Source organism: Arachis stenosperma, chromosome 4 (assembly GCF_014773155.1).
Source record: "Arachis stenosperma cultivar V10309 chromosome 4, arast.V10309.gnm1.PFL2, whole genome shotgun sequence".
Lineage (NCBI taxonomy): Eukaryota > Viridiplantae > Streptophyta > Magnoliopsida > Fabales > Fabaceae > Arachis > Arachis stenosperma.
In genome coordinates, this window is record NC_080380.1 from 91,334,040 (window position 1) to 91,406,128 (window position 72,089).

The 72,089-nt window shown below is 36.5% G+C and overlaps 1 protein-coding gene and 1 pseudogene across 1 annotated transcript; one reads left to right on the forward strand and one right to left on the reverse strand.

Annotated features, from left to right (window-relative positions):
• Nucleotides 1-23,887: 23,887 nt before the first annotated feature.
• LOC130974030 (oxysterol-binding protein-related protein 3A-like) lies at nt 23,888-28,528 on the reverse strand. The gene is made up of 10 exons (XM_057898751.1): nt 28,261-28,528; nt 27,742-27,835; nt 27,303-27,419; nt 27,108-27,180; nt 26,907-27,025; nt 26,613-26,734; nt 26,155-26,331; nt 25,560-25,704; nt 24,503-24,681; nt 23,888-24,333 (listed from the first exon to the last, which is right to left on the reverse strand). The coding sequence occupies exons 1-10, from the start codon at nt 28,377-28,379 to the stop codon at nt 24,087-24,089; spliced, it is 1,392 nt and encodes a 463-aa protein (XP_057754734.1). The 5' UTR covers nt 28,380-28,528; the 3' UTR covers nt 23,888-24,086.
• A 4,073-nt stretch (nt 28,529-32,601) lies between these two features.
• On the forward strand, nt 32,602-54,753 carry LOC130975194 (uncharacterized; annotated as a pseudogene).
• Nucleotides 54,754-72,089: the final 17,336 nt, after the last annotated feature.

The following is a 72,089-nucleotide window of genomic DNA, read 5'->3' on the forward strand; positions in this document are numbered from 1 at the left end:
ATGGTAAAACTTGCAACCTTAATGAGAAAAGTGATCACCAATAACGCCTTCGAAGCCATCCAAAGCTCACGTTACTTGCCACGTTAACTAAGTTAACGTGGTAGTTAACGTAGAAGAAAAAGGAACTCCAACGTTAAGAGAAAATGTGAACACCACTAACGTTGGAGATCTTGGCAATGATCCACATTAAGAGTCACGTTAACTTAGTTAACGTGAACTCTAACGTGGAAGAGGAAAACAAAAGCCAACGTTAGTGACACTCACTTTTGTCACTAACGTTGGACCAACGAGCATTGCCTACGTTAACTTTCACGTTAAGACTATTAACGTGAAAGTTAACGTGGAGTTGAGATCAAAGATCCAACTTTAGTGACACTCACTTTTGTCACTAACGTTGGAAGATGGCATCACTACTACGTTAAGAGCCACGTTAACTTAGTTAACGTGAGCTCCAACATAGAGAATGTGGCATTTGGAGCGTTAGTGACAAAGGTGAGTGTCACTAATGCTCTCGAAGGTCGATCACACCTACGTTAAGAGTCACGTTAGCTATATTAATGTGGACTCTAACGTAGGAACAAAGGGGCACTAAGCAACGTTAATGGAAAAAGTGAATCCCATTAACGTTCGCGAAGGGGTATAAGCCAATGTTATTGGGAAAAGTGAGTCCCAATAACGTTGGCCAAATTTTGAGAAAGCAACGTTAGTGGTCACGTTAAGACCACTAACATTGGATTTAACGTGGATATATGAGGTTGGAACGTTAGTGGAAAAAGTGAATGCCATTAACGTTCTCGAACCAACAATGGCAATCAACGTTAAATCTTACTAAATACCCAAAGCCTAATTCATATTTCTCTGCAAGTTGGGCCCACTAAAGATGAGAACTGCTTCAACTCAAGATCCAAAGCCCACATCCAAGACTTGAAGAACTCACTAGAAGATCAAGAGGAGTAGTATATATAGGAGTAGTTTTGAACTATAGAGAAACTTGGCACTTTTGGGAACTACTCTCTATAGATTTACTTTTCTGCACTTTTAGCATGAATTCTTCTTTTCTGCCATTTTTCATTTCTAGAGCTATGAACAACTAAACCCCTTTCATTGGGTTAGGGAGCTCTGTTGTAATTTGATGGATCAATTATAGTTTTCATTCATCTTCTTCTTTCTTTCCTCTTGATCTTACTAGAAAGCTTTCGATCTTAATTCAATTGGTTAGTTGTCTTGAAAAAGAAACTCTCCATAATTGGATCTCCTTTGAGCCTTGGAAAAGGGATGAGGAGATCATGCTAGAAATGCTTTCTCATGTTAGACCAAATTGGGGTTTGGACGGATATAGTGACATGTAATCCTCCCAACACTTTGATTTGGAAATACATGTGGTATAATCAGTGACCACACTTCATCTCTTCCTATGAGCAATTAAATCAAGGAATTGGGCAATTGTTCAAGTTTAGAGAGATTGGGTTGCCAAGGAATTGGGATCCAATCACTTAAGATTGCCAAGGAGATCAATGAATGCATTGATTGAGGAAGAGATGAGAATGAACTTGATCCGGAGAATGCAACATCTCCTAAACCCAATGATTTCCCCATTTTTTATCTTACCCATTCTCTTTACTTTCTGCCATTTAATTTCATGCTCATTACCCCAAATCCTCATTTAAGATTCTGCACTTTAATTTCTGTTATTTACTTTCCAGTCATTTAAATTTCTGCATCTCAATCTAAATTCTGTTTAGCTCAACTAGCACATTCTTCTAACTAAAGTTGCTTGACCAATCAATCCTTGTGGGATTCGACCTCACTCTATTGTGAGTTTTACTTGACGACAATTCGGTATACTTGCCGAAGAAAAATTTGTTGAGAGACAAGTTTTCATGCATCAAGTTTATGGCGCCGTTGCCGGGGATTGATTTTGAATCAACAATGATTAAGTTTAAAGATCACTAGATTGAGCATTTTTCTTTTTGTTTAGTTTATTCAGTTAATTTCTTTTAGTTTATTTTAATTTCTTCCTTACCCTTCCTAGCCATAGCAGGAGCTGTGATTGATGTTGACAGCGGAAAGCTAGTCCTTCAATTGAATGGGGACTACCTTGTGTTTAAAGCTCAAGGATACTCTTCTACAACCATGGAGAGGAAGCATGAAAAGCTTCTCTCAAAACAGAGTCAAACAAAGCCTCCACAATTAAACTCTAAGTTTGGTGTTGGGAGGCCACAACCAAACTCTAAGTTTGGTGTTGAATCCCCACATTCAAACTCTAAGTTTGGTGTTGGGAGTCTACAACATTGACCTTATCACCTGTGAGGCTCCATGAGAGCCCACTGTCAAGCTAGTGACATTAAAGAAGCGCATATTAGGAGGCAACCCAATTTTTTATTTATCTAATTTTATTTTTATTTTATTGTTCTTTTATGTTTTATCAGGTTCATGATCATGTGGAGTCACAAAATAAATACCAAAATTAAAAACAGAATAAAAAATAGTAGAAGAAACAGCACACCCTGGAGGAAGGGCTTACTGGCGTTTAAACTCCAGTAAGGAGCATCTGGCTGGCGTTCAACGCCAGAACAGAGCATGGATCTGGCGTTGAATGCCAGAAACAAGTAGCATCCTGGCGTTTAAGCGCCAGGAATACACCCTGAGGAGAGCTGGCGCTGAACGCCAGAAACAAGCATGGAACTGGCATTCAACGCCAAAAACATGCTGCAAATAGGTGTTGAACGCCCAAAACAAGCATCAATCTGGCATTTAAACGCCAGAATTGTATGCAAAGGCGTTTTATATGCCTAATTGGTGCAGGGATGATAACCCCTTGACACCTCAGGATCTGTGGACTCCACAGGATCATCTCAAGATCTGTGGATCCCACAGGATCCCTACTTACCTCAACTCACCCTCTCTCTCTTTTTCACACAATCCAATAAACACTCTTCCCCAAAACCCTTCACCAATCACCTCAATCTCTCTTTCCCATCACCTCTTCACCACTCACATCCATCCACTCTTCCCCATAAACCCCACCTACTTTCAAATTCAAAATCCCTTTTCCACCCAAACCCACCCAATATGGCCGAACCTTAACCCCTCTCCCTCCACTATATAAACCCCTCCATTCTTCTTCATTTTCACCCAACACAACCTTCTCTTCTCCTCCTTGGCCGACACACAACCCTCTCTCCCTCTCCTCCATATCTTCTTCTTCCGTTGCTCGAGGACGAGCAACATTCTAAGTTTGGTGTGGTAAAAGCATAGCTTTTTGTTTTTCCATAACCATTGATGGCACCTAAGGCTGGAGAAACCTCTAGAAAGAGGAAAGGGAAGACAAAAGCTTCCACCTCTGAGTCATGGGAGATGGAGAGATTCATCTCAAGGGTCCATAGCTCAGTAGAAGAGCATTTAACTGCACATCAAGAAAGCATGAGGAATTCCCTCATCAAGAAATCTCTGAGATACCTCAAGGGATACATTTTCCTCCATACAATTATTGGGAGCAACTAAGGATAGGAGCACCAAAATCCCTAGGGATCAAGCAACAGAGGCAAGGAAGAGATATAGAGGAGCTCAAAAAGCACCATTGGTCCTTCAAGAAGGCGCCACTCTAACTAAGGTGAACTCATTTCTTGTTCTTATTTCTCTGTTTTTCAGTTTTTTATGCCATATGTTTATCTATGTTTGTGTCTTCATTACATGAACATTAGTATTTAGTAACTGTGTCTTAAGGCTATGAATAATTCCATAAATCCTTCACCTCTCTTAAATGAAAAATATTTTAATACAAAAGAACAAGAAGTACATGAGTTTTGAATTTATCCTTGAATTTAGTTTATTTATATTTATGTGGTGATAATACTTTTTGTTTTCTGAATGAATGCTTGAACAGTGCATATTTTTTATCTTGTTGTTTATGAATGTTAAAATTGTTGGCTCTTGAAAGAATGATGAACAAAGAGAAATGTTATTGATAATCTGAAAAATCATGAAATTGATTCTTGAAGCAAGAAAAAGCAGTGAACAAGCAAAAGCTTGAGAAAAAAAAAGAAAGAAAATGGCGAAAAAAATTAGAAAGAAAAAGAAAAAGCAAGTAGAAAAAGCCAATAGCCCTTAAAACCAAGAGGCAAGGGTAAAAAGGATCCAAGGCTTTGAGCATCAATGGATAGGAGGGCCCAAGGAAATAAAATCAAGGCCTAAGCGGCTAATTCAAGCTGTCTCTAACCATGTGCTTGTGGCATGCAGGTCCAAGTGAAAAGCTTTAGACTGAGTGGTTAAAGTCATGATCCAAAGCAAAAAGAGTGTGCTTAAGAACTCTGGACACCTCTAATTGGGGACTTTAGCAAAGCTGAGTCACAATATGAAAAGGTTCACCCAGTTATGTGTCTGTGGCATTTATGTATCCAGTGGTAATACTGGAAGACAAAGTGCTTAGGGCCACGGCCAAGACTCATAAAAGTAGCTGTGTTCAAGAATCAACATACTTAACTAGGAAAATCAATAACACTATCTGAAACTCTGAGTTCCTATAGATGCTAATCATTCTGAACTTCAAAGGAAGAAGTGAGGTGCCAAAACTGTTCAGAAGCAAAAAGCTACAAGTCCCGCTCATCTAATTAGAACTAATCTTCATTGATATTTTGAGATTTATAGTATATTCTCTTCTTTTTATCCTAATTGATTTTCAGTTGCTTGGGGGCAAGCAACAATTTAAGTGAGCGGATAATTTATACTCTTTTTGGCATTGTTTTTAGGTAGTTTTTAGTAGGATCTAGCTACTTTTAGGGATGTTTTCATTAGTTTTTATGCAAAATTTATATTTCTGGACTTTACTATGAGTTTGTGTGTTTTTCTGTAATTTCAGGTATTTTCTGGCTGAAATTTAGGGACCTGACCAAAATTCTGATAGAAGGCTGACAAAGGACTGCTGATGCCGTTGGATTCGGACCTCCCTTCACTCGAAATGGATTTTCCGGAGCTACAGAACTTCCATTTCTCACGCTCTCAATAGCGTTGGAAAGTAGACATCTAGAGCTTTCCAGCAATATATAATGGTCCATACTTTATTCGAGTTTAGACGACGCAAACTGATGTTCAACGCCAGTTCCATGCTGCATTCTGGAGTAAAACGCCAGAAACAAGTCACAAACCAGAGTTAAATGCCAAAAACACGTTACAACTTGGCGTTTAACTCCAAGAGAAGTCTCTGCACGTGTAAAGCTCAAGCTCAGCCCATGCACACACCAAGTGGGCACCGGAAGTGGATTTCTGCACTTAGACTTATTTCTGTAAACACTAGTAGCTAGTTTAGTATAAATAGAACTTTTTACTATTGTACTGGGGGTCCTTTTCCCTTATTTTCGAATCCATATCATATTTTGGGGGCTGGCCATCTGGCCATGCCTGGACCACCATCACTTATGTATTTTCAACGGTGGAGTTTCTACACACCATAGATTAAGGGTGTGGAGCTCTGCTGTACCTCGAGTATTAATGCAATTACTACTATTTTCTATTCAATTCATGCTTATTCTTATTCTAAGATATTCGCTGCACTTCAACATGATTAATGTGATGATTGATAAACCACTATTTTATGGTTTATCTTGTGCTCAATTGAGTGGTTTTTATCAACTCTTTACCCACTTATTCATATGATTTGCATGTTTTATATTTTCCTTCCTGATTCTGTGCTATGATTGAAAACATGCTTCTTTGGTCTTAATTTAGCTAATCTTAATCCTCTCTTATTACCATTCGATGCCTTGATCTGTGTGTTAAGTGTTTCATGCTTCATAGGGCAGGAATGGCTTAGAGAATGAAGAGGAAGCATGCAAAAATGGAAGGAACACAAGGAATTGAGGAGATAACCAGCGAGAAGTCACGCGGTCGCATAGCTCACGCGACCGCGTGAAATGGAAGAAATTAGAGTGACGTGTTCGGGTGCCTGACGCGACCGCGCGGATTGGAAGCTGCATGAACGACGCGAATGCGTAGACGACGCGCACGCGTGGTACGAAAAATGCTGAGTGAGGCGACTGCATAGACGACACGGACGCGTGACGTGCGCGATCTGCAGAATTACAAAAGTCGCTGGCAGAGATTCTGGGCCGCATTTCAACCCAGTTTTCGGCCCAAAAACACAAATTAAAATCAGGGAACATGCAGAGACTCAAGATGCTTTCATAATTCATAATTTTTAGTTTAGATGTAGTTTTTAGAGAGAGAGGTTCTCCCCTCTCTCTTAGGATTTAGGATTAGGATTCCTTTTAAAGAATTTAGGATTTATTATTATTTCAACTTACAATTTCTTCAGAGCTCCAGGTTCAATATTCCTTTATTTTGACCTCTCTTCTACTTTGAGATACTTTAATGCTTTTATTTATGTTTGATTTATGTTGCTCAATTGGCTTATGAATATTTTCCATGTTAGATTTGACTGCTTTGAATGAATGTTATTTGAGGTATTCCAGATATTTATGATTCTTATTTAGCTTTTTATATTATTGGCTTTAATTGATTAACTGGAAGCTCTTGAGTTATCAACTATTCAGGATTGATTGTTATGTCGGCTGATTAATTGGAATTCCACTAACTCTAGTCTTTCCTTAGGAGTTGGCTAGGACTTGGAAAATCTAACCAATTGGTTCACTTGACTTTCCCTTGCTTACGCAAAGGTTAACTAAGTGGGATTAACTTCCATTCTTATAGGAATAACTAGGATAGGACTTCCGAATTTTCATGTCTTTCCAAGAGAGTATTTTATAGTTAATTATTTATTTTATTTGTCCTTTAATTTACTTGTTCTCCACTTTCAAAACCCCAATTTACAAAACCCATAACCAATAATAAGAACATACCTCCCTGCAATTCCTTGAGAAGACGACCCGAGGTTTGAATACTCGGTTATCAATTTTAAAAGGGTTGTTACTTGTGATAACCAAAATGTTGTAAGAAAGGTTGATTGCTTGGTTTAGTAACTATACTTACAACGAGAGTTTACTATAACTTCTAAACCATCAATCTTCAGTTCTTCAAAATGGCGCCATTGCCGGGGAATTGCAAACGTGTGCCTTATTATTGGTTATTGTAAATATTTTTCTTTTACTTGTTTATTTGTTCCTTCTCTTCCCTCTTATTTCTGATAGCTACTATGAATTCTCACCCCTCTCGCTTTGAGTTTGGTTCTAATTTTGTTGCAAGGAATAGAAGCTATAACAGGACTATGCATCAAGGTCTAAGCAATCAAAGATGGATGGAGCCACAAGGATCTGTTCACCCCTTTAGGCAATAACACCCTCCTAAATATCATGGACAGAGACCATTCTACAATGTATACCAAGCTGATAGATATGGTGGACCACCTTGTAGCTACCAACAAGCCCCACCCTGTGCTCAGAGACCATCCTTTCAACACAACCTCAATCCACCATACTCACAAGCTCTTTTTCACCATTCGCCACCATATGATCCTTATCCACCCCAACGCCAATCCAACTATTCCCAAGAACCACCACACACCTATGCACCATGTCCATATCCATCAAGCCAAGAATCACAGGTTCGCCTCGAAAAATCAGTAAAACAATTTAATGCAATCCTTCATCAACTGGAGCAAGCAATAAATCAATTATCTTCTAGACGTTCAGGCACTCAACAGACTCCCATGGCTTCATGTGGAGAATCTAATGAAGAACGTAGCACGAAGAAGACACTAGAGACTCCAGTAGACAGCAAAGAGCATAATTTCGTACTGGAACAAGTAGAGGAAGCTGTCATTGTAGAAGAAGAGGAGTTGGTTGAAGATTTAGGAGATGCTGAACCTCCGCAGGAATCCAGAGTTGTGGAGAATTCCGTCGAGGACGTTACAATTAATGCTAAGGAGGATAATGCACAACCTCCAAGGTAGGTATCTTATGAGGAACTGGACGGAATGACCCAAGACTCAAGTTTTCTTGATGATGATAGTCACCACTCAAGTTCTCCTAGTAATGCACTTGCATCCGCAAGTGAATTCTTCGAGACAGAAGAATCTTCCCCAAGTGAATACGAAGATGATGCAGAGGTCGACTTTTCTCAACCTCCCAATTATGACTCAAGTGATGAAGAAGATATCGGTGACATTAATCAAGACATGGTTGAATTGGAAGAAGATTGCCCAGAAGTGGAGGAATTCACTGAAGACCACAAGGGAGTAGATCTTGCAAAACCACTGGAAACACTGATCCCAAGACCATTACCACCCAATACAGACTTCAAGTGGGTAAAATCCTTGACTTTCATCTTTACTTTTCCACTTGAATATGGTTTACTTGTGACAGATGGCCAGCTTAGAGCTCTTTGCGGCTTTAAAAGCAAACGGGAAATAACTCGCACTCAGAGCCGGTATGCAAGATTCAATGAGGTTTCGCACTTCAATTTGAGGTGCAAGGATCGGTGTCAAGCTCAATTGAAAGGATCTCAGAAGCTGTTTGGTCACTACAGTGAGAATTCAGATTACTCATCACCCGACTGAAAAAATGCAGACCAAGGGCTTTACGTACCTTGTATGGGACCCCGGAGGATGCTGGCATTCCAAACATTGGTAGAGATTCCTGGATCAGTACAAGCATAAGCCACCATGACAAGAAGCTCATCAAATGTCCAACTTAAGGACTTTAACTAAAAGTGCTCGGTGGGAGACAACCCACCATGGTATGATCGTTCCCTTTTCAGTTTTAATTCTAGTTTGTTTTGTTTGTTTTTGAGTTTTAATTGAACCTGGAATCATGCATACTTGCATAGCATTCATATTAAGCATTGCATTCTGCATACTGCATTATAAAAAAATCGCACGCGACGCGACAACGTCGCTGACGCGTCCGCGTCGCAGGTGCATTAGGGAGAAAAGAAAAGTGAACAGAGAGTCACGCGAGAGCGTGGCTGGAGGCGTGCCTTTGGCATAAATTTGACCCACGCGTCCGCGTCCGCGTCATGTGGAAAAAATGCCTCCCACGCGTCCACGTCACCCACGCGAACGCGTGCCCTGTAAATCGACGTAAAAAGGGTGTATGGCCGAAAGTTGAGCTGGATCATGGCTGGACTCGTGCTAGAAGCACAAGCCTTACCACGCAGACGCATGGCTGACGCGTCCGCGTCAGATCCCTATAATGGCCACTCACGGGATCGTTGTCACCCTGGAATTTGGCAATAATGAATTTTGAACAGAGACTTGTGTGAACGCGAGGCTGCCCTCGAGCCAGTAGCACAAAATGCATCACGTGTCCGCGTGACCGACGCGACCGCGTCGATTAATTTAAGCGCAAGTCGCGCGACCGCGTCCCTCACGCGTCCGCGTCGTTTGCGCCGCACAACTTATCCAGAGCAGCCAAATATCTTATCTTTTCTTCCCTATATCTAATTCTTTTCTTCCCTTCTTATTTCTTTTCTTCTTTCTTCTTCCTTTTCTTACTTTCTTCTTCTCATCCCTCTTCACTTCCATTTAATTTATTTGCATAGTTTCATTCATTGCATTATTTTCATTGGTGTTGAAAATTTATTTATTTTACTTGTGGATTATTCAAGGAATTGTTTGACAATTATATAATTTTTTTTAAAAGGTTGCTTGCATGTTCAACTGAATACTTTCAATAACTTATTTACCATGCATGCTATGTGTTTGTGAAAAAGCCCGTATGGCATCATGCACTTTTCTACATTATTCTATTCTACTATTTAATGCTTGCTTTTCACAAATTCCCTTTACTATTTTATTAATTAAATATAATTGTCAATACAAACATTATTGTTAGTTTCTCACGACTAATAATACATTAAGGCTTTTAATGCTTGATTTACGCTACTCATACCTTTGCCAGCATGTCAATAAATATCTTGCATTTAATTGCCTCAATTTATCATGCTATGCTTCCATTGATGTCCTAATTTCATGGAATCGCGACCAGGTGTTAATGACATTCTTCTTTATTTTGGCATGATTCTTACTAGTACTACCCTCTCCCTTGCTCTATCCCTTTGACTTCATGTCCCTTTCTCTTCTCCCTTTTTCAGGCTAGCCACCAGAAAGAGTAAAGAGAAAGACTCTACAATGAGCACAGGCTGAGGAACCACAACCCCCGCCACCTGCACATCTTTGCATGCACCGAGGATGGTGCAATCTTTAAGTGTGGGGAGGTCGATACCAATCTCCACGGGTTAGTTAGTCCCTTCTCAACACCAATTTTTGTTTTTCATTAATGCACTTGCATGTTTGATTGCATGTTTATTTGATTTTGTGCATATTTTACCACTTGGTTGAAGTAATATTTTCTTTTTCAAGAAACTTTTTATAGTATTTCACTAATTTAAATTAAAAACTTTCTGAAAAAAAAACTTGTATGAAGAAATATTATTTTGGAACATAGTTTAGAGCTCGAACACACAAAACCAGTGAGATTTTGAGCCTATTTGATTGGTTGCATCTTATCAACCAATATTTTATTTTTGGTGTGTGTTATTCTCTCTAAAATTGTAATCTTTATCTTGCTTAATTCTATATTTCCATTGTTTGATGTATGCATGTACTTATATGATTGAGGCCTTGTTTCACTAAGCTTACATACCCATATGGCCTTACCCTTCCATTATCCTTTGCAAACCAATTTGAGCCTATTTTACCCATTTGTTCTTTACTTTAGCTCATTACTAACTCTAAGCAGAAAACAATAATGTCCTTAATTTGAATCCTTGATTAGCTTAGACTAGTAAACGTGTTCATGATTTAAGTGTGGGGAAGTTGGATTTGAAAATATTTGGTTTGAGTAATTGGGTGTTGTATATTTTAGTGAAAATGTGCAAAATAATAGTTGAGCACATATTATTGCATTCAATACTTTAATCATATGCATTGAAAAAAATAATAAAAAAAGAAAAAAAAAGCAAATAATAAAAGGGGACAAAATGCCCCAAAGTAAGTGTTGATATCAATGCATATGTTCTGAACTCAAATTGAGGATGCATGAATATGTGAAAAACACAGTTAATGGGAAGTTATGTTTTGCATTTTAATTGAATGGATTGTCTTAAGTTAGGTGGAAAGTTTATGTTAATTAAGGATTCAGATTTTAGTCCACTTGGCCAAATACAATCCTACCTTGACCCTAACCCCATTACAACCCTTAAAAGACCTCTTGATTTGTGTATTGGTGCAGTAAATTTTTGTTGATTGTTAGATGAAGAGCAAGCTATAGAAAGTAAGATTAGTAGAGAATTGAGAGAATTGACCCTAGACACTTGAGAGTTAGGATGATATACACTACCAGTAAGGGTTTAGTGCTTCATTCTATGTTCCCTGCTTTCATGAGCTATCTTCTCCTTACAAGTTATTTGTATTGTATTTTGTGATTTGAATTAGTGGAATCCAGTTCATATTTGTTCTTGAAAGATTTATTTACTTTTTCACCAAGTAGGTAGAATCATCTTTGCATGTAGCCGCATTCATATAGATAGGTTGCATTTCATACATTCTATCATTCCTCTTCACTCCTTTATAGCTTCTCTTGAGCTTAGCATGAGGACATGCTAATGTTTAAGTGTGGGGAGGTTGATAAACCACTATTTTATGGTTTATCTTGTGCTCAATTGAGTGGTTTTTATCAACTCTTTACCCACTTATTCATATGATTTGCATGTTTTATATTTTTCTTCCTGATTCTGTGCTATGATTGAAAACATGCTTCTTTGGTCTTAATTTAGCTAATCTTAATCCTCTATTATTACCATTCGATGCCTTGATCTGTGTGTTAAATGTTTCAGGCTTCATAGGGCAGGAATGGCTTAGAGAATGAAGAGGAAGCGTGCAAAAATGGAAGGAACACAAGGAATTGAGGAGATGACCAGTGAGAAGTCACGCGGTCGCATGGCTCACGCGACCGCGCGAAATGGTAGAAGTCAGAGTGACGCGTTCGCGTGCCTGACACGACCGTGCGGATTGGAAGCTGCACGAACGACGCAAATGCGTGGACGACGAGTACGCGTGGTACGAAAAATGCTGAGTGACGCAACCACGTGGACGACGCAGACGCGTGACGTGCGCGATCTGTAGAATTACAAAAGTCGCTGGCAGAGATTCTGGGCCACATTTCAACCCAGTTTTCGGCCCATAAACACAGATTAAAGTCAGGGAACATGCAGAGACTCAGGATGCTTTCATAATTCATAATTTTTAGTTTAGATGTAGTTTTTAGAGAGAGAGGTTCTCCCCTCTCTCTTAGGATTTAGGATTAGGATTCCTCTTAAAGAATTTAGGATTTATTATTATTTCAACTTACAATTTCTTCTGAGCTCCAGGTTCAATATTCCTTTATTTTGACCTCTCTTCTACTTTGAGATACTTTAATGCTTTTATTTATGTTTGATTTATGTTGCCCAATTGGCTTATGAATATTTTCCATGTTAGATTTGACTGCTTTGAATGAATGTTATTTGAGGTATTCCAGATATTTATGATTCTTATTTAGCTTTTTATATTATTGGCTTTAATTGATTAACTGGAAGCTCTTGAGTTATCAACTATTCAGGATTGATTGTTATGTCGGCTAATTAATTGGAATTCCACTAACTCTAGTCTTTCCTTAGGAGTTGGCTAGGACTTGGGAAATCTAACCAATTGGTTCACTTGACTTTCCCTTGCTTACGCAAAGGTTAACTAAGTGGGATTAACTTCCATTCTTATAGGAGTAACCAAGATAGGACTTCTGAATTTTCATATCTTGCCAAGAGAGTATTTTATAGTTAATTATTTATTTTATTTGTCCCTTAATTTACTTGTTCCTCACTTTCAAAACCCCAATTTACAAAACCCATAACCAATAATAAGAACATACCTCCCTGCAATTCCTTGAGAAGACGATCCGAGGTTTGAATACTCGGTTATCAATTTTAAAAGGGTTTGTTACTTGTGACAACCAAAACATTTGTCAGAAAGGTTGATTGCTTGGTTTAGTAACTATACTTACAACGAGAGCTTACTATAACTTCTAAACCATCAATCTTCAGTTCTTCCATGATCCGTGACACTCATCATCATTCTCACCTATGAACGCGTGACTGACAACCACTTCCTTTCTACTTTAGACCGAGCGCATATCTCTTGGATTCCTTAATCAGAATCTTGTGGTATAAGCTAGAACCCTTTGGCGGCCACTCTTGAGGATTCGGAAAGTCAAAACCTTGTTTGTGGTATTCCGAGTAGGATTCAGGGATTGAATGGCTGTGACGAGCTTCAAACTCGCGATTGTTGGGCGTGATGACAAACGCAAAAGAATCAACGGATTCAATTTCGACATGATCGAGAACCGACAGATGATTAGCCGTACTGTGACAAGAGCATTTGGACCATTTTTACTGAGAGGATGGGCTGTAGCCATTGACAACAGTGATGCCCTACATACAGCTTGCCATGGAAAGGAGTATGAAGGATTGAAAGTAAGAAAGCAATATGTTGCAGAGATTCAATAGGGATAAAGTATCTCCAAACACTTATCTGAAATTCCCACCAATGATTTACATAAGTATTTCTATCTTTACTTTATGCTTTATTTAATATTAAAATTTCGAAACCATTATAAACCATTTGAATCCACCTGACTGAGATTTACAAGATGACCATAGCTTGCTTCATACCAACAATCTCCGTGGGATCGACCCTTACTCGCGCAAGGTTTATTACTTGGACGACCCAGTGCACTTGCTGGTTAGTTGTGCGGAGTTGTGACAAAGTTTAATTCACGTTTGAGAGCACCAAGTCTATTGGCGCCATTGTTGATGATCACAATTTCGTGCACCACAGGTCAAACTCGTGGATTAGAAACCCAAGAGATACACACTCAAGCTATCGACCAATGACTACGTTGAGCTCATGTAGAACGGAAGTGGTTGTCAGGCACGCGTTCATATGTTGGGAAATGATGATGAGTGTCACGGATCATCACATTCTCCATGTTGAAATATGAGTGAGTATCTTAGAATAGAAACAAACGTGATTGAATAGAAAACAGTAGTAATTGCATTAATCCATGGAAACACAACAAAGCTCCCCACCCCACCTATGGGGTTTAGAGGTTCATACTGTAGAAGATACAATAGGATTTGTCAAAAATGTCATAGTTTGCAAAACGAAAGTCTAAAAGTAGTTTTTATACTAAACTCGTAACCTAGGTTTACAGAAAATGAGTAACTAAGTGCAGATAGTGCAGAAATTCACTTCCGGGGCCCAGTTGGTGTGTGTTTGGGCTAAGCTTTGAAGTTTTCACGTGCATAGGCCATCCTTGGAGTTAAACGCCAGCTTTGGTGCCAGTTTGGGCGTTTAACTCCAGCTTTGGTGCCAGTTCTGGCGTTTTACTCCAGAAAAGGGTCTCTGGTGGGCGTTTGAATGCCAGTTTGGGCCATCAAATCTCGAGAAAAGTATGGACTATTATACATTGATGGAAAGCCCAAGATGTCTACTTTCCATCGCAATTGAGAGCAAACCAATTGGGCTTCTGTAGCTCTAGAAAATTCACTTCGAGTACAAGAAGGTCAAAATCCAACAGCATCTGCAGTTCTTTCTCAGCCTTTGAAACAGATTTTTGCTCAGGTCCCTCAATTTCTGCCAGAAAATACCTGAAATCACAGAAAAACATACAAACTCATAGTAAAGTCCAGAAATATAAATTTTTCATAAAAACTAATAAAAATATACTAAAAAGTGACTAAAACATACTAGAAACTACCTGAAAACAATGTCAAAAAGCGTATAAATTATCTGCTCATCACAACACCAAACTTAAATTGTTACTTGTCCCCAAGCAACTAAAAACAAAATACAATAAAAAGAAGAGAATATACAATAAATCCCAAAATATCAATGAAGCTTAGTTTTAATTAGATGAGCAGGACTTGTAGCTTTTTTTGCTTCTGAACAGTTTTGGCATCTCACTTTATCCTTTGAAATTCAGAATGATTGGGATCTATAGGAACTCAAAATTAAGATAGTGTTATTGATTCTCCTTGTTTAGTATGTTGATTCTTGAACACAGCTACTTATGAGTCTTAGCCGTGACCCTAAGCATCTTGTTTTCCAGTATTACCACCGGATACATCAATGCCACAGACATATAATTGGGTGAACCTTTTCAGATTGTGACTCAGCTTTGCTAGAGTCCCCAGTTAGAGGTGTCCAGAGTTCTTAAGAACACTCTTTTGCTTTGGATCACGACTTTAACCACTTAGTCCCAAGCTTTTCACTTGGACCTTCATGACACAAGCACATGGTCAGGGACAGCTTGATTTAGCCGCTTAGGCCATGATTTTATTCCTTTGGGCCCTCCTATCCATTAATGCTCAAAGCCTTGGATCCTCTTTACCCTTGCCTTTTGGTTTAAAGGGATATTGGCTTTTTCTGCTTGCTTTTTCTTTTTCTTTCTTCCCCTTTTTTTCTTTATTTTTTTCACTATTTTTTTTCGCAAGCTTTTTATTTTTCACTGCTTTTTCTTGCTTCAAGAATCAATTTTATGATTTTTCAGATTATCAATAACATTTCTCTTTTTTCATTATTCTTTCAAGAGCCAACAATTTTAACATTCATAAACTTCACTATAAAAAAAATGCACTATTCAAGCATTCATTCAGAAAGGTGAAGGATTCATGGGACATTCATAGCTTCAAGGCATAGACACTAGACACTAATGATCATGTAATAAAGACACAAACATAGACAAAACATAAAGCATAAGAAACGAAAAACAGAAAAATGAATAACAAGAAAATTAAAGAACGGGTCCACCTTAGTGATGGCAGCTAGTTCTTCCTCTTGAAGATCCTATGGAGTGCTTAAAGACAATAATTAAAAGTGCTAGGTGGGAGACAACTCACCATGGTATGATCTTCCTTCTCTACAGTTTCTTTTATTTATTTATTTGCTTATTTTTGTTTCATTATGTGTGTGTTACTTTTCACCAATGCATGTTTACATTTGCTCTTTTAATAATAACAAAAAAAAGAGTGCATCCCACGCGCGCGCATGGCCGACGCGCGCGCGTCATATTGAATGCTGCAACTTCCGGTACCTAAACCAAAGAGTTGTGCTGGAACTGTGCGGGTAGGGTACTAGACACACAACCCAACCCACGTGTGTGCCTCACTAACGCGTACGCGTCATTTACATTTTGGGCCACCCACGTGTAAGCGTGGACGACGCGCACGCATCGTATGATAATGCTGCCATCCCCGGTACATAAACTAGAGAGTTGTGATGGAACTGTGCTGGTTTCACATGTCTAGCACGAAAAGTGGTCATGCGCACGCGTGACTGACGCTCACGCGTCATCTTCTTTATTCTGCTTCTCACGCGTACACGTGATTGACACTCACATGCATCGTCATTCTGCAATCGATGCATTTGCGTGGACGATGCTTACGCGTCGCCTCTCTTTTCCCATTTATTCTTCTTTCTTCTCTCCGTTCTTCTTCTTTCTTCTTCCTTTCTTACTTTCTTCTCCTCCCTCTCTTAAAAAATTCCACTTCTCATCTCTATCCCCCTTCATTCTCTTTTGCTTTTTGCATTTGTATACTCTCATCTATTGCATTTTAATTTGGATTTTGTAGCTTGTTCTTCTTTTCCTTCTTAAGTTTACTATTTTACTATTGGTGTTGATTTTTTCTACTTAACTGTTGAGAATTTCTTGAACCATTTTGGTGCTTCTTAACTTGTTTGATATTTAGTTGATATATCTTTGCTTCTATTATTTTCTCACTTGCATGTTGTAGCTACCATGTAGTTGAGAACTCCACTCTTATTTGGCATTAGCCCCTACCTATATTCTATTTGCTTTATTTTTTGGCTTAATCTTCCATCTTTTTCTCCCCTTTCAGGATGGCCACCAAGAAGGGAGAGGAAAAGCTTCAAAATGGAGCAACAAGCAAGTCCTTCTACACAATCCTTTGTAGAAGCTCATCAGTTGTGGCAAACCACCCTAATCTACCCCTTGCTCATCTTTGCATGCACCGAGAACGGTGCAATCTTTAAGTGTGGGGAGATCGAGACCGACTTCCGTGGGTAACAATTTCTTTTTTCAACACCAATTCTTAATCTTCTTTGTTAGTTAGTTGTTGCATTGCATGATAAATCGCATGTGTAGTTAGTTGCTTGCATTTAGGTACTACTTGGTTGAAGTGATGATTTCTTTTTCCAAAAATTTATTTTAGTACATTTCACTAATTTGAATTAAATTTTTTGTTGAACTTGCTTGAAGTAATTTAATTTGGAACATGGTTTTAGAGCTCGAACACACAACCCAGTAAGATTTTTGAGCTTATTTGATTGGTTGCATCTTATCAACCAATATTTTGTTTTGGTGTGTTGTTCTCTCTAAAATTGCGATCTTTGTCTTGCTTGATTCTATATTTCCATTGTTTGATATATGTATGTACTTATATGATTGAGGCCCTTATTTCACTAAGCTTACATACCCATATGGCCTTACCCTTCACCATCCTTTGCAAACCAATGTTGAGTCTCTTTAACCCCATTTATTCTTTATTTTAGCACATCACTAACTCTAAATATAAAACAATGAATGTCCTTAATTTGAATCCTTGGTTAGCTTAGACTTGTGAAAGTGTTCATGAATTAAGTGTAGAAAAATTGGGTTTGAAAACATTTGGTTTGGGAATTGGGTATTGTATATTTTTGTTAAAATGTGAAAAAGATAGTTGAGCACATATCCTTACATTCAATACCTTAATCATATGCATTGAGAAAAAGAATAAAAAAAGAAGAAAAAAAAAAGAGAAAAAGACAATAATATAAAGGGGACAAAATGTTCCAAAGTAAAAGGTGGTAGCGATGCATATGTACTGTACTCAAACTTGGGATGCATGAATATGTGGCAAAACATAATTAATGGGTGGTTAGATTTTGTATTTTGATACATGGATTGTTTGAAGTTAAGTGGGAAGTTTAGGTTAATCAAGGATTCAGATTTTAGTCCACTTGACCAAATACAATCCTACCTTGACCCTAACCCCATTACAACCCTTAAAAGACCTCTTGATATGTGTATTCGTGCATTAAATTTGTGTTGATTGGTAGAAGAAGAGAAAGTCTTAGAAAGCAAGATTAGTAGAGAATTGAGAGAATCAAACCTTAAACACTTGAGCGATTAGAGTGTATACACTTCCGGTGAGGGTTCGATGCTCGATTCTTTGTTTCCGGCTTTCATTAGCTTTCTTCTTGCAAGTTTATTTGTACTTCATTTTGAGATTTGAATTAGTGGAATCCAGTTTATATTTGCTCTTGGAAGATTTATTTACTTTTAACCAAGTAGGTAGAAATATTTTTTCATTTAGTTGCATTCATATAGATAGGTTGCATTTAATAAATTCTATCATCCCTCTTTACCCCCTTTATAGCTTCCCTTGAGTTTAGCATGAGGACATGCTAATATTTAAGTGTGGGAAGATTTGATAAACCACTATTTTACGGTTATTTTTGTATCGAATTGAGTGGATTTTATCAACTATTCCTACACTTATTCATATAAATTACATGGTTTTATAAATCCTTCCGAATTTGTGCTATGATTGAAAACATGTTTCTTTGGCCTTAAAATTTCTAATTTTTAATCCTCCTTTATTACCATTCAATGCCGTGATGTGTGCGTTAAGTGATTTCAGGTTTTATAAGGCAGGAATGACTTAGAGGGTGGAAAGGAAGCATGCAAAAGTGGAAGGAACACAAGAAATTGAAGTTTTGAGAAGCTAGCCTCGACGCGCACGTACGGATGACGCGTATGCGTGATCGGTGCAGTAGACAAACGACGCGTACGCGTGACACGTGTCACGTGCCTCAGTTACGAGAAAACGCTAAGGGCGATTTCTGGGCTGCTTTTGGCCTAATTTCAAGCTTGAAAATGAAGATTAGAGGCTGCAGAGTGGGACAAATCAAAGTGACACACTTCATTCATTCACTTTAGGTTTAGTTAGATGTAGGTTTCTAGAGAGAGAGGCTCCTCTCTCTAGGTTTTAGGGTTTTTAGTCTTGTTCCTTCTGAAATTCAAATTTCTACCTTACTTTAATTTAGTTTTCTTCTATTTTTATTTGTTCTAGTACTTTAGTTTATCTCCTTCTCTTGTTGATTCCTTTATGTCGCCAATTTAGTTTATGAATTCTTCTTGTTTCCTTTAATCCATATTAATGCAATTTATGTTTTCATGTTTATGATTGCTTTCTTTAATTTGTTGTTATTGTTTCCTCTTGCAATTGTTAATCTTAGATTTTGCTATGTCTTGTTAGTTTTCTATGTTTTTACTTTATGCCTTTCAAGTGTTTGATAAAATGCTTGGTTGGATTTTAAATTAGGTTTTTATATTTTTAGCTTGGATTGATTAATTAGAGACTCTTGAGTTATCAAAATTTTGTTGTTGAATGGTAATTGAAGATTGCCGGTTAGCTTGAACTTTACTAAATCTAGTCTTTCATTATGGTTTGACTAGGACCTGTGAACTCAAGTTGATTGTACGCATTTGACTTTCCTTCATTGGTTAGAGATTAACTAAGTGAAGGCAATTTACATTTACCATCACAATTAATGACGATAATGAGGATAGGACTTCTAATTCTTTTTCCTTGCTAAGAGCTTTCTTAGTTATTACTTTACTTTCTTGCCATTTTACTTTCCTGTCTCTTAATTCAAAACCCCAAAAACATTTTCCCATAACCAATAGTAAATACACTTCCCTGCAATTCCTTTGAGAGACGACCCGAGGTTTGAATACTTCGGTTTATTTTTATTGGGGTTTGTACTTTTGACAACCTAATTAAACGTTGACCGAGGATTGCTTGTTGGTTTAAAACAATACTTGCAACGCGATGTTTTTGTGAAATTATTTACCGACAACTTTCCTCCGTCAAGACACGCGCGAGACGACCATTTGCTACTGCCCAGAGGGCTCGCGTACGCGAATGTGTGTCGCGTACGCGATCACATGGCACGCGACGCGAGCAATGCTCTCGGGTTGAATAGCTCGCGTACGCGAGAGGTCAAATTTTTCAAGGGTACGTATGCGAAACGTGACACACGACGCGAGCAGGGGTTGCGTACGCGAGCCCCTGTTTTTCCAAAACTTTAAATTTTGATTTTTAAATGCATTCCTCCAGCTTTCAAAATCTTTTTTACTCTTGTTTAATGCTTAGTAGGTGGAATTTGGGTAGTGAAGTACTCTTAGGGCTGTGAGGAAGATAACTTGTTCACAAAGAAATAGGTGAATTAATGATGAATCATGGCTAATAATGATTATATGAGTTTACTGATGATGATGGCGGAAGTGCTGTTTATGTTATGAGCTGGATGACTATATTGATAATGAATTACGGCTGATTATGAATTATGTTATGAGCCAGATGGCTATATTGATAATGAATTATGGTAGATTATGAATATATGATTATTGATGGATTATGTGGTGGTTGCACTTCCAAATATCTGAGATACGAATTTTCCTGGGTGAAAGCAGCGGCTTGCCACCACGTGCTCTAAGTTAAGACTCGATACTCTGCTGACCCTATGTCGTAAGTATGGCTGGACACTTAAACTTTTCCGGTGAGCTCGCCCCCATGGATATGCACCGGTGTGTGTTTTATGATTATGAATGTTTATGATTTGAGATATCGGGGATGGCGACAGAGGGACAGTCTAATGGTTAGCTACCAGGACTTGTCGAGATGGCTATATAATCGACAGATGAGACTCATCACCCATAGGATAGGCATGCATCATATGCATCTATGTGTTTGCTTGGTGTGCTTTATTTAGAATGCCTAACTGATTGCATAAACTACTTGCTACTTGTTTACCTGCTGTATCTGAATCCTAACTGTGATTTTCTTGCATGTAATATTTGTGTTTGAAACAAATGATTCCAGTGGCGGTTGGGAGGTTCGGAGGAGTTGGAAAGGGGAGTATTAGATAGTATGAAGATCCTTAGTTAGTCGCCTAATCTATCTTTGGTTTAGTTATATTTTATAAGATTTAATCATACGTCGGAGTTCTAGGATCGCCTTCGCTTTTTCGGGACATTATATGATAGAGATGTGGGCACTGTTACCATGCTGAGAACCTCTGCTTCTCACCCGATACATATTTTGTGGTTTTTAGATGCAAGACGTGAGGCACCTCACTGAGGCATTCTGGGAGCTTCTTACAGCGAAGATCTTTTGCATTTTGGGACTTTATTTTGGTTATGTTGTTTATAAGTAGATACTTATTATCTCCACTACTTATGTATATGATGTATTACTCCTTTTAGAGGTTATCTTGGAGAAACAAGTTCTAAAAACTGTATTTTGGGCTCTTTTGGGTATATATGTATATATGCTTATGTGCTCTGGCTGGTTTATCTTCGCGAGCTGAGTTAGAAGCTTTGTTATCTGTATCTTGGAACTCTCTTGTGTGTGTGTGTGTGTGTGTGTGTGTGTGTGTGTGTGTGTGTGTGTGTGTGTGTGTGTGTGTGTGTGTGTGTGTGTGTGTGTGTGTGTGTGTGTGTGTGTGTGTGTGTGTGTGTGTGTGTGTGTGTGTGTGTGTGTGTGTGTGTGTGTGTGTGTGTGTGTGTGTGTGTGTGTGTGTGTGTGTGTGTGTGTGTGTGTGTATATATATATATATATATATATATATATATATATATACTTAGTTTATTCTTAGCCTCCTCAATTTACGTTTACCGCTAACGTTGACGTGAGTGTTGCGCTTTTCCATTTAACGATTTTGTTTTAACTTTCCTTCAAAGGCTCCTAGATATATATCTTTTTTAACTATATTTAAATATATAATTTTACTTTTATAAGTCGTAATACCTCACCACCCCTGTTTTATGACTTAAGCATAAGACTTTGTGTGGTAGGGTGTTACAGTACATAAGGTGCTAGTCATCCAAAATTGAAGATAAAATATCATTAAGAAGATAATTACTAAAACTAGATGTATTAAATCACTAGTAATTACACTTCTAGAGTAAATATATGAGCTACTAGTATAAATGATACTAGTAGCATGATTATCTCAGAGATAAGAGATCGACGATGAAGCATTAGCATAAGTAAGCTCATTGGAGAGTGCCGGCATTAGTCCTCGCCGATAGATTTTTGACCTAGTTATAATATTATTAAACTTTTTTCCAGTTTAACCAAAGCAGGTAAAATAATAATATAATAATATAATATTATTATTTTTTCTCTTGAGATTCAGATCTAACTCGTCAAACTGAGTCTAACTACGGAAATCAAAATGTTGAAATTCTTAGCTGAAATGGCTCAAAATCTCAATTTTTCGCAGCTTAGTCGATATGCCTGCTTAGCTCAGAAGAGGTGCCTACTTGAGGTGCTTGTTTAAGGTGCTTGATTTGATGATGCAGTGCTTGTGCATTAGAGGTGTCTGCTTTACTGAACTTTCTTAAAAATTCCGTTTCTTTAGAAAAAAATCTCATTTTGTCGAAAACTAGACCATTACACTTAGATTAGTAAAGTATCTGAGTCTTGTTTGAATATGTCCATGAATATTTGAAGTTCTTAAATTTATGGGTATCTAGTTTAACTCTCTACTTAGTCTTAAAAAGATTTGAGAAAAGAATATCTAAAATTTTAGGTTAGTTTAAAGTCCATCTAAATTACTTTGTAAATTTAAGAAGGTTTGATGAAATAATATCTAATATTTTTAGGTTAGTGTAATATCTAATTTCAGTCTTATTTAAGAAAATTTGAAAAATATTTAAATTTTTTAAGTTAGAATGCAATTCAATCTAAATCAAGGTTTAGTTTAAGAACACTTGAGAAAAAAAATATAATTTGACACTTTTTTTTTATTAGTAGAATTCTTAAATTACTAATTCAGGATTAAACGTATGCATTTTAGGTTGAAGCAATATATTATCAATCTATATCTACTAAACTTTTATTTCTTTAATTTACAGCTTATTATTTATATTGGGGTCTAAAATCCATTTTAGTCGTGTCCAAGATACCTTAAAAGGTGTGTATTAAAACCTTAAGTATGTTAGAATTTAATTTTAAAAACTGAAAATAAGACTTTTGAACTTACCTCTAATATATTTCACTACATACAAATCTTAAAACTTCAAAAACTTTTAATTTACTATTTCAGATTTCAAAAAGCATAAAAAATTCAAAACATTATTCAAACTCCCTTCTCGTGCACTTTTATTATAAGACAACTTAGAGGGAAAAAAAAAGATTGTTTAAATAAATTTTTGATTCGTAACAACCACTCATCTTTTAGTTTTGGTTCACTCAAATTTAAAATATTTTAGTTTTAGTCCCTGCCATTAGTTTGCTTTATCAAATGGTGTTGTGTCAAGTTTTTTTTTTTTTTTGAAAGTGAAGTTTAACATTTGAAGTGGAGCAAAGACAAAATAGAAAATAAAAGACAAACATCAGAAAACAGTAACTTATATCCCCATGTTATCTCTGATATTACCATCAACAACTAAAGGAATTCGCATCTAGCCACTCGTTGTAGTTGAGAGAGTACATGTTGATAATTTTCTCCACTCCTTTTCTCTTGTTCTGAAATAGTCTTCTATTTTTTTCCAACCACAAATTCCAGATAATTGCACAAAAGCTCACCATTCATCCCTTATTGTGACAAGTTAAACGTCGACTCATATTTTATCATACGATTTATCACAGCAGCACTTTAACGAAACAAACTAATAAAAACAATAACCAAATTCTTTTAAATTTTCCTAAACCAAAATCAAAGAAAAATTTTACAAAAGACAACCAGCGAAAACTTATTTAAGCCAAAATTTAATAAATTATACTAGCAGTAAATTACATAATACCTAAAATTTATATACGCAAAGTATATTGATAAACTAACAAGTAACAAGGTTAATATTCATTATGTAATCCTACAATAGCAAAACGCAGCCCCACCGGCAAACCAAAAAAGTAAAGACAAAAAAAAAAAAGAATCAAGCATCATATAAAATACATACAAGCTTTATAACAATCTGACAAAAAATATTTTAAAAAAACTAATGGAAAGAATTTCACAAGAATGCTTATTCAGCATCCAAATTATCATATTGCCAAGGGTTGAACTCTGTTCTGCTGCTGTCAGGTTCGTCGTTGCAGGCAGAGCTTTCGATAGCGGCGCGATGTTCAGTGTATTTACCGTTGTATTGATAAACTTCCAAGTCACCCCATGGTGTAGGAGTTACTTCCTCTGTCAAATCAAACCATCTGGAAACGAACTTGTGGTCCTTGGCCTCGCGGTTTCGCTTCTCTGCTCTCTGCCTCTCCTCCAAACTGCAAAAAATAAAAAGTTGTAAACACGTAGAATGGTAAAGAATTAACAAGACCTCACAGGTGATGATGATAAAGAAGAATGAAAGATTTTAAGTTTCAGTCCACATTGGATATCTTTTCTGTTGCAAATGTTTTAATTGTGGAGAGAGTGAAAAGGGCAGTTAGTTACCTGCTTTTCTCATTGCCAGCTGTGGAAAGGTCACCCTTCTCAAGGGCCATTCTGTCGGGTCGGAGACGAGAGTCGGATGCCAATAACTTCTTGGGAGCGGTGTCAAAGCTGTTGATCTTATGTGCAAAATGTGTGTACTGGAATTTGTCGTTTTTCGGAGTCTCGGCAACTCTCCATGACTGCAGAATGGGACAAGTTAGATCGCAAAATAAATATTCCAGAATAACGTGGGAACAGTGCAGCAAACACAAAATCATAGAAACAATGACACCAAAAAGTAGCAATCTCTCCATAAAATCAGGGATGAGGAGTTGAAGAATGAAGAGTCAGGAATGATGAAAATTTTAAAAAAAAAAATATATCAGAGAAGACGTTTTATAAGCTTCCTAATTAATTCACTTTGACTAAGCTCCTTTCCTATTTTTACTAAGCAAGCATTCAACCGTATTCAAGTATTGGTCATATTCAGTCCGAATCGGCAGACACACTTCCCATCCAGCTTAAAGATAATTGAGATAATACAAAAATATTCTCCTACAGAAGCAATAGTTTAGAAATTACATGGGAAAAAAAATTCTAAACAGACTCGGACAATTACCACAAGAAAATATTCTTTTCTGTATCTGATCTTTATTTTTATGAGACTGATTAGTCCTTTTGTTAATATTTTTATCATTGACGCAGGGACTAATTAATCTCGTAAAAATAAAGATCAAAAATTAAAAAAGATATTTTTTATTTAAAAATCTCAATCTCTTCCAAAAAATTATCAGGGGCGAAGTTGGATATTCACTCAAGAAAAAATCAGAGAGCACCATATGCTGTGCATTTGGAGACACTAATTGGATTAGTCATCTACCTACTACAATTTACAGAGGAAGAATTATGTGCGACACATCTATGGAATAAAACTGGCATGCTACCAAGGAAGCTCAATACGACACACGATATGGATATGATACGACACGATACGGCGATATGTATTTTTATAAAAGTAAAAATAGGATAAGTCATGTAATATAATAAAACATAAATAAACGGAAGTTGGATAACACACCTCTTTCATTTGAGTGCCCGGAAGTGGCTCTCCCTCTGAGTCACAAGGCTGATAACTCATAGCCTCATTCCATTTTCCTGTCATCAGTATCTTTGGCTCATCGGAAGCATTATATACGTATCCGTCCACCTCATACCGACCAGCTCTGCAAATAGAAATTCCTTTTAGGTTGGACGATATACACAACAAAAGCACCAAGGAAATAATGAAACTGGAAGTCGACAAGCTATAAAGCCTGTAGTAATTGTCAGACAAATAGTGTTGTTTTAGAGTTAGTCCTTGACACCTTTAAATGTCCAACCCAAGTTAGCAATATGCATTATCCATGCTTCAAGATCAATGGACGATTATTAGTTTAAGCTTTTAAGCGGTTAGCTCTAGAAAGTTTTAATACAATATACAAAATCCTGCTTCTTACTGAATTCTTCAATCTGTTGATCATATCATGATTCATGCTTTTCAGCACCTAAAACTACAATAAATAGAAGCCAAACATGGAGATAGGAAATTCCCCATAAGAAATAAATACGCATGATAGAAAATCAATGTCTTCTTATCCGCTGATAGACGGATCTACAAGAGAAAGTAGTCATACCCAAACCAGCCGCATGGTTGAAAATACAGCACGACTTTATCGCCAGTAGTCAGATTTGTAAGGATCATCTCCCCTGGTGAGTCAATCCAAGTTCGTCCAAAAATCAAATTGCTAACTTTTGTTGGAGGTGGCACCAAATCAAGGACCGAACCATCTCTTTTGAGGGTAACTCGTGTTCTGCATTCAAGTAACAGCACATTACATGAGCACACAAAGAAAATGTTTACTAATAATTAACATGAATTATCCCAGAAACTTGGCATTATAAAATAGTCAAATAACATTGTAATAAGGACACATGAAACATTCTTAAACATAAGATGCACAATTGAAAACCCACAAATCATGTCTGACGACTCTTATGGCAAAGATTATGTTGCACTTCATCTTCTCTTTTAAGTCAACAAGCAAAATTCAAAAAGGAACCCAGACTTGAGAGAGCTGAAGAATAGAATTACCTTCCAATAGGATATACATCAACTGAGTTGCCAAGAAATTTGGTTTTCAATTTCGATGTCACATCATAAGTAAAGTGGTCATTTTCAGCATGCCCAGCACTCATGGGAGGGTGATGGCTGACCTGTTAGCAGTTTGTATTACGCGTAAACACAATTTAGAACCATGCTCAAGAGCATCACACAAACTACTCAGAAAATTATATACATTTCCTTTATAATATATAAACAATAGGACACTTGAATCAGCATTCTGTTTGAAGAATTAGCAAACAAATAAAAGGAAACATAACACACCTGTTCTGCTATAAATGTTAGGCCACCATGGTTAACCATTTCATAAGTCTCCCCAAGAATTGGATTGAAAGGTTTCCATGTTCGTGTGTAAGCAAAATAGACAGATATGAAGAATGATGCTGCAGAAATCATCCAATGTCAGATGTATGTAATTACATGAATAAAACAACAAGAGAGAGAGAACATGAAAATAATCCCTACAAGCATATACAAGTCTCATGTATGGATCCTCAGTCTCATCTGCCAAATCTAAAAGGTAAGAGTATTCCATCAGCTGTAAAATCGAAGCACAATCAGTGAGATTCTATAGATAGAACACTCGATATTCATAGTTTGTGAGAATGCAATAGCAAAAGCAAATGCACCAAAGTTACATATGTATATAATAATACACACCTCTGCCATTCTCTGTAGCATTGTCATTGGCTCAAAAATGATAACTGGAAGTGTCACCATTGATGTGATATCAGAGCCTATATACTTCTGCATCATTTTCCAGTAACTATCCCGATCCTGAAAGGTTCAAAGGAACATTTGACTATTTGAGAGATGAAATGCATACAATATAAAATATACATTATAAATTTGAAGACAAATTTTCTCCAAAGTACACCATGAGATATATGTAAATTTTTAGTAATCAAAGTCATCATTGGTTATAGGTTGACTAAAAGTTATAAAGTGAAAAACATCAAGTTTCAAAATGCAAATTCCATCTCCATTCCACAAAGATGAAAAGTTACTTTATGCCTGTTATAGAATCTAGATTGCATTAGCAACAGTTTCCTCACACAATAAATGTGCTTTGCCTTTAAGACAGTTAAATTCTTTGTACCTCTTGCTTCCATCGTCCCTTCTCCGCTTCCTCTGCTGCGTCTTCGGTTCCTCCTTCTGGATTAACAACCTCCAGCCCCTCATAGCCCATTATACTGAGAATCAAAATTACAAATTTTCAACATAAAATCTCCCAGCTCATGAAACTGAATCAGCCTAAAACAAACACAAGCTTCATGAAATAAATCAAACAGTTAATAGACACATTTCATGTTCCAGTGAAACTGAAAGAAATGAAACCCCAATAACTGAAAATAATCACAACAAACTCTAAACTCAAACGGCTCTTACATTAAATTACACGTTTAGAACTCAAACAACATATATATCTAATAAAACTGCTACATCATTATTTCAATCCAGCGAACAAAAAAAAACCAAGTAAGATCGATGATCATCCAAACCAAGTTAAATCAGTGATCTTGATTCTTGAACTTCCCTCATACAAAACAATTCACAAAAAAAAAACACAATATAAAATTAACAAGTTTGAATCCAAAGGTTCTAAAAGATCTTATACCCATTCACGGATTTTGACATGGCAGTTCCAAAATTGGACAAACTGGAAGCAAGTGAAGCAAAGAAGCCACCCCCATTGGCGCTAGCAGCAGCAGCATGCTTGGGATCCTTTGGAGCCATGGCTATGAAAAATTCAACCAAATATTGAAACCAAATTGACAAAGAGAAAAGCGGAAGAATCTGATATTTTTCTTTAGCAAAGTCGATCTAACTTCTAACGACCAAAAGGAATACTAAAATTTTGGATTATTTTTTATCACTATTTATATATAATGGTGCAGCAAACAATGCTTTATTATTAAAATAATAATATTAATAAAATAATATCAGGAACAGCTACGAAAAGCAACGATCATGGTTGGCGGTTCTAGAGTTTTGAAAAGTCCAAGCGAATGGAAAGTGGGTTGATATTTCCTTTTTTTCTTTTCTTCAGAGTCTGTTTGGGTGGCGATGCAAATTTCAAAGGTGACGTAATGACGTTTCATGTTACACGCGTGTGCTTAGCGCGTGAGGTTGAGTTGCCTTGTGCGTAAAGAGAATCAATCAACTTTGGCGGCTTTATAAGGAGGAAGGAACAAGTTGTAGCTGGTGTGGCATTGGAATGACGAGGAGCACCACTTGCCTTTGCCGGCTACACACGCTAATTATTCTCTAACTCGGTTTTTGAATTTTAAATTTATAGTATACAACTATCCAACACTTGAAAGTTTTATGGTTGGAAAGAGGTCTTATAGAATTGATGTTCAGTCCACATGTAACCTATATTATGGAATGATTTCTATTGTTAAAGGATCGTATCGCATTTACGATTTCTTCGGGTAAAAAGAAAAATGTGATGGCTACGGTACGATACCGATATATTTAAAATACGGATAAATAATAATAAATTATGTGACATTTTTTTTACATAAAGTATTTAATTTTTTTTAATATATATTATATTATTATTTTTATTAATACATCTCTTTAATTAAATAAAAATAAAATATATTTTTTATTTAATTTTATGAAAAATTTTAAACATTTTTTTTTATTTGATTAAATAAAAATATCTTTTAAATTAATCAAATTTTAGAATTCAATTAATCTTAATTTTATAATTTCAAATAATTAAAACAACAAAACAAAAATATATTAAAAAAACAAAAATTCAAAAGTCAACGCTTCTCTGTCGTTACCTCGGGGTTTGACTCTAGGGTTCATACTATGGGATCTAATTCGTGGAGAAGGATTCAGCACTTTCCTCTCAGCAGCACTGTGTGTTGTCCTAGAAGATTCGTGAACGGCATGCTTAATTGGTTGGATAAGAATCGGTTCATTGTTTCTCTCGATTTGGCATTGGAGTCGTATCAATAAATTTCGCTTCCTGATTTTGGAGGTAACAATAGTGATGAGTTTGAATTGACATTAGAGGTCTTCAAGAACAGTTTATGTGTTCTCTCATGCTGTAGCCATTTCACTGATGTTTGGATCATGAAGGATTATGGAATTGCAGTCTTAGACTAAGCTGTTGTGTGTACCTGATTTGATATATTATTCTGAATTCCTTGGATTCGATTTCAATGTTCCGCGCGCTACGAGGGCGATTTGTATTTTCGACGAAGATGATAAGATACTATTAGAACTACGATATGGAGCAGAAGTTTGTTGTCTACATCGAAAAATTCGGCGGCCGCGTAGCTTCGGAGGTATATGTTGAGAGTTTGATATCGCCTTGTTTATTATGATGCATTCTGGTATTACTTGCTGCCAAGGTTTTTCAAAGAATCTGCACATTTTTGCTTGTAGGTTTGTAAGAATTACTGAAAGCAACGTGACTGGTATGTTTGTTTGATTTAGCCTTGAAGAAATTATATTACTTTGTCATGGTTATTAACTTATGCTCTATTATTATATGGAGTATCCCATAAAGTCCAAAATCTGTTAACCAATTCTGTTAGTGTAAGTATATAGATAGATAGGCTCCCTCATGACTTAGCTTTTGTATTTATCTTCAATTGATCTATGAAATCATAGATGATATTCAGTCATTATAATATGTTTATGTCATGACCCAAATCAAGCCATGACTGGCGCTCAAGGGACAAGTCCCTCAGCAAGCCAAACGACCAAATTTTCAGAAAAACGGACAGAATCTCCTCTGTTTCTAAGACCTTACCAATATAAATATTGACTCCATGTATTAATAATAAACCTCCATTTCCAAAGACAACAACAACAACGTACTCCAAATTATATCCACAACCAAATATATCCAAAATACGCATCATATATATGTCAAGTTGATAACTAGAGTATATAGTTAAAACCATAAGTCTTACATAACCAAATCATAATCACTACCTAAACAGTTCAAGATTCAAAATAACATAACACACACGAGGATCCTGTCTGTGACATATGGAGCATTGACATAATCTAGATTTTGAGCAAAGGTTCCATTACATAATTACTTAGCCCTTAGAAAGAAGAAGGGCTCACCAAAATGACTAAGATCTACTGAGGGGCTGGTGGAATGAAACTTGGAATGACTCCTGTATCTGAAAAATATGGGAATATAATAGGGTGAGTTTTGCAACTCAGTGAGCAAACATTACATCTATAACCCACACGAGACAATACAGAGTTTACCTTGAAAATTATATTTTTTTTTAGAGATGGGAAATTCATATTAATTAATTATACAAACAATAGATAAATAGTTAAGTGGATGAACTGAAATGGGAGTTCTCATTCCAGAAGTCAAATCAAATCAAATATTACACATCTAGGGCGGCTCCACCTCTAAGGGTAGCCCTTTCCTCTAGTGTGCCCGTACGGTATAACAGATCCAACGTGTGGCCTACACGTTAGACTAGCAATGCCCCTACTAGCTGAGGTCTGAGCCAGATGCATCTAGGTTAACGTCATAACCGCCGTTAACTACGGTTTTCTAGTCAGAGTCTCCCAAACCAATCCAAACCAAATCACTTATAAAAATCTCTAGTGCTTATAACATACTACTAAATTCCATAACAAATCAATATATATAGGATTGCATACTAAAATTTAATTAAAATTTAAATAAGGTCAAATAAGAAAACATTTATACTTTACAAAATATATAAATATCGTCTCGTGTGTATTTTTATAAAATTGTAAGTTTCACAGATCAATATTTATTTTCAAAAATTCAGAAATCACAATAATAAAATATTTCAAATTCCAAAATTAATTATTCAACATAGATATTGATAATAATATATTTAAAAATAATTATAGATATAATATCCACTCACAACTTATTCCAAAGAACCGGAAGCAACTTTGAGCGCGTCAACGAGCTACCAAATGATGTCCAATAATTCTACAACTCTAGAAATATGACAATAATGATATTTGTAAGCTACTAATATTGTCAATTAACATAATCTTACTCACCTTGACAAAAGTCCCAAATTTTCTAACCCCTAATAACCCTAATTCGGATTTATATATACCCATAAATATAGAGATGACAAAAATTAGAGATATGGCTAATTATTGAGTCAAAGAATTACCTTGAAGCCTCAATAACAACTGGGATTCAAAGTTGAATGCTTCCTTCACTCGTTAAGTTGAAATTTTTTGATTTGGAGATTTTGAGAAAATGAGATTTGAATAAATGGAGATAGAATAGAGAAGAAAAGGAAGCAAGATGATGAAGGTGAATTTGATGATATTGAGTGGTTGGTTGCAAGGAGAAGAGATAAAGAAATCTAGTTGGCAAGAGAAGAGAAATGAGGGTTTTATATTTTGATTTTTTTGAAAGAGAATGAAAGGGAATGAGAACAGAGGGGGAGGGGGAGTGTCGAAGAAGATGAAAAGAGAGAAAGAAAATTTTAAGTGGGGGCATGTGCCCCCCACGTGTTCTCAACCTCTCTCTCTTTTCTTTCTTTTTGTTTTTCCTCACACTCTCGATTATTACAGTTTAATTTCTAATGTATTTTTGATAATGTAACAATATGTTTTACAACTTTAAACCTTAGTCTAAAATAAAATAAAAAGATATTAAAGAGGGAAAAATGATCACAAAAAGAGAGTTATACTTAGTATGTGTAAGACGAGGGATATAGTTTGACCAAAAGCTATCCATAGCTATGGATTCAATAGCTTACATATTAAGAGAACAACAGAACATTTCTGGCCTTATCTCCAACCATGTAACTGAAACACCCAAAATATGATTAGCTAAAAACTATAAGACTCAATAATACACAACTAACTTTATGAATCTTTGTCCAAAAGGTTACCCAAAACAATGTTATCCTAAACTATCATACATGATGCGTTTGTCTTGACATTTTTGACATGTCATATTTGTATGAGGTTAACCAAATAACAAAATAGATGCATGCTCTACCATTGCAAAATAAGAAAGTATATGCATATGATATCACATGTTATTTATCTAATTTTAATTTTTTGTGCATTTTATTATCTTCCTTTGTTTTGACTATGCGGCAAACTAACTGAACTGAGCATGGATATCATTGCAGTAACCATTGGAGGAAGAATATACCAGTTCTTGCAAAATCCCACCGGGTATACGCTATAGATCTTATTGGATATGGATATTCAGACAAACCGAATCCTTGCCAAATTGGAGATCATTCATTTTACACTTTTGACACATGGGCTGCCCAGTTAAATGATTTTTTCCTTGATGTCGTTGAAGATCAAGCATTCTTTGTATGCAATTCTATTGGAGGTGAATTTTTCAGAAGCGCCTTAATAATTATTTATAGCTGGGATTATTTTCATTTAGTTATTTCTAATTACTGTTATAAGCTGAGCTGTTAATTATTTCGATATGCTAGATTTACACTATTACTAACTATTTTTTGTTTATTTGTATTTTTTTTTCTGCAGGAGTTGTTGGTCTTCAGGCAGCTGTAGTTGCACCACAAATGTGTAGGAGCATTATTGTTCTCAATATATCGCTGCGTAAGCTTCATATAAAAAAGCAGCCATGGTATGCAAAACCTTTCATCAGATCATTCCAGAGATTGCTCAGGTACAATTGAAACAGAAGTATCTTTATGTTGATGTTGCAGATTTCAAGCCTTAACCAGATTATTACTATCATAATGTGATGGTTCTAGTTGAACTTGAGAAGGGGGGGTTGAATCAAGTTGTTTAAAAACTCAAAGTTTCTAGTTCTGTTTTTACTGTTGCTCGAGTTGTAGGAGATTATTTGAAATAATCTCATACGCAGAACATTAAGAGAGTAGAGAAGAGGAGAAAGGGGCCAGCGTGTATCCTGGTTCGGATTCTTAGTGCCATGAATCCTACATCCAGTCTCCACCACAAACCATGGTGGAATTTCACTATAAATTTCAGATTACATTCACCAATACTATTGAATTAAAATTCCTAATCCAACTAGTATCTACCCATAAGCTTTATACACCAAAGCTAAGCAACCCCAAAGTGCTATCCCAACTTGGAAGGGGAATCTACACAAATTCAATTCTCACCAAGTGCTAACCCAACTTGGCAAGGGGAACTAATCCTAGTTCATTCACCTAAATTACATCAGAAAAATAGTGGCTATTTTGCATCACTCTTGCCTTTTCTCTCTTGGCTTTTGATCCTCACATATTTGCCTTTTCTCAAAACAGAAAATAACGCAAGACAGCCATAACAAAAAATCAGAATTAAGCTTGAGTAGAAGAAAGAGATTCCAACTCTATGTTAGAGAAGGTGCTCTGAATATTTGTACTCTCTCTCTCTCTTATCCTCAGAAGATGAAATGAAGCTTCATATATATATTTTCAGCTAGGCTTCATTTTAGCTTCTTCCTCTTTTCTTTTCCTTGTTGCCCGTTGGAGTGGTCCTTGATGGCATGCAGTCCTTTCTTCATCCTGCTCCACTTTCCCTGCTGTCTGAGGAGCTCTACCACTACCTCTGTTGTCCTTGATGTTTCTTTCTCCCTTGGCATGTTCCTCTTTTCCATTCTGCTCCATTATCTTGCTGTTATTCTATGCAAGTTTGTGTTTTGCATAACCACGAACCACAGCAGTGCTTTGGTGATGTCCTTGGGTTAGTGTGTGTGCCCTTGTGTCCTTGCCTCCTTTTACAGAGCTACACTTGTCCTTGCATGAATACAGCTGTCCTCATATTTCTTTTATCAAATATATGCATAATCATTTAATGTTGCTAAACGGTGCTATGAGGAAATTGTTGGACTTGGTTACTGCACTAAGGAACAATGTGAGCTGCTTTTCTATTTGCTGTGATGGGCTGATGTATCAAATGCTTGTATACTTGGGCCTGCCACAATAAAGCACACATTAAACAATATTGGGCTTTTAACCCAAAACAATGTTTGTCATCATAATATAACCCAAAATCAAACTAGGCTCAACAATCTCCCCCTTGATGACAAACATGATAAAATAGGGAAATTAAAGACTTAATTTGAAAGAGTTAAGAACACTTCCCTTTGACGGCATTCGGTTTGTGAGTGGCTCCCCCTCAATACCAGTATTACTCCCCCTTGATCATGGCTTCTATCTTTACCTGAATAAATCTTAACAAACAGCCAGGACCAAAATTTCCATGCAGTATATCACAGTAATAATAACACAGAGCAATTAACACTAGGCATGATACACAGGAATTAACAAGTTACTTAGCATCATAAAGCAACATTGTTCTTAACTATCACCATTAATCCCCTAAGCCAAACTAACATGCCCTTTCTTTTCTCCCCCTTTTGTCATCAAGGGAGGAAAGGAAAAACCTGCACAAAATTTGTTAGTGGCTGGTGCAAAGAGTTCAAGTAGCAGAGTAATTTAAGTCTGTTACAGTCATCCCACAAAAATAAAATAAACAAGTTTAAAACAAAAACAAATCATATTCGCAGATGAGATAACAAGAGCTAGGCATCAGAGTTGGATTCATCAGAGGTTCCATCGTCCTCCCCCTCATTGTCAGAAGTTGTGAGGCCAACTTCAACGTCCTCCACAAAGTCCCTCAGAATGCGAATCCTTCCTTTGGTCTTCTTGAGAGCATTCTCCTCCAGGACTTGATTTCTTTTGCGCTCAGCACCATGATGGAGAAGGAGGTCAGTCAGATTGATGAATTCTTCAAGAACATTCTTCAGAATGCGGGTCATGACCTTGATTGTAGTGGAGGTGGAAGGGGGAATCAGAGGATCCTCATCAACAGAAGGAACATCAGTGCTGTCATCAGTTTGACGACGCTTGGGAGCTGTTTTCTTTACTGCACCACCCCCTTTAATATATGAGTTACAATCTATGGCAATTTCAGCCCCAAAATCAACATTGTAAAATTGAAAAATTTTTGTGAGAAGCATGCCATATGGTAACGCATTTTTGGTACTGATACAAGCATACATATGCCTTACAAGTAAATAAGCAAAAGAGATGGAAATTTTTGAAAGCAGTGCATACAAAACCAGTGTGTCACAGAATGAGACGCGTTGAAAAGAACTGCTCTGAGGCAAGATGACATGGTTTACAATCCTGTGCAGCTGGGCACGGACTGGACCAAGAGACTTATGAGTAGGAGTGTTACCTTCTAAGAGAGGGATATTGATGCAGACAGTGCTTAGGGCATCAAAATATGAAACATTGAGCATATCATCCCACTTACCAGAGGTGTAGACATCAGGGCCACGGTCCTGGTAATCTAGGGATTTGCCTAGGTGATATTTGTCTAGAATGATCACTTTGCCTTTAACAAAAGAGGCGATTCTCCCTTCTTTGTAGGTCATGTTGCTATAGAACTGTTTTACCAAATCAGGGTAAACTTTCTCTTTGATGGACAGTATGGATGTCCAACCTTGATATGCAAACAATGGGGTAAAGTTCAGGCCTTTCCTACGGAGTTTGTCAAGATTGACAAGCTTCGAGGGACAGAGTTTACGCTTGTAAACATCTTTGCAGAAAAACAGATAGTTCATGAGAGATTGAAAACGACGCCGATCAAAGGACTCATCAGGAAAATCAGCATAAAATGACTTGTAAGCAATAGGATTTGAGAGACTAGGTTCAGCAACAGGACGGAGGTCAAAGTCAATGACTGTACCGCGAGTATGGCGACTCTGAGTGGGGCGAGTCTCTTCGTCTTCGTGAAGAGGCCTCTTTCCTCTGGAAGAGCTGGGCTTGGAAGAACTAGGCTGAGAGGTGTTTGGTGGAGGAGGAGGAGGAGATGTAGGGCGAGGAGCAACGCCAAGGCGGCGAGCAGTGGTCTTAGTGCGGGCCATGTCAGGAGAAGGGTTTGGTGGTGGAGATGGTGAGGAATGAGTGGGGGAATGAGAGGGAGATGAGTGTGTGTGATCAGAACGGTGGGTGCCACTGTGGGAGCCTCTGCGAGCAACTCTCTTCTTTCGAGCCATATATATAGAATCACTGGTTTGGAGAAGATGAAAGAGTGGAGAGTGAAGAGTGTGGTATGAATGGATGCATGCAGTGGGAAGTTAATATAAGCCTTAGAGAAGTGTAAAGGTTGCACCTTGAAAAGATAAAAATCCAAACTTTGAAAACGCTTTGAAAGTTACAGCTATAACCTTCGTACGTTTGAAATAAGGATAAAAAGCAACCAAGTAGAAATTAAAGTGTGGATGCAGATGAAGTGAAGCCCATTTATACAAAGTGCGGAAAAAAATTGAGACTGACAAAAAATTGGAGTGAGTCCATCAGTCAAAAAGTTAAAATTGAATTTAAGCCCAAAAAAAAATTGGAAAGCCCATTAAAAAATTTAGGATGTCCTAAAATTTTCAATAAAGAAAAACGCCCATAGATGCAGAGACTGCTTCAGCACTAGATGTCCATCATGTATTATGTTCAGTGTTGAATCCATTGGCTTCATAATAATTTAATGAAGTTTACTCACCATCTGCCAAATAATCTCACCGCGATTTATGAGACAAAACACAAAAGATCTCATTATCAGAAAAATTAAGAAAACAGAGATGAAGCAAGAATGCCCAATTCAGTTCGCAGCTTACAGAACCTCTCTTCTATCAATGGTTTGGTGAAAATATCTGCTAGCTGACCTTCAGAATTAACAAACTGGATATCTAAATTTCCATTTTGCACATGTTCTCTAATAGAATGAAAACGAACTTCAATGTGCTTTGTTCTTGAGTGCAAAACAGGATTTTTGGAAATGTTAATAGCACTCATGTTGTCACAAAATAATGGAATATTTGAGATATTCAGTTTATAATCAGCTAGTTGAGTTTTCAGCCATAATAATTGAGAACAACAAGAAGAGGCTGCAATATACTCAACTTCGGCTGTTGAAAGTGCCACAGTAGCTTGCTTCTTGCTAGACCAAACAATGAGGGATTTCCCAAGAAAGCAGCACATGCCACTTGTGCTTCTTCTATCAATCCTATCCCCAGCAAAATCTGCATCACAGAAACCCACTAATTGAAAAGAGTCAGTCTTAGGAAACCATAAACCATAGTTAGTGGTACCAAGCACATATCGGATGATCCTTTTGACAGCTGAGAGATGAGATTCCTTAGGCTTTGATTGAAACCGGGAGCAAACTCCAACACTTTGGATGATATCAGGCCTTGAGGAGGTTAGATACATCAAGGATCCAATCATCCCTCTATAGCGTGTCTCATCAACATCTCTACCATGTTCATCTTTATCAAGCTTGATGTTAGGATGCATGGGGGTTCCCATAGGCTTAGCACAGTCCAGCCCAAACTTCTTGACAAGTTCCTTTGCATATTTTTCTTGATGGATGAATATGCCTTCTGCAGTTTGCTTGATTTGCAAACCTAGGAAGAAATTGAGTTCTCCCATCATGCTCATATCAAATTGATTGGTCATAAGCTTAGCAAAATCTGCACACAAGTCCTCATTAGCTGAACCAAATATAATATCATCAACATAAACTTGTACAAGAATAAAATGATCATGATAATTTCTAATAAATAAAGTGGTGTCAGTGGCTCCTCTTTGAAAGTTATTTTTCAATAAAAATGAGCTAAGCCTCTCATACCAAGCTCTAGGAGCTTGTCTTAAACCATATAAGGCTTTAGCTAGTTTGAAAACATGATTAGGAAAAGTTTTGTTTTCAAACCCAGGTGGTTGAGCCACATAAACCTCTCTATCTATTATGCCATTGAGGAAAGCACACTTTACGTCCATTTGGAACAACTTGAAACCACAATGAGCAGCATATGCAAGAAGCAGTCTAATGGCTTCCATTCGAGCTACAGGTGCAAAGGATTCATCGAAATCAATCCCTTCCTCTTGATCATATCCTTGAGCAACCAATCTAGCTTTGTTTCGGACTATGGATCCATCTTCACCCAGCTTGTTCCTAAAAATCCATTTAGTGCCGGTGACTTTCTTTCCATGTGGACAAGGCACCAATGACCAGACCTGATTCTTCTCAAATTGCAACAATTCCTCCTTCATGGCCAACACCCAAGATGGATCAGCAAGAGCTTCTTGGATGTTTTGAGGTTCAATCTTTGATAAAAGAGCAATGTTGTTGGATTCGGCTCTTTTCAAAGATGAACGAGTAGTTCTACCAGTGGATGGATTTCCTATTATGAACTCTTCAGGATAATTTTTCAGAAACCTCCATTCTCTTGGTCTTCGTGACTGGTTTGAGGATTCAGGTTCCTCTTGATCAACAATGGCCTCTGCATCAGTATTTTCTGCAGCAACAGGAGATAATTCCAAATTGTCTCCTGCAGAATCGGAATTTTCGTTGCTAGTAGGTGCAGCTTCATGAGAATCAGAATTATTTTGAACTGGCTCATCGTTCTTGGGGAATTCAGCTTCAAAACCTGGACTATCATCTATGCAAACACTAGGAATAATGTTAGTCTCACAGAAAGTGACAAGCATGGTTTCTTCAACAGTTTTGGAGTTCTTGTTATAAACTCTATAGGCCTTGCTATTTGTGGAATAACCAAGAAAAATTCCTTCATGTGTTTTAGGATCAAATTTTCCTAAATTTTCTTTGATATTCAGAATGAAACACTTGCAGCCAAACACATGAAAATAACTAAGATTAGGGGGATGCCCTTTCCAAAGTTCATATGGGGTTTTCTTCAAAAACTTCCTAATGATGGTTCTATTTAAAACATAGCAAGCTGTATTCACAGCTTCAGCCCATAAGAACTTGGGGATTTCATATTCACATAACATAGCTCTAGCCATTTCTTGTAAACTTCTATTTCTTCTTTCCACAAACCCATTTTGTTGAGGTGTTCTTGGACAAGAGAAGTTATGTGATATGCCTTGTTCATCACAAAAAGATTCAAAAAATTGATTTTCAAATTCTTTACCATGATCACTCCTAATTGAAACAATTTTTAAACCCTTTTCATTTTGAACCTTTTTGCTGAATTTCTCAAAAACCGAAAAAGCTTCATGTTTATGAGCAAGAAAGAACACCCAACCAAATCTAGTATAGTCATCCACAATTACCATGCCATAACTTTTTCCTCCAAGACTTTGTGTCCTAGTTGGTCCAAACAGATCAAGATGTAACAACTCCAATGGTTTCTTAGTAGAGACATCTTCTTTAGATTTGAAAGAGGTTTTAATTTGCTTACCCATTTGACAAGCATCACAAGTGATATCCTTATCAAATTTTATATTAGGAAGACCTCTAACTAAGTTTTTCTTTACAAGCTTAGAGATTTGGAACATGCTAGCATGTCCTAACCTCTTATGCCACATCCATTTTTCAGATTCCATTGAAGAGAAGCAAGTTACATTTTGAACTTTTAGATCATCTAGAGTGATACCATAAACATTGTCACTTCTTTTGGCAACAAATAGAACAGCCCCTGTTTTCTCATTTATGACTCTACAATCAGATTTCCTAAAGGTTACAGCATACCCTAGGTCACACAATTGACTTATGCTCAATAGATTATGCTTTAACCCATCAACTAAGAAGACACTATCAATGCAAGTTGAAAGATCTTTGCCAACCTTACCAATGGCAATTATTTTACCTTTACCATTATCTCCAAAAGTGACAAATCCTCCATTATACTTGTTGAGTTTAATGAAGAAAGTATCCCTTCCGGTCATATGCCTTGAACATCCACTATCAAGATACCACATTTCCATTTTCTTCTTGGATGCAAGGCAAACCTGCATGTTCTTCAACTAACCTTAGGTATCCAAATCCATTTGGATCCTTTGATGTGAAATCTTCTTGGTTGCCCAAGAGCATTAAAATCATGAACAACTTTATATAACTTACTATCATTACCAAAGGACCTAAGAAAGATAAAGCATTGAAGAGGATCATGACCATTTCTATTGCACTTGTAGCACTGATTTTTGCCCACTGATTTCTGAGGTTTGCTGAATCCTTTTGGTTTGACAAACTTGGCAGAGGAGGATTCAGATTTTTGAAAGTTTGGTTTGAAAACTGATTTATTTCCCTCTGTAAAACCAAGTCCAGATTTTTCAGACCCAAACCTTTGACAAGCAAGCAGTTTGTTCAGATTTTGAGAACCTTGGACAAACTTTGCTAGGTCTACATTCAAACATTTTATTTGTTCATTCAGCTTTTTGTTTTCAGAAATCAAATCAGTGGAGGCAGTCACTTCATGCTTGAGTTTGAATTTTTCTAGTTCAGTTCGCAAGGCAATGTTTTCTTCTTTTAAAAACTTTTCATTATTAGTTTCATTTTCTTTAATCTTTTTCAAAAGAAGATCATTTTCTGTCCTCAAAGCCTCATTTTCTTTCTTACATTTAGCATACTTATCCAAGAGTTTCTTGGAATTCACAGAAATGTCTTTGATAATGTAGTGCAGTTCATCAATAGATAAGTCAGAGAGATCTACCTCATCTTCATCATTATGATCTGCCATCAGACACAGTTGAGCTTCTTGATCTGAGCTTTCTGAGCTGGTGTCGTTCTCCAAGTCTTCCCATGTTGCCATCATCACCTTCTTCTTGTCTTTCTTGGATTTTTCGCCTTTGTTAAGTTGAGGGCAATCTGACTTGAAGTGACCAGGCTCCTTGCAGTGATAGCATGTGAACTTGGCTTGATCTTTCTTGACATCTTTGGATGAAGAGCTTCCTTTGCCTTTGTTTTTGTATCTCAGTAGTCTTCTCATTTTTCTTGCAAAGAGCACCATTTCTTCATCTGAGAAACTGTCATCAGATTCTTCTCCTTGGGCTGTCATTCTTGATTTTAGTGCTATACTTTTCTTTTTGTCATCTTTGTCTTGAGACATGTGAGTGGTTTCATAAGCCAGCAGCTTGCCTCTCAGCTCATCATAGGTGATTTTGATCAAATCATTCCTTTCAGAGATGGCTGTGCTTTTCACTTCCCATTTCTTAGTAAGACTCCTCAGAATCTTTCTTACCAAGGTTTCTTCAGAGTAGCTTCTTCCCATGGCGTCTAGATTGTTGATGATTATCGAGAACCTTTCGAACATTTGATCGATGCTCTCATCTTCCTTCATACTAAACATTTCATACTCCTTCATTAACATGTCAATTCTGGTTTCCCTCACTTGCTTAGTGCCTTCATGAGTGAGTCTGAGCTTATCCCAGATTTCTTTCGCTGTTTTACACCTTGACACTTTTCTGAACTCTTCAAAACTGATTGCACAGTGCATCAGGTTGATTGCCTTGGCATTGAGTTCAACCTTCTTCTTTTCTTCATCTATCCATTCGTTGTCCTCCTTAGCCACAACTTCTCCATCAGCATTCTGTTTGGTAGGAACGCCTGGGCCGTTGAGAATGATCTTCCAGATGTTGTAGTCAATCGACTGCACGAAGATTCTCATTCTTTCTTTCCAGTAAGAGTAGTTGCTGCCATTGAAGTAGGGAGGTCTATTATTAGACTGTCCTTCAGTGAGAGTGAAAGCCACGATGTTGGGATTCATGTTGTTGGCCATGGATCTTTACTCCAAGCTGTGAAGCTTGCCTTCCTGAGACCTTGCTCTGGATACCAATTGATGGTTCTAGTTGAACTTGAGAAGGGGGGGTTGAATCAAGTTGTTTAAAAACTCAAAGTTTCTAGTTCTGTTTTTACTGTTGCTCGAGTTGCAGGAGATTATTTGAAATAATCTCATACGCAGAACATTAAGAGAGTAGAGAAGAGGAGAAAGGGGCCAGCATGTATCCTGGTTCGGATTCTTAGTGCCATGAATCCTACATCCAGTCTCCACCACAAACCATGGTGGAATTTCACTATAAATTTCAGATTACATTCACCAATACTATTGAATTAAAATTCCTAATCCAACTAGTATCTACCCATAAGCTTTATACACCAAAGCTAAGCAACCCCAAAGTGCTATCCCAACTTGGAAGGGGAATCTACACAGATTCAATTCTCACCAAGTGCTAACCCAACTTGGCAAGGGGAACTAATCCTAGTTCATTCACCCAAATTACATCAGTAAAACAGTGGCTATTTTGCATCACTCTTGCCTTTTCTCTCTTGGCTTTTGATCCTCACATATTTGCCTTTTCTCAAAACAGAAAATAACGCAAGACAGCCATAACAAAAAATCAGAATTAAGCTTGAGTAGAAGAAAGAGATTCCAGCTCTATGTTAGAGAAGGTGCTCTGAATATTTGTACTCTCTCTCTCTTATCCTCAGAAGATGAAATGAAGCTTCATATATATATATCTTCAGCTAGGCTTCATTTTAGCCTCTTCCTCTTTTCTTTTCCTTGTTGCCCGTTGGAGTGGTCCTTGATGGCATGCAGTCCTTTCTTCATCCTGCTCCACTTTCCCTGCTGTCCGAGGAGCTCTACCACTACCTCTGTTGTCCTTGATGTTTCTTTCTCCCTTGGCATGTTCCTCTTTTCCATTCTGCTCCATTATCTTGCTGCTATTCTATGCAAGTTTGTGTTTTGCATAACCACGAACCACAGCAGTGCTTTGGTGATGTCCTTGGGTTAGTGTGTGTGCCCTTGTGTCCTTGCCTCCTTTTACAGAGCTACACTTGTCCTTGCATGAATACAGCTGTCCTCATATTACTTTTATCAAATATATGCATAATCATTTAATGTTGCTGAACGGTGCTATGAGGAAATTGTTGGACTTGGTTACTGCACTAAGGAACAATGTGAGCTGCTTTTCTATTTGCTGTGATGGACTGATGTATCAAATGCTTGTATACTTGGGCCTGCCACAATAAAGCACACATTAAACAATATTGGGCTTTTAACCCAAAACAATGTTTGTCATCATAATATAACCCAAAATCAAACTAGGCTCAACATAATGTTATATTTTATAGGGATACGGCTGTAGGAAAATTCTTCTTTAAAGCTGTCGCGACAAAAGAATCTGTAAGGAACATTCTTTGTCAGGTACTCCTCTAGCTTAGTACTCAACTTTGTATATTCAAAAACTTGTGCTTCAAGGAATGCTGGGTTGACAAACTGTGACAAACCCCAACAGCCAAGAAGTTCAGGGGCAGCATAGAGAAATTACTCCTTTTAAATACATATAGGTGGAGAGGAATAAAAAATAACTAATAAAGAAGGCAACGTGAATTTAGGGAGTTAGTTACAAGAGAGAGATATATAAATAGGAAGTGAGAAGCATTTATTTCAGGTAGGAAGAGACTAAAGTGAGAATTGTGGAGAGAATTGGCCTCTCGAATGCCAAACGTCATTTCTATTACAGTCATACACACATATTCAATATACTCATTCACTGGTTTGGGACTATCACACACTTCTTCTATTCTTGTTATTCTTAATTTTTCATACTACTACTTTTCTATACTATCTCTATCCTAATCCTATTCTACATTCTATGATATCTGAGAACCTTACACAAACTGAATAAAATGCCCGAGAATGAGACGTTAATGGACTTTCAGATAAACAAGCCCTATGGTTTAGGATTAGATGTATGGCCCCTTATTTGGTGTAAAGCTTGTGATTTTGTTTGAAGATTTCCCCTTGCAGACAAGATAAGAGATTGGAAATCTCTTCATTGATATTCTTTTTCTTCCGATTTTTTTTGTCTCTTGTTAGCAGGATCTTTATTGTCCATTTTTCTTCTATGTTTCTTTGCTCCCTCTTAATGGTATACTATTTTATCAAAAATCAAGAAAAGATTATTAGAATAAATCTGTATGTATCTGTTGTAAGCAATCAAATCCAAGGCATAGCCACTTTGTTCATTGACACATGATGATGCTTTCCCCCGAAACTAATGATTGTTTTATGAATTGCTCTCTGCAGTGCTATCATGACACCTCCATGGTGACTGACGAGCTAGTGGAGATCATACTCAATCCAGTATTGGAACCTGGAACCGCGGAGGTCTTTCTCGAGTTTATTTGTTACTCAGGTGGCCCTCTTCCTGAAGAGCTACTACCCCAAGTAACGGTAAGCTTCCCTATTCCCATACATGAGGAAGTCGGAACAAAGCCAAATGAATGTAAGGTTGACAAGATAAACTGAGTCTAGAAAACTTTCTTCTCAGTGCCCGGTATTGATAGCATGGGGTGACAAGGATCCTTGGTAACCAATTGAGCTTGGAAGAAACTACGGAAAATTTGATTCTGTAGAAGACTTTGTTGTCCTCCCAAATGTTGGACATTGCCCCCAGGTTTTCTCTCTCTCTCTCTCTCTCTCTCTCTCTCTCTCTCTCTCTGTGTGTCATGCACTTGCTTTCTCTATAGACATAGTCACGCAGGAGTATCGAGAAGCTTATAACTGATGAGGAGTATTGTCTTTCCTCACCATGTTTTCTAAATCCGGTGTCAGCTTTAAGTTGACTTGGGAAATATAAATCGGAAATTCTTCTAAGCTAATACCATGGTGCTGTGCTAGTGATTGAATAATAGGAGACTTTGCATGACGAAGAAAAAAAATGTGGACATATTCATGCTCCCTCTTAAATTTACGTTATTAACTTGTGATGCTAACTGAAAGAGACAAAGGTTTCTCTGCTATCATCTACGGTCTGCCTTCTAGATGTGTAGTTATTTGCTACGTTTGCAAAGAAAATATCTACAAGTGCGGTTGCTGTTTTTCTAATTGATGCAATTACAAAATGTGACTGGCATGAGTTCTCAAATCCAATGATCTTATCACTCTTTTTGAAAATTCTTGTCTTTTTTTCTTATGCCTCTGGAATAACCAAACGGTGAAATAAATAACCTTTTGGTTCGGAAGAAGGCTAAAATCAAATGTTGAATCCTGAAGATGTTTGAGGGCATATTCAGATATCCATTACTTTTGTTTCTTTGCCATAACTAATTAATCTTTACAAGTACTTGGACAATTCATATTATGCTTTGCTAATAAATTTCATACCATGGAACTTTATATCTTTTTTATCTTCAATGTTTTTTTTTTTCAATTTTTAGAAATCATTTACCTATCTTCTCTAATTTTTGATAATCAATTAACAATAATCACTACAAAAAAAAAAAGGCCTATGGTCACGGTAAAAATACCGTGACCATAGCTAGTAAAAAGGGTGGCCATAGATCTGTGGTCACGGTTTTGGACCTATGGTCACGGTTTTTTACCGTGGCCTATTCTCTCGTGGCCATAGGTCTATGGTCACGGTTTCAATTTTCAAAATCTGACACTTTAAGCCACGTTTTTTTACCGTGACCATAGGTTAATCTATGGTCATGGTAAAAAACCGTGACCATAGCCTTATCTATGGTCACGGTTTTCACCATGACCATAGCCTCTATGGTCACCCCTCCTTAAAACCGTGACCATAGATAAGGCTATGGTCACGGTTTTCACCGTGGCCATAGCCTCTATGGTCACCCCTCCTTAAAACCGTGACCATAGCCTAACCTATGGTCACCGTTTTCACCGTGGCCATAGACTCTATGGTCACCCCACTTAAAACCGTGACCATAGCCTATCTATGGTCACGGTTTTTCACCGTGGCTATAGCCTCTATGGTCACCCCACCTAAAACCGTGACCATAGCCCTATCTATGGTCACGGTTTTTCACCGTGGCCATAGCCTCTTTGCCCTATCTATGATCACGGTCAAGGTTCTGAAAACCGAACCGGTCATTGAACCGCTCTAGCTACTGGTTCACTGGTTCATAGGTTCAACCGATTCAACCGTGGTTGAACCGAAAAAACCGTTTTATAAAAAAATAATAATTAAAATATAAATAAACACACAAAAATATAATTATAGACTAATAATCTTTAAAATATTATCCAAATTAAAAATATTACAATCAACCACAATATTATAATCTCATCCAAATACAAACACAAAAGTCAAATAACAAAAAAAAATAATAATCAATCACAAACCATTCAATTATTCACCATCTTTATATTACATGTCAATTTGCTGCATAGAAAATACTAACATTTTGAGTGTTGTTCATTCAGCAATAGAGAATATGTAAAGGTAGGATTGGGTGAATTAGAGAGATGGTGTATTGAGGCCACTGATGAGGTGAGCACCAATCAACCATTTGAGATCATTCCTTCTATTCCATATTTATATCATAACATGAATCTGTCATGCTCAGTATGTTGGCTCAGCCTAGGAGGAACTGAAACATATTGAGCAAGCTGTAAGATTCCTAGTAAAAGTCAGTTTTACAAAATTTTGAATTCATATTCAAACAATCAAACGAAAAGAAACTCAATATTGCTCATCTTCCATTCAATTCTTAATCTCAGGTATTGCATCTGAAGTAACAAAGGAGCTCTGCCAAGTGAGTGTCTTCTTTTCAATTTATAGCTACCTGTAAATTGATATACCTCAATTCCATTCTCTTTCTAATAACAAGAACAATTAATTAAGATCAACATCATGAACAATTTATATACTTAACAATTTATAAAATTAACAAATTATCAAAAGGTCAAGAACAACATAACAACTTAACAATCTAAAATTTAAAAGTTAAGAACAACACTAAAACATTAATTTATCAAATTAACAAGTTAATAAGATCAATTAGAATTGAAAATCAAAATAACAAGAACAACTAAAGCTTTAAAATACAGCAAACCAACAAGAAAACAAAAACTTGAACAACATACTAATCATTAAAAACAACAATTAAATAAAATAATAACTGAATAATTAATACAAGAAAGAACAAATAAAGGAAAATAAATTACCTTAGGCTGGAGCATGTTCTGAAATTCGAACAGAACAGGGAGAGGGAGATGGAGCTTTGAAATGCAATGGAGATGGTTGAATAGAAACAGAACGGTGGGACATGACAGCAACCAACAACCAGCAACCAGCAACCAGCAATTACAAAACAGCAATTACACTAACATTGGTACATTATGAAACAGAGCCAGTAACCAGAGCAATTACAAAAAATCACAAAATATTAAAATGAAATTTTGAACAAAATTTTCAGAAATTAAAAAGAAGAAGAACCAAGTATTCAGAAATTAAACAGAACCAGTAACCAGAGCAAAATTAAAAAGAAGAGCCAGTAACCAGAGCCACTAACCTTCCAAGCAAACATGAGAAGAGGAAAATTCCAGGGAATAATCTGACCAGCAACACCGATCGGTTCATACAATGTTTGCACATGATATTGCCCATCAGCAATGTTTTCAATGTTTGCAATGTTTCCAATATCAATATTACATGCTTACAGCAACCCATTAATCTCATAGATAATTAGCATAGTGATACACAATAAAAAAAATTAATAGTAGCAAGGTTGAAATCAAGAATATCAGAAACAAATCACAGATTAACTGATTAACCAACAAACTAAAACCACAATTACAGTTACAAAAATAAAAAATACCTTCGAGGGAAGGGCCGCGCGATGGAACAGAGCAGACGCCGCTGAAGGGACAGGAGCGCAGTGGAACAGAGCTGGCGCGGCAAGACAGTGGCTGCGCGATGGAGGCTTTGACGATCGAGCGGTGGCTTCGCGATGGAGGGAAGGAAGTTTGCGACGTTTGCTGCGCGAAGGAAGGGAAGTGAGGGAGCAGGCGGTGGCTGTTCAAAGTTGGAAGTTGCGACGGCAGCGGTGGTTGGACGGAAGTGGCGGTGGCTGGACGGAGAGTGAGAGTGGAGACTGGAAACGTGAGAGGTGAGAGGTGAGAGGTGAGAGGTGAGAGTGAGAGTGGAAGCTCGAGAGAGGATAGGGGTGAGGTCTGTGCCTCTGTGATTAGGGTTCCCTTTGGCCCTTCAACATGCAAAACGCGGCGTTTGGGGCAAATATAAAAAACCGGCCGGGTCACGGTTCGGTTCGACCGACCGGTTCCCAGCCGGTTCGACGGGCCAACATCAGTTTTCAAATTCTGCGGTTTTGTGTTTTGTTCGAACCGTATTTGCTAACGGTTCCCGGTTCGACCGGTCCGACCGGCCGGTTCGAACCGGTTTTCAGAACATTGGTCACGGTTTTTCACCGTGGCCATAGCCTCTATGGTCACCCCTAAAAAACGTGACCATAGCCCTATCTATGGTCACGATTTTTTAAAACGGTGACTATAGCATGTTGTTGTTTATGAGATTCAATTTTTTTAAATTATAATCACATCTCAATATGATAATAATCACAAAATAAATCTAGAAATAAGAAATTAAAGAAATCTAAATCATAAAAGTTTCATTATAAGATAGATATGTTTAATCTTTAATCTAAACAACACAAATCCAAATAGAGTGAAATTTTTTCAATTACATGTACTACCTCAAAAAGTACATAACACATCAAAATATTACATTTGCATAACTAATTAAGGTCATTGTAAGACCTATCCCATGTGATATTTGTATGGAACATATTTTTTTCATCACATCATGTCTTCCTGCACGTAAAAGAAATAAACATGTTAAATATCTTGCAAAAATGGTTTTGATGATGCAATACATATGTAGCAAAAGGAGATAAAATAATGAAACAGCAACATAGGATCAATAAACCAGTTTAGCAGCAGCAGCATATGCAATATAGGATCAATAACATATGCAGCAGCATCAATAAACCAGTTTAGCAGCAGCAGCATATGCAAAAGGATCAATACATATGCAATACATATGCAGCAGCATCATATAAACCAGTTTAGCACAAAAATAAAATAATGAAACAGCAACATAGGATCAATAACAGTTTAAACATAATCAACAGCGCCAAGCAAACTAATTTAGCACAGGACATATCAATGAAGCAGCAGCAAAAAAATAAATTAGAACAGGGCAAGTTATTACCAGCACAGGAAAACCAATTTCAGATAGAATAAACATCAGAGTTCAAACCTAAATCCACTACAAAATCAACTGACTACCTAACCACCTAATTCAACTAAGCTAACCTAATCAAACAACAACCTAATCAAGTAACACTAACATGGAGTTTAATCAAAGGAAATTTTTAACAGAAGAAACTAATTCCACTCAACTTTGTAAACTCAATCTCATTATTCTTGCAATTAGCAATCACTACGACAATTAAGTTCTCAAAAAAAAAATACCATGTGACAAGCAACATATATACAGCCAATATCCATGCATAATTATAAAAGATTAACAATTCTAAAACCTTAACTTTAATTGACAATCAAGTAGAAGGTTAATCAAGTTACTTATAAAAATAGATAGAAAAAATGACATAAGCGTCATTGTTTAATACATTAAAAGGGTAAAACATAAAACAAGTGAACATGTCAAAAAGGAGACCCAAAAATGGGGTTTGAACTTAAAATTCAAAATACACGTCTTCCGTTTAATTATTTTGAATGGGTTTTGGTATTTCTTTCACTTTGTAATAGTCTTGGAAAATTCTTGAGTATCCATTCAAGGTGTAGTCAAAACAGCTTGTCAAAACAGCAACCTTCGTTGATAATTAGTTTATATCAAACAATAATTAGTTTATATTGTATACTAACTATAATTACAATAATATGACATTATTATTTCTGAACTGAGATTTTAACTTTGGGCAAAATCATTGCTTCAAGGTACAAATTAAGTAGCAGCAGCCAACACAAGAACAAGGCAGCATTAATACTATGCAGCAGCTTTATATAAATCAGTTTAGCACAAAAGTAAATCAATAAAACAGCAACATAGGATCAATAACAGTTTAAACCTAATCAACAGCACCAAGCAAACTAATTTAGCACAGGACAGATCAATAAACCAGCAGCATGAAACTAAATTAGAACAGGACAAGTCATTACCAGCACAGGAAAATCAATTTCAGATAGAATAAACATCAGAGTTCAATCCTAAATCCACTACAAAATCAATTGACTACCTAACCACCTAATTCAACTAAGCTAACCTAATCAAACAGCAACCTAATATATCAAGATATTTGTTTCCATTAGGTGCTCTGCTTTATTAAAGCATTACTATGCCACTCTAAGGATCAAGTACATCTCAGTAAAAATCTTGTGATGTGCAGCTATCAATATCTTCTTCAAACCTTCCTGCCCAATACTCTGAAGAAACAAAAAATGTGCCAAACTTCACCTCAATAAAGTTGATATAAAATTCTCATCATAAGCTTCAAAATTCAAATTGCAATATTAACAAACTTGACTCATTGTTCACTGGTTGCATCATACAACAATATAAAAAAAAATTTATATTTATATCTTTCTTGAAATTTTGGGAAAGGGGGGGAGGGAATGTTCTTAAAATTGAAACGATAACCTTAAAAACTTGTTTCACTGATTAGAATAAAGTATTAAATTAGCAAATTAGAAAACTTAGCTAATTGAAATTATGAGATCAAATGCTCATTAGAATTGAAATTATGAGATCAAATTGAAAAAGCTTAGCTAATTGTAAAAACTAAACTAATTAAATTGAAAAGAAAAGAAAGAAACTTACTTGGAATACTCAATGGTATGAATGAGTGCTGACACGAAGAGCTTTAAGGGCTATGCACACCAGCGGGGCTGATGCCCAACTTCATGGGTTGGAGCAAGACTTCGACGGATGGTGGCCTTCGAAGCTGGTGACCGGCGACTGGGTTTTGCCTATAACATACAACAAAAACCCTTAGGCCTCAGCAACCAATAAACTCAGCAACCAATAAACTCAGCAACCAATGACAAAATAAATTAAGCTCAGCAACAAAAAAGCTCAACAAACAAATCATGAATAGAATAACAATAAGCTCAGCAAGCAAATAATAACCTAAAAAAAAATCATGAACAGAAAATCAGAAATAACAACCAAATCACGAATAGAGTAACAATAAGCTCAACAAACAATAAGCTCAGAAGCAAATAATAACCTGGGCAAAAAAAATCATGAAGAGAAAATAAGAAAAAACAAATAAATCTATTCCAGTAAACAATAACCTCAGAAAATCCAGCTACTCAGCAAATGAATTATTAACAAATTACTAACAATAACCTAAGTTAATCCAGCTAATCCAGATAATCAGAAAATCAACTTCTAAATCCTAAACCAGCAAGCAGACACCAAGGAAATGGCTATAAAGTTTGTAAACAGAGTATTACTTACCGGCGGTGAGGAGGAAGGCGAGCAACGGCGACGGTAGAGGAGGCGACACCGGCGAACACAGAGAAGGCGAGCTCAGCGACGACAACGACGCGGTGGGGGCTGTGGTGGTCAAACCCGTCGCTGCGGTGGCTACAGGACGCATCAGCTGCTCGATTCGTGGCTTCTATGGACTATGGTCCTCAGAGAAGAAGAGAGGAGCGGTGGGGGCTGTGGTGGTCGAACCCGTCGCTGTGGTGGCTACAGGACGCATCAGCTGCTCGATTCATGGCTTCTATGGACTATGGTCCTCAGAGAAGAAGAGAGGAGCGATAGGGGCTGTGGTGGTCGAACCCATCGCTGCGGTGGCTACAGGACGCATGCAGCAGCTACTCGATTTGTGGCTTCTATGGACTACGGTTCTCAGAGAAGAAGAGAGGAGCGATGAGTTTGTGTCTTTGTGAAGAGAGGAGCGATGGCTTCTAACGGACGGGCATTGAAACGACGAGAGAGGGGAGGAGGGTGCGCGTGGCTGGGCAGGCACTATGGTTCTCTTATTTCTTTTAACCCTAACTTAGAAGATGATGATGAGGGAATGGGGAAATTCGGGGAGGGAATGGGGAAATTTCAGGGGGACACTCTTTAATTAGATGCACTCACTTTTCCAATTAGATAATAACATTATAAGACAATACAAACATATCAGTATAAGTTAAAATGAGATTGTACAGTTAAATACATTTATTTTATTGGTTTTTCTAAAATTAATCATCACATTATTAATAAGAAAAATCCATTCTTTTATTGATTTTTCTAAAATTAATCATCACATTATTAATAAGAAAAATCCACAACGAAGATGAATATTTCATATTTTATATATAGTAACAATATAACGGAAATGCACACAAACAGACACACACAAAAGTGTTAATTACAAAAAAACTTAATTGGCTATCTAATTTTACATGAAAATTTATGTGAATGGAATTTATTAAAATTTATAAAAATAATAATTACTTAAAAGTTAAGAATGTAACTGTCATGCCATTTAATAAAAATACTTGTATTTATTCAATTTTTGTGATGGATGTTGAATGGTTTGAGTAGTTTTTAAGGTGTGGCAATACAAAAAATTGAACGTCGATGTAATCTTTTTTTTTTTTGCACCGCATGTATATACATTAAATTAATTATATTCTTAAAAATGGATTTGCTAATATAAATTAAATAATAATAAAGATAATTTATTTAAATAAAATAATTAGCTTTCATATTTAAGCAAATAGAACATAGATACTTTTAGGTCACTCTAAAAAACCGTAACCATAGATACCTTTAGGTCACTCTCAAAAACCGTGACCATAGATACCTTTAGGTCACTTTCAAAAACCGTGACTATAGACCCTTTTAGGTCACCCTTTCAAAAAACCGTGACCATAGACTCTTTTAGGCCACTCACTAAAACCGTGACCATAGACCCCTTTAGGCCACCCCCCAAAACCGTGACCATAGACTCTTTTAGGTCACCCCCAAAACCGTGACCATAGACCACTTTAGGTCACCCCTCAAAACCGTGACCATAGACCCTTTTAGGTCACCGTTTTTGAAAAATCGTGACCATAGACCCTTTTTGGTCACTGTAAAAAACCGTGACCATAGATCCCTTTAGGTCACCCCCAAAACTGTGACCATAGACCCTTTTAGGCCACCCCCCAAAACCGTGACCATAGACCACTTTAGGTCACCCCCAAAACCGTGACCATAGACCCTTTTAGGTCACCCTTTTTTGAAAAACCGTGACCATAGACCTTTTTTGGTCACTGTAAAAAACCGTGACCATAGACTCCTTTAGGTCACCCCCCAAAACCGTGACCATAGACCTTTTTAGGCCACCCTTTTTAAAAAATCGTGACCATAGGTACTCTATGGTCACCCTTTTTCTTAAAACCGTGACCATAGCTTTTTTTTTTGTCACGGTAAAAAACCGTGACCATAGAGGGTCTATGGTCACGGTTTTTTACCGTGACCAAAAAAAACGTGACCATAGACCCAAAATGTTGTAGTGAATTTTTTTTCTTACTTGATTATATTCTATAGTATAAACATTTATTTTGCATTTGAAATTTTGGATGGGATTTAAATTTTGAAAGCCTCCACCAGAAAGCTGAAAGTGACTAATTAAGATCTTTCAGTTCACACGGAGGCTGAAAGGAAGAGGGTTTATCCCTTAGAATCTTTCGAAGGAAGAGAACGAATACGCGTATTCTTGTTCTTTTCTCATCTAGTTTCGAACAGTCCTTTGTTTCATCCATTATTTTGCCTCTGGTCTACATATTTGTCTACAAGATATGTAGCATACATCAGTAAATTGGACTATCCACCATTTTCCCCATCAACAATCCTTAATTTAGTAGTCACCAATAACTCATCGTCAAGGACCCCTTAGCTTTACCAGTGAACAATTGAGCACTTGTTGGTGCTAGCAAAAATTTAAGTATATTGGAAGATATCTGATAATGTTGTTATAACTTCTAGGTATGTTGATTCAGTGTAAAAATGGGGTAGAAATTTCATGGATGAATTCAATGTATAATACAGGCTCCTTTACAAATCACTTGTCCTGGAATTTCAAAGGTCTGATTTATGATCTTGACTTCCATAGCATTGGCTTAATATATTTGCTTGGGATCAACCATATTACCCTAATTCCTTAATTCTAAATTTGAAATTCCTAGACAAGTGCAATGATAAGATTAAGGTTATGATTATGAAAGATTCTCACTTTATGATGAAGTAATCTGAATAGTCTTGTCTTTTTATTAAATTTTTTTCTTCACTTTATGAAGGATGAAGCCCCTCATCTTGTGAATCCACTTGTTGATAGGGGTGTTCAAAACCGATCTAAACCGAACAAAACCGACCAACCGAACCAAACAAACCGAAAACAGAATAAACCGAAAACCGAAAAAAATCGGAAAAATGATATTTTGCTGTTTTTTAGCGGTTCGGTTCGGTTTTTGGTTTTAATAATGAAAACCCTAACCGAACCGAACCAAACCGGTTACTTAAAAAAACCCTAAAAATCAAACCCCCCAACCCCAACTCCCCAAGTAGCCGCCACTCCCAGTCTCCCACACTCAGCAACCTTAGTCCCCACTCCCCAACTCTCTCCACTCTCCGTCTCCCCTTGAGTCCTCAACCACCCCACAGCGCCAAAAACTCCTCCTCCCACCCTCCATAGAGTCGTCGTCCTCCCCAAACGGCACCCTCTCGGCAGCCCTTCCTCGTCAGTCGTCACGCTTCCCTCTTCTCGGTTCTCGGCGCGGTCCTTTCTCTTCTGACCTTCCTCATCGTGCTTCCCTCTCCTCGGCGGGGCTCTGTCTGATCTCTCCCTCCCTTCCTCGTCGTCCTCCACACCCCGCAGCCGCCATCTCCTCCACGCACCAGGAGCTGCGTCGTCCTCTACGAACAGCATTCTTCGTTTCTTCCAGAACTTGAGAGGAGTCGCCAACATTTGATTTCATTCAATTCACCCTTCATAAACCCTAATTTTCAACCAGGTAACGTTCCTCCTAGTTTTCTTTCTTTTTCCCTTTCAGCATTCTCTTCTAATATCAAATCCTAGGGTTTATCACACAGAATTTTGACGATTTGATTCGTGTTGCGTTGAAGAAATAATGTAATTCGGCTTTCAATAATTTTTTCTGATAAAATAATTGTTCAATTGGTTGTTTATTATATGTCGATGCTAATTATGCATGGGATTATGCCATATTTAATCACTGTATTTTGTGTAGATTGTATAACAAAAAATTTCATAGCTTTGATGGTTATGCACTTATGCCTGTGATTTTGGTAATTTGATAATTTGACCTGAGGCATTAGTTCAAATAATTCAGTTAATCTTTCATTGTACTTTCTTTCTATTGTATTAATCTTATGAAATGTAACTTGGGGTTACTTTTGAGGCAAAAAAATTAAAAATTTCAGGAAGTCCTGTGTAATTTGTGAATCTGTGAATTGTATAATTATGTTTTTTTTATTCTGGTTTTAGCTATGTTTGTCTTTGTTTGTGTCTCTCTTGGATTGTGAATTTGTGATGCTGTGACATGCCTTGTTTTGTTTGGCTAATTTTTTTTACATTTTAAATAGTATTAGCTTCCTGATTTGATGAGGTTTGTTTATTCTAGTTTAGTTTTATAAGCTTGCTTGAATTTGCTTGAAATTTCTTCTGATTTCACTAATCATTGATTTCACTGTTGCTGGTTGTTGTTTTATTGCTGGTTCAGTGATTGTAAGTTCTTTTATCTGGTATAGTACAAGTCAGTCAATATTATGAGATACTGATTTTTATTTAATATTTATGTGTTTTGCTGCTCCTGCTTCTGCAGTTCATCCTGAAAGTTAGAATCCTATGTGGTCTGTTTCAAGGTCAGATTGATTTTAGTTATGATATTTCATTATATGATTTGTTTTCTAATCTATTCATTTAACTTTTGGATTGTGGTTATATGCTTTTACACAAGTAACCTGTATCTGAGAGTAGTTGTAGATGTTGGTTACTTTTCTATACAGCTTTCTAATGGTCTATATTGAACTTTTTAATTTACCAATGCAGCATACTCACAGGGCTTCTTTCATTCATGGTGAGTGCTTTCTTTCTATTCTAATTAAATTCTTATTCCTTTCATTTCCTATCTTATTTCTTTGTTTGGAAGATAGTTGTCTTGGCTCACAAAATCAGAATTATGGGGTAAAAAATGCAAGTTATTGTTCCTTTATAGCTTTAGTAGCTTGCAGTTGGTACCTTGCCATGTATGAGATTTTCTTGCTGAGTGTTTTATATCTGATAGACTTCATTCTTTCAGATGGACAACAGTCCAACCACCGTCAGTGTAATAACCACCTCCGCCGAGAAGCAGCGTTTAGCAAAATCTTCCCTTTCTTTCAATTGCAAGAAGTAGGTCTATTGCATCATCTTTTCCCAAGTCACCATAGAATTTAGCAAGGTCCCTACAATTTGTGTCCCATTTTCTTTAATTATTATATTTGAATTCCTTTTGTCTTAAATTTCATTGGATCAAAGACTTTGTTAGCTATTGTGTATTTGTATTTGTCGATTTCAATGTTATGACTTTGTGAAATAGTATGGTAATATTTTTTTTGAATTGACTGAAAAAACCGAACAAACCGAACCAAACCAAACCGATTTTAATTGGTTTGGTTTGGTTCGGATGGCTTAAATAAAAAAACCGAACCAAACCGAACCGCAGTTTAATAAAACGATTGGATCGGATGGCTTTTCTCTCAAAAACCGAACCAAACCGCACCGCGAACACCCCTACTTGTTGAGTCATTTGTGGCGTGCCATGTTAAATCTTACGTCCAGCAGCCCAACAGTTAGTTAAACCAGGTTGTTGATGCCGTTTGTTTTCATGGGAATCATTTTCATCCATATGATTCCATTAAGATCATATTTGATTTATTGTTAAATATAAGTATGACGTTCTTGTATATATGGTATTCAGTATTTGACTTTACAAGTTGTTCATAAATGTGAGAAAAATTATACCACGTAAATGCAATCCATGGTGGTAATTGTCATCATGTTTGCATATAATTATATCTCAATTGACAAAATCCATTCATCTTTGTATTGTAATCATAAACTTATTAAGATTCACTATCTGCTGCTGAACGCATAACTATTAAGATTTACCAGCAGTGATTCATCTTCGTATTGTAATCATAAACTTATTAAGATTTATTATCTGCTGTTGAACACATAGTTATTAAGATTTATCAGCAGTGACTAATAAGATTCATTAAGAAATGATGACATAAGAAAAGAAAATTTGGGGAGGGAACCGGGGAGATACGGTGTGAGGTTTGGATTTGGATTCTCTAAATTTTGAATTCTATTTTAGACGGTAAAGTATGAATTTTCACCATTTATTTCATAAGTAGGACCAAGAGAAAATATGAAAGAGAAACTATTCAAGAGTCTCGATCACATTTTACCCTCTAAAGTGAAAATTCAAAATTTAGAAGATTCAAATTCTTGAGGTTTCCCTATTCAAACCCATATTTCATGAGTCGACTAAGTAAAACATAAACAGTCAACTCACCAAAAAAAAGAAGTCATAAGTATTATAGATAACGAAATACATAGACAATTTCGTTTCGTTTCACACTATACATTGATGGAAGGATATACAATTTTGGCCTACGACACAATCTCATAGACCATTTTGGAACTTTAGTTACCAAAACACATACAGACCCACAAGATAAATCACCTATACTTGGTCTTCTATAATGAGAGCTGAATGAATAATGCAAGTACCTAAGCCATTTTTCCATTATGCATTTGTAGTTTCCTTTCTTCTTGGGGTACCTTTTTTGCTTTTGGGTATTACAAGAGTAATGTTACTCAGGGAACCATGTGTATGAACCACACTAAATCCAAGCCTTTAGTAACAACTCATTATACACTGCCTTTCTTTCTTGTTTATGGTCCGGAGACATTTACTTTCCAAACATGCCAACAAAATACCAGTTAAGGCTTGCTCAAAATGGCTACTGTCGGGTGACAAAATTTAGCTTACAAATATAAGAATCATGTTGACCAAAAATAAATAAAAATGAAGAAGATAAAGGGCATCATGACATGGCGGGTTACATGTATAACACTAAAATCTACAAAATTGTCATCCCTGGATTTTGGGATTATGCACAAGTTTGATATTTAATGACATACTAATAAGCAATCCTTTGAAACTTCATCTTTCCTTCATCTAAGACAGCCATTTGTTTCCTTTTCTTAGATAACTTGGTGGCATTTTGAAATCCATTTTGTTCATCATTGAATTGAGCAGCTGTTCGAGCACATAGTTCTTCCAGACTCTCACCTACTTTTGCTCGCTCTATTACCTGAAAGTAAAATGGCAATTGGCTCTCAAATATTTAACGTTTAACAGCCGACTTTCTAGTCTCTGTTCCCTTTTTTTTCCGCAAATCCAGAATTTAGTTTCACTTACTAGATGCTTTTCATAAAGATGGGTGCTTGAGAGTGCCTTAAGTGCATTCTGTGCTTCTTGCTGAGTAACAAACTCCACAAAAGCAAATCCTCTATGTTAACAATTTTTAGATTTAGATTGCTCACTCTTCCTGTGGAACCTGTAACTTCCATCCTGTTGCAAGAGGAATTCTTATTTATTAAACAAACACACAAGCCCCATATCCAGCACACAACTAAGACAGAAAAAACAGAATACTAAATTGTATAAAAGAACTAAATTTCAATCACCAAAAGAGTATAAATTCATACATAAGCAACAGATACCTCGAAAAGTCACCACACATATCATTCCCTACCCCTCAACATCCACTAGATTCCTCCCCAAAAAATACAAAACATATTAAGATACATACATGTGAATCTAAATATACATATGAGCTGAGTAACTTTACCTTTTTTTCCTGATCGGGCAGCATATTTAAAATTGAGCATAAATGAACTTTTAAGTATTTAAACAAAAGCTACATCAATCAGCCCCTTCTCTCGGGTATAATCCAAATCACTCGATCATGTTTAACAGAAGAATCATTCTGAGCAGCCGGCTCAGAATTTATAGTAGGCAGTGATGAATGCTTCCCAACATCTTCTGTGGCCTTCAGTAATAGTCCTTCATCCTGTGCTTGATGTGATTAAGAAGAAGTACCAACAGATTTATTGCATTCCTCATGCTCTCTGACATCTTCCTGGGTTTCTGATTTAGGATCTATATCTTTGCACTATATGACCAGTTCCTTGTTCATAATACCCAAGCTATCAATAACATGTACATCTGGAGAGGCATAGTTTTTCCCAGTTAATTGGCTTTGGTTAAAAGTAAAACTATTTTCATCAGTAACTTCATTGTTTTGGTCAGACAAATCTAGGCCTGAAAGATCTCGAGATAGCACCCTTTCAAGATCTTCATACTCACCTTATGATGGCGATACTTCAGTTCTATCAACACTTGTAGGAAGGATATTAGAATTAGTATTTTCTTCTTCCTTTTCAAGTAAAGTCTGAGCATCACTAGAATTAGAAAACTGAACATGAGCATACTCTAACTGTACATCACGTATTGAAGCATTTGTTATTACAACAGAATTTGAACCAAGTGGGGAATCATCTTGGCTAAGCACAGAAGGGAACTCGGCACTGTCTTTTTCCTTTAGATTAACAGCTCCACCAGCCACTTGAGGATCCAAGTTAACTGAATCTCTAACTGATATTGCAGAGTCATCTTCATTTTCACCAACACCAGTATCTGAAGGGACTACAATAAATGTAATTTTCTTTTGCTAAAAAAAAATAGTACTTCAATTGCTAATGTGTATGACTTTGTTGGTAACCTAAAATATTTATATTTTTCAGGTTAATGATGGTACATGGATGCGACTTCCGTTGGATTTGATTCTAAGGCCCTACAACTTGATGCTGCTTAATGTCATTGAATCTGCTACCAGGAATTACAATAAGTATAAACAAAAGGAGTCAAACAAAAATTAAATAATCGTAATTGTCATGTAGTCATGTTTAGATTATATTAACTACTAAGACTTGTTAGTTTCATCTCTTTTACTTAAAAAATTATTATGCACTATATTTTTTATAGACTCTTGTTGAAAATTAATGTTTCTGTCTTTCGTTTGATTTTAGTTGAATTTAGGTGAAGCTTAATTTTCACTCTAACATTTTGATTCTTTGAACCACTTCTGTGTTGTAAGCTTAATTGAAAATTTGATACTAAAATATATTAAGCATTTTAAAATAAAAACAACATGAGAAAATGGTTATAATCTATCTTTTGAAAATCGATTCAGACCGGTCGGTTGAACCGGTTGAACTACGAATCGCTACCAAAAACAACTTGGACAAATGTTAAAACCTCCAATTTCAAAAACCGTAATTGAACCATCGAACCGGCCAAGAACTGGTCGGTCGAGCCAAACCATCACCTGGCCAGATTTTTGGAATAAGGGAAAATGCAAAGTTCTGAAAATGGTTCGAACCGACTGGTCTTTACCGGTCAAATCGTGAATCGAGGGAAAAAGCGATTCGGACCAAGATTTTGAAAACCCATTTGAACGGGTCGGTCGAACCGTGAACCGGTATAAAAAACAAATCTGTCATATATCAAAACCGAAAGATTCAAAAACCGTTGTTGGACCGTCGAACCGGTCAAAACCGGTCAGTCGAACCGAACCGGGATCTAATCGATTTTCTAAAATTTGCTCAAAACGGTGTCGTTGGTTAGAGGAACCCTAAGCAGTAACCAAAACACGCAGCACCTTCTTGGCCTCTCCTCTCACAGTCTCACTTAGCCACTCTCCTCCTTCCTCTCATCGAGCTCCTCCTCACTCCCTCACTTCCCTCTCTCTGGCCTCTGAATGAACACACTGAAGAACGCAGAGAAGACAGAAGAGAACTCGAACGCATCTTGGAGGAAGCACCGAAGTAGCCATCTCTCGTCGCCGTTCCTCAACATCCAGCCACCGCTGCTGCTACAGCTTCGGCGCAACGTCGCCCTTGTTCGCCGCGCATCCGCCTCCTTTTTGGCCAAGCTTCTGCATCTGTTTTTTGCCCTTTTTGGCCAACCCTTTTTCGAGCTGCTTAGCCCTCTGTTCATCCTCTACGCTGCGTGTTCGAGCCTCTGTTCAGCCTCTGTTCCGCGGCCTTTCAGCCACTGTTCCGCTTGTCTGCCTCCATTCAACCATCTCCGTTGCGATTTAAAGCTCCTCTTTTTTCCTGTACTGTTTGAATTTCAGAACTGCTCCATCCTAGGGTGATTTTTTTCCTTCTTCTTGTTCTTTATTATATTAATTATTCAGTTATTGTTTTTTTATTGTTGTTTTCAGGGTTAGTATGTTTTCTAGTTCTTATTTTGTTGTTAGTTTGCTGCAGTTTAAAATATTAATTGTTCTTATTATTTTGATTGTCAGTTTTAATTGTAATGCAGTATAGAATATAGAATATAAAAAACAAGCATTTTGGGATGATTTTAGTGTATTATTGTATGGACAGTTTACCGTACAAATATTTGAACAGATATAGAACAAGATCATATCCAAATACGGACTTGCCGAGAATGAATGGGTCCAGGGCATTTATAATGACAGAATGAAGTGGGCTACCACATATTTGAGGGAGCACTTCTTTGGCCGCATAAGAACTACATCACAATGTGAGGGAATTCATTCATTATTGAAGAACTATGTTGACAGTAAAACCAGTCTCCTTGAATTCATGCATAAATTTAGTGAAGTACTAAGGCATTACCGAAACAACCATCTTACTGCTGACTTTGAAACCTTTTATAAGTTTCCTGTTTTGACTACATGCTTGGAAAGTTTTGAGAAACAAGCTGCTGAACTTTATAGTAGAAATATTTTCAAACTTGTGAAAGATGAGATAGAAGCAGCAAGTGCCTTAAATGTGACTGAATGCCCAAACAGTGGAGACATTGTTGAGTACAATACGAGTGCGTATTTTAATCAGCAATGAGAATTTAAAGTATCTTACAATAAAGATAAGGACCTGTTTGTGTGTGAGTGCAGACTATTTGGGACTCGTTGATTACTGTGCTCCCACATCTTTGGGGTCTTGAAGCATCGCAATGCAAAATACGTCCCTACATCTTTTATCCTGAAAAGATGGACAAGAGATGCAAAAAGTGATTTTATATGCTCAATTGGCGAGCAAGACACCGCTGATGATATAGTGCCCACACTTAAATGCGGTGCAATGGCATCTATTTGTTGGAAGCTTTGTGATATTTCTTCCAAAAATTCAGCCGACTATAAGGAAATCTCAGGTAAGTTACTTAAGCTAATTTCGAAGGTGCAAAATAAAGGTGATGCACAAGCGAGGTTTTCCCCTACGTCAGCACTAATAGGTGATCTAGCTATTGTAAAGTCAAAAGGGGCTCCAAGAAAGGTTCCAAAAGGCCAAAAGAGGCAAAGATGTTCGCATTGTAAGTCAAGCAGAAATTTCGTTAGGACATGTTCATTACTCGCCAAGGAGGACTCCCCCGCCAAATACTCAAATGCTGAAGATGAACCAATGGTATTAATATAATGCCTTGCTTAATTAGTTACTTTATGCTTACCTATTATTTTAGTGTCTTTCGCAGAATTATTAAATAATGCTATATTTTGAGCAATTTTTTAAATTTTTTTAGCAGGTTGAAGAATGTGATGCCAATAAACAGACTCCCTCTCAGAACACGAAATCAGTAGAAAATACACCCGTGCACAATAACAATAATTTTAAAGTAAGCACTTGTCCATGGTATACCATATATCAAATTTATTGTCATTTCAATTCAAATTTGCAACATATTATTCTCGTAATGCTTATATTATTTCTTATTATTCTATTACAAAAAATTCAAGGGTTGTGGAAGCAAGAAGTCTATATCTAAATTGACAGAGACACCGAAGATTAGAGCAAATGGCAAAAAAAAGCCGATAGAAGGTAACATTACGCATATCTAATAATTTATATTAGATAATTCAAGAAGGAAAATTAAAGTTTTAATTTGAATTTAAATTATATTAATCCAATACCATAAATGCAACTGAGAGTTTAAGGGTGAGTGAGGCCAACACTTTGAGAAAATTCTTACTCGACTTTAGCTTGTCTGACTAGTTTCTTTATTTATTTTTTTTAAATTTTGTATCGTAATTATTTAAAAATTATGATTTATGTTTAGAGCGAAGAAATCACTCTAACTCAAGAGACATTAAAAGATAAGACCAACACATCAGGAATAGAAGTGACCGAAGTTCCAGATGCAGCCACAACCAAGATACCAGGATTGCCACAATATCCTATGCATCATTATCCAGGGGTCCTTCCTTATCAACCTTTTGGTGGAGTCCTCTCTATTCCTTTTCATCCTGTTCCAAATGGCATGGCGTACTTCAACCAATATCCTGCTATTGCCAGAATTACATCATATCCTCAGTTTTTTCATGTCTCGTCGTATTCTAGTGGACCTAGTGATAGCAATACATGGCCTGGACTTTTGAATGATTTCATCAACAACAAAAAGCCATAGAGTTATAATCTATATATTATATTTTTAATTTATGCATGTTAAAATTGCTGATTATATCTCCCTTTCAAGTGCTTGTGCTATCAATTTATAAAAATTAGGGATGGTTCCACAGGATTAGATTTAAAACATATGATATTTTTTATTATTTTCTTGTGGGCATATGAACCGTCTAGTGACATACGACATTATATTTTGTTTACGTTTGTGTTGGTATTTGTTTGCCGGATTATTTAATGTCTCCATTTGACTAGAGATATAAGTATTATTATTTTTAATGGTGGGTTTTCTTGACCATCATTATTACTTTTATGTTTTATGATTTTTCCGCTAGTGGTGCTTATTATTATGCCATTTTGACATTATGATTGATTTTATCATAATTAGATAGATTCAGAATCAATACATATTAGCTAATATTAGTATCTTTGATATATGAATTGAGCTCTGTTGGGATTTTAAGTGAAGATTTTTCCTTTTACTTTTGTTCTATCTTATTTATTTATTAGCTCTGAGGGATATTTCTTTGCACTTTGATCATTCCCTCTTGATGTGGGAGTTCTAGTGCAAGTGGAGTTTTCCCTTTTTTCTGGGATTTTAAAGTGGAAGTGGGAGTTTGAGTGATTTGGATTATACTCGAGAGAAGGGACTGGTTGATGCAGCTTTTGTCTAAATAATTAAAAGTTCATTTATGCTCAGTTTTGAATATGCTACCTGATCAGAAAAAAAGGTAAAGTTACTCAGCTCATATGTGTGTCTTTCACTAATCTATTATGTTTCACTCAGTAAATCACTATTGATGTCTTTGTTATTTATGGTTATCTTTCAGCAGTTTGTTGAACTACAATTCCCAAATTCACATATTTTTTATTTATTAGGAAGTCGATGACAAGCAAAATGAAGCCATCACAGCTGCATCTAATGAGTTGGCCAAAAGAAAAAGCGATCTTGAAGAAAATTTAAAACTTTCACATGATTTAAAAGTAAGTATAGTTTCATAATGATCTTAGGCTTTTTATTTCTTGTATTTGTAATTTTCTTGTTCTGCTACTTACTGGAAACTATTTAACTGGGTTGATGGATTCTCACTCTCATACATAGCTGCTTCCTCTCCAGAAGTTGTTAATACAAAATACTCACTTCATGTGTTGTTGGGCTTATTGAATGTCTGAAATAATGATTGCTTAACTTAAACTTAGAAGTTCACATTTTGCTTGGGTTGGGAATGGTTCTTATATGTGGTATACCTCACATAAGTAGAAGTTGTTTAGGCTTGAAGGATGGATGAAGCATTGGCCCGTTAACCTTGTATTGAAACATAATATGTCTAGAATCAAAGTGGCATTTCATGCATTTTCTTAGAGTATAGTCTTAATCTAAAAGTAATACTAGAGTGCCCACTAAACTCTAGTTGCTGCCTTGCTTCGATGAATTCATAACTCTTAATTCCATTGATAAATTCTTGGTTTTTGATTGATTATGTCACTCATGGAAGGTCTAGGCGCAGCATGGAATGTTGCTAATGTGACAAAAGGATCAACTGGGGTGATATTTGGTCTTGGAACTGTTGGCCTTTCTGTAAGTGCAACGAACAACTCTGTCTATCTAAACTTTTCAGTTCTCAATTGATTACTAATGATCATTTCCAAACTACAAGATAATTTATGAATTCTCCTTTAATTAGGTTACACAAGGTGCAAAACTAAGGAGAGCATCTTGAATAATTGGCGTGGATAAGAATCCACATAAGTGTGAAAAAGGTGCCAAAATCAGTCCTGAAATCAATCTGAATATTGTTTTTTCACCTAGCACAATCCTTGGTTCATTATTTGTTATTGTGTTTGTTGTTGCCGCAGCAAAAGCTTTTGGATTTACAGAAGTAGTTGACCCGAGTTCCTACCAAGAACCTATTGCTCAAGTTACTATTCCTTTTTCAGTTATACCATCTGACAAGGGCTACTTATTACAAGTATCCAAAGCAAAAGTTTTCATTTCAGTGGCTAAATGGTGATTTATTTTCAAAATTATAGACAGGGGTATTGCCTCCATTTGTACCTTTTGCGCAAGCATTTGCAACTGTACTCATAGCTGTTCTTACTGGTTCTCTCTATTATGTGGCTGCCTCGCCGAAAGGTCCTCTTCTTATTGCCCTTCAACATGTTTTTCCTTTGTATTGACTTAATTTTGTTTTTAAGCTTTCTTAACGATCTCTTGCTTATTTGTTTACTTCTTTTAGATCCCACTTATGTTGTGGCACCTGTTTTGCAATCTCGCTCGGGCCGTTAAGATTTGAAAAAGCTGTTTGAAGGTTCAATTACTTATCCCTGCAGCAAAGCATTAGAATCAGTTCATAGATTCATAGATTGAAAAAAGTTTCATTTGGTTCAGAAAGTGGTGGAATACAGTCATAAACTTATAAAGTTTCGCTATGATATAATATCTACTAGTCATTGATTAAGCAGTTTCTACTTATTATATCTGTTTCATGAGTCTGATTGCACTATCTGCTTTCGGTTTGTAACATGGTATGAGAAGCGCCAAATGAAAAAGATATATTCCCCTCTTCTTGAAGGATTTCTTGCCCTCTACTTGGGTTTTGAATGGATTCAAGTAATCTTCTTAGCTTTACATTTTATATAATCTTTTGAAAATATTTTTCTATTTTGTGTAAGATTTTCAAGGATAAACTAATTGGCAATGGTTATGTGACAGACAAATAACATTCTAGCGCCCATTATCACACATGGCATATACTCAACGGTTATATTAGGACATGGCCTTTGGAAAATTCATGACCACCGCGTAGACTACGGCAAAGAATCCAATAGCTCAAATCAAAAGAAAGATATTCCAAGTAGATTTTGAATTACCATCCCTGGCTGACACAGGTTGATAAAAATTGTATATGTATTAGAGTTGTTAATCTTGTAAAGGAAAGTTGTATAATTATGTTAGTTGAGATCTCTTACATATAGAATAAGCAAGTTTTGATTACAAAATTTTCTAGTTATGAATGTTTTCATTTAAAATGGGGGAAAATGTTTGGTGAAACAAATAGCACATTTACTGTTCCATTTAAATTATCCATTGAACGTTTTATTTGAACCACTAGCTATCATGGGGTGAATAATTCACCATGTGACGTAGTGGGGTAGTATATATCCTTTATAGCTTGACCCCAATGTTGACAAAAAAAGACATACAAGTTAGGTGCTGGTTAAATTCAACCTGTAAACGCAAAAGAAAGTAGGTAAATAGATAAGCATCTAAACAATGTTACATAAGATTCTTCATAAAGAAAAGGAATTTATTTTGGGTAGATAAAACTGAAAATTTTAATTAAACATTTTCTCACATGGAGCGTTATATATCACCCAAAAAGGAAAAGAAAATACATATTAGTAATAGTATAAAACCACATATAACTTAGATAATAGTGTACTAAGTCAAATATTTTCGTAAGACTAGTGTAGAAATCAATACCACCAAACTTCTACTTCATACATACAATGAATACAGAGTCACTTAAGGTCTTTGATGAACGGATTTTCTATCGATAAAGAATTCACAAATAAGTTCGTGTTGTAAGTATAGTTTCTAAACCAACAGAGAATCTGTTCGTGCAAAAGTTTTGGTTGTCACAAGTAACAAACCCAGTAAAATTTATAAACCGAAGTATTCAAACCTCGGGTAGTCTTCTCAAGGAATCGCAAGGAGGTGTGTTTTATTATTGGTTATGCAAAATAGTATTTTTGGGTTTTTGAAAGGTTTGAATAAGAGAAATAAATTGCAGGAATTAATAAATCATAGCTAAGAAAACTCTTGGCAAGGTATGAAAATTAGAAGTTGATGAGCGGATAATTTATACGCTTTTTGGCATTGTTTTTAGGTAGTTTTTAGTAAGTTCAAGCTACTTTTAGGGATGTTTTCATTAGTTTTTATACTAAATTCACATTTCTGGACTTTACTATGAGTTTGTGTGTTTTTCTGTGATTTCAGGTAATTTCTGGCTGAAATTGAGGGACTTGAGCAAAACTCTGAAAAAGGCTGACAAAAGGACTGCTGATGCTGTTGGAATCTGACCTCCCTGTACTCAAAATAGATTTTCTGGAGCTACAGAACTCCAAATGGCGCGCTCTCAACGGCGTTGAAAAGTAGACATCCAGAGCTTTCCAGCAATATATAATAGTTTATACTTTATTCGGAAATTGACGATGTAAATTGGTGTTGAACGCCAAGTACATGCTGCTGTCTGGAGTTAAACGCCAGAAACACGTCATGATCCGGAGTTGAACGCCCAAAACACGTTATAACTTGGAGTTCAACTCCAAGTAAAGCCTCAGCTCGTGGATAGATCAAGCTCAGCCCAAGCATACACCAAGTGGGCCCCGGAAGTGGATTTATGCATCAATTACTTACTCATGTAAACCCTAGTAGCTAGTCTAGTATAAATAGGATAATTTACTATTGTATTAGACATCTTTTGACAGTTTAATCTTTTGACTGTTTAGTCTTTGATCATTCGGTCTTTTGATCATTTAGGGGGCTGGCCGTTCGGCCATGCCTGAACCTTTCACTTATGCATTTTCAACGGTGGAGTTTCTACACACCATAGATTAAGGGTGTGGAGCTCTGCTGTACCTCAAGTTTCAATACAATTACTATTACTTTCTATTCAATTCTCTTTTATTCTTATTCCAAGATATACGTTGCACAACACTTTGATGAATGTGATGATCCGTGACACTCATCATCATTCTCACCTATGAACGCGCGTGACTGACAACCACTTCCGTTCTACCTTAGGCCGGGCGCATATCTCTTAGATTCCCCAACAGAATCTTCGTGGTATAAGCTAGATAGATGGCGGCATTCATGGGGATCCAGAAAGTCTAACCTTGTCTGTGGTATTCCGAGTAGGATCCTGGGAATCCGGAAAGTCTAACCTTGTCTGTGGTATTCCGAGTAGGATTCCGGTATTGAATGACTGTGACGAGCTTCAAACTCCCGAAGGCTGGGCGTGATGACAAACGCAAAAGAATCAAGGGATTCTACTCCAACCTGATTGAGAACCGACAGATGATTAGCCGTGCTGTGACAGAGCATTTGGACCATTTTCACTGAGAGGATGGGATGTAGCCATCAACAAGGGTCATGCCTCCAGACGATTAGCCGTGCAGTGACAGCGCATAGGACCATTTTTCCGAGAGGATTAAAAGTATCCATTGATGATGGTGATGCCCTACATACAGCTTGCCATGGAAAGGAGTAAGAAGGATTGGATGAATGAAATAAAAAAGTAGAGATACGAGAGGAGCACAGCATCTCCATACGCCTATCTGAAATTCCCACCATGGAATTATATGAGTAACTATTTACTATCTTATTTTCTGTTTATTATTAATTTCCGAAATCCATAACCATTTAATCTGCCTAACTGAGATTTACAAGGTGACCATAGCTTGCTTCATACCAACAATCTCTGTGGGATCGACCCTTACTCACGTAAGGTATTACTTGGATGACCCAGTACACTTGCTGGTTAAGTTGAACGGAGTTGTGTCCACACATATCCAAGAGCCATAATAATGATTCCATACAATAACAAAGAGTACTACATTGATGTGATCACAATTTCGTCCACCAAGTTTTTGGCGCCGTTGCCGGGGATTGTTCGAGTATGGACAATTGACGGTTCATCTTGTTGCTCAGATTAGGTAATTTTCTTTTCAAAAACTTTTTCAAAATTTTTCTTTTCTTTTTCGTTTTTCCAAAAATATTTTCGAAAAAAAAATTAATAAAAATTCAAAAAATCATAAAATCATAAAAACCAAAAATATTTTGTGTTTCTTGTTTGAGTCTTGAGTCAATTTTTAAGTTTGGTGTCAATTGCATGCTTTTAAAATTTTTTCTTGCATTTTTCGAAAATTTATGCATTCATAGTGTTCTTCATGATCTTCAAGTTGTTCTTGATAAGTCCTGTTGTTTGATCTTGATGTTTTCTTGTTTTGTGTTGTTTGTTGTTTTTCATATGCATTTTTTGCTTGTTAGAGTCCATGCATTAAAGATTTCTAAGTTTGGTGTCTTGCATGTTTTCTTTGCATAAAAAATTTTTGAAAAATATGTTCTTGATGTTCATCATGATCTTCAAAGTGTTCTTGGTGTTCATCTTGACATTCATAGTGTTCTTGCATGCATCTTGTGTTTTGATCCAAAATTTTCATGTTTTGGGTCATTCTTGTGTTTGTCTCTCTCATAATTAAAAATTCAAAAAAAAAATATATCTTTTCCTTATTTTTCTCATAATTTTCGAAATTTTGGGTTGACTTGGTAAAAAATTTTTAAAATTAGTTGTTTCTTACAAGTCAAGTCAAATTTTCAATCTTAAAAATCTTATCTTTTCAAAATCTTTTTCAAAAATTATATCTTTTTCATTTTTTTCTATTTCTCGAAAATTTCAAAATTCTTTTTCAAAATATTTTCAAAATTTTTTTCTTATCTTTACATCATATTTTCGAAAATCTACTAACAATTAATGTGATTGATTCAAAAATTTGAAGTTTGTTACTTTCTTGTTAAGAAAGGTTCAATCTTTAAGTTCTAGAATCTTATCTTGTAGTTTCTTGTTAGTTAAGTAATTAATTTTAATTTTAAAATTAAAATCTTTTTCAACCATATCTTTTTATCTTATCTATTTATCTTATCTTTTTCAAAAATTTTATCTTTTTCAAAATTTGATTTCAAAATATCTTATCTAACTTCTTATCTTCTTATCTTTTCAAATTTGATTTTAATATCTTTTTCAACTAACTATTTGACTTTTTGTTTGTTTCTTATCTTTTTCAAAACCACCTAACTACTTTTCCCTCTCTAATTTTCGAAAATATCTCATCTCTTTTTTAAAAATTCTTTTTAATTAACTAATTGTTTCATGTTTTAATTTTAATTACATTTTACCTCTAATTTTCGAAAATACTAATCCCTTTTTCAAAATTATTTTCGAAATTTTCCTTCTCTTTTCTTATTCTATTTAATTATTTAATTACTAACACTTTTCTTCACCTCTCTCCATCTAAATATCCGAATCCCCTCTTCTACATTGTTCTCCCCTTTCTTTTTCTACTAACATAAAGGAATCTCTATACTGTGACATAGAGGATTCCTCTTTCTTTTCCTGTTTTCTTCTCTTTCATATGAGCAGGAACAAGGAAAAAGGCACTCTTGTTGAAATTGATCCAGAACCTGAAAGGACTCTGAAGAGAAAATTAAGAGAAGCTAAGTTACAACAATCTAAAGGTAACCTTTCAGAAACATTAGAACAAGAGAAGGAGATGGCAGCCGAAAATAATAATAATGCAAGGAGAATGCTTGGTGACTTCACAAAGCCAACGTCCAAATTTGATGGAAGAAGCATCTCCATTCCTGCCATTGGAGCCAATAATTTTGAGCTTAAGCCTCAACTAATTGCCTTAATGCAACAAAACTGCAAGTTTTATGGACTTCCATCTGAAGATCCTTATCAGTTTTTAACGGAGTTCTTGCAGATCTGTGAGACTGTAAAGACGAATGGAGTTGATCCTGAAGTCTACAGACTCATGCTTTTCCCTTTTGCTGTAAGAGACAGAGCTAGAATATGATTGGATTCACAACCTAAGGATAGCCTGGACTCCTGGGATAAGCTGGTCACAGCCTTCTTAAATAAATTCTTTCCTCCTCAAAAGCTGAGCAAGCTGAGAGTGGATGTTCAAACCTTCAAACAAAAAGATGGTAAATCCCTCTATGAAGCTTGGGAAAGATATAAGCAGCTGACCAAAAGGTGTCCATCTGACATGTTTTCAGAATGGACCATATTAGATATATTCTATTATGGTCTATCTGAGTTTTCGAAAATGTCATTGGACCATTATGCAGGTGGATCCATCCACCTAAAGAAAACTCCTACAGAAGCTCAAGAACTCATTGATATGGTTGCAAATAACCAATTCATGTACACTTCTGAGAGGAATTCCGTGAATAATGAGATACCTCAGAAGAAAGGAGTTCTTGAAATTGATGCTCTGAATGCCATATTGGCTCAGAACAAAGTGTTGACTCAACAGGTCAACATGATCTCTCAAAATCTGAATGGATGGCAACATGCATCCAACAGTACTAAAGAGGCAGCTTCTGAAGAAGCTTATGATCCTGAGAACCCTGCCATGGCAGAGGTTAATTACATGGGTGAACCTTATGGAAACACCTATAACTCATCATGGAAAAATCATCCAAATTTCTCAAGGAAGGATCAACAAAAGCCTCAACAA

Bases quoted from the DNA above. Each gene is read 5' to 3' on its own strand.
- LOC130974030 (XM_057898751.1), bottom strand. From the start codon at position 28,379: ATGGCTCCAAAGGATCCCAAGCATGCTGCTGCTGCTAGCGCCAATGGG. The intron at 26,735-26,906 runs GTGTGTTATGTT...AACTGCTAACAG, and splicing joins TAACATTTATAGCAGAACAG to GTCAGCCATCACCCTCCCAT. The intron at 24,334-24,502 runs GTAACTAACTGC...TATTTTTTGCAG, and splicing joins GCTGGCAATGAGAAAAGCAG to TTTGGAGGAGAGGCAGAGAG.